Below are 69381 nucleotides of genomic sequence, written 5' to 3'. Positions count from 1 at the left end.
CATGGATCACAGGGAATGTGAGCGACCAGGGCTGTGCCCAAAGTGCCTCCTCCGGTGGGGGATGGAGCTGGAGCAGCGCACGAAGCTCTGCCCGCACTCGGGGCACTCGCAGGGCTTCCCTTACCGGTGCCGCCGTTGGTGTTGGGTCAAGTGAGAGCTCCTGGAGAAACTCTTCCCACACTGGGGACACTCGTAGGGCCTCTCCCCAGTGTGGATGCGCCGGTGGGTGAGGAGGATGGAGTGGTACTTGAATCCCTTCCCGCAGTCGGGGCAGCGGAAGGGCCTCTCCTCTGAGTGAATCCGATAGTGCTGGAGGAGATGAGAGCTGGTCCGAAACCTCTTCCTGCATTTATCACACTCGTAGGGCCTCTCCCCTGTGTGGATGAGCCGGTGGGTGACGAGACTGGAGTTGTGCTTGAATCCTTTCCCACAGTCGGGGCATTGGAAGGGCCTCTCCTCTCTGTGAAACCAATAGTGCTTGAGGAGACCAAAACTGCACTGAAACGTCTTCCCACACTTGGAACACTTGTAGGGCCTCTCCCCAGTGTGAGTCTTCTGGTGCCTGATCAGGTTGGAGTTCCTGCTGAAGCTCTTCCCACACTCCCCACACTCGTAGGGCCTCTCCCCAGTGTGGGTCCTCTGGTGTTCGATCAGGTCGCTGTTCCGCCTGAAGCTCTTCCCACACTCCCCGCACGTGTGGGGCTTCTCCCCATCACGGAGCTGCTCACGGAGCACCAGCTCCGAGCTCTGGCTCCATCTCCGGCCGCCTTCCCGGCCCACGCCGCCTCTTTCCCCCTCACATCCCCGCCAGCTGCCTTTGCAGCCCCTCCTCGTGCGGCATCTCCGCGCCTTTTCCTCCCCGTTGCCTTCCTGCGCCGTGGAGCCGCTCAAAACGGCCTCTTCCACCAGCTCCTGCCGCGGGCATTTCTCCTCCCTGCTCTCCATGCTCAGCTCCGGCTCTGGGGGAGGAAGGACAAGGACACCATGTGATTTGCCTCCGTGCCACAGCCGAGGGCAACGAGATCCCCCCAGGGCGGCCCCGGCAGGACGGCACCGCCACCCCCCGATGTCCCCCCGAGGGGCCTTTTCCGCTCAGCCTTGGACTTCTTCATTCTCCAAACATCCCCCCAGAAACCCAACCCAGGGATCCCCCGGGATATCAGGGCCGGGCTCCCCCTCCCAGCTCACCGGCGCGATGCGGGGTCGATGATCCCACAGGTGGGGGCTGCGAATTCAGGCACGGTCGACCGCGTGGATCCGTCCGCTCAGCCTTGATCCGCCTTTGTCCCTCCTCTTCCTTTTCCTCCCGCTCCTCCTCCTCCTTTCTCCCTCCCGCTCCTCAGCGTTATCTGCGCCTTCTTCTCCTCTTCCATCCCTTCTCCTCCTTCTCCTCCCTAACCCCACCTTCTTCTCCTCCTTCCATCGCTGCTCACTCTCCGCCTTCATCCCTCCCCTTCCATCTCCCCTAGCCCTGCTCCTCTCCCCAAACCGGCTGGAACCGTGAGGGGAAAGGGGGCAGGGAAAGGGCGGAACCGTGAGGGGAAAGGGGCGGGCTCAGGCCAAGGGCGGCAACTGTGAGGGGACACTCTGGGAGGCGGCACTCTGCAAACAGAACTGCAACCGACTGAACATGAAGGGGAAAGAAAGTTGTAAGTCTCCGAATTTCATTTCCTGTCAAATACATCATGCTCAGCCAGCCCATAACAATCCACCTCCGTGAGTTGGAGCAGCGCACGAAGCTCTTCCCGCACTCGGGGCACTTGCACGGCTTCACTTCGTGGTGCTTCCGTTCGTGTCGGGTCAAGTGAGAGCTGCTGGAGAAGCTCTTCCCACACTGGGGACACTCGTAGGGCCTCTCCCCAGTGTGGATGCGCCGGTGGGTGACGAGGGAGGAGCTGTGTTGAATCCCTTCCCACAGTCGGGGCAGCGGAAGGGCCTCTCCTCTGAGTGAATCCGAAAGTGCAGGAGGAGATGAGAGCAGGTCCGAAACCTCTTCCTGCATTTATCACACTCGTAGGGCCTCTCCCCTGTGTGGATCTTTTGGTGCGTGATCAGATTGTTGCGCTGGCTGAAGCTCTTCCCACACTCCCCACACTCGTAGGGCCTCTCCCCAGTGTGCATTCTCTGGTGCCTGATCAGTTCGCATTTCCACCTGAAGCTCTTCCCACACTCCCCGCACGTGTGGGGCTTCTCCCCATCACGGAGCTGCTCACGGAGCACCAGCTCCGAGCTCTGGCTCCATCTCCGGCCGCCTTCCCGGCCCACGCCGCCTCTTTCCCCCTCACATCCCCGCCAGCTGCCTTTGCAGCCCCTCCTCGTGCGGCATCTCCGCGCCTTTTCCTCCCCGTTGCCTTCCTGCGCCGTGGAGCCGCTCAAAACGGCCTCTTCCACCAGCTCCTGCCGCGGGCATTTCTCCTCCCTGCTCTCCATGCTCAGCTCCTGCTCTGGGCGAGGAAGGACAAGGACACCATGCGATTTGCCTCCGTGCCACAGCCGAGGGCAACGACATCCCCCCGGGGCGGCCCCGGCAGGACGGCACCGCCACCCCCCGATGTCCCCCCGAGGGGCCTTTTCCGCTCAGCCTTGGACTTCTTCATTCTCCAAACATCCCCCCAAAAACCCAACCCAGGGACCCCCCGGGATATCAGGGCCGGGCTCCCCCTCCCTGCTCACCGGCGCGATGCGGGGAGCGATGATCCCACAGGTGGGGGCTGCCAATTCAGGCAGGGTCGACCGCGCGGATCCGTCTGCTCAGCGTTAATCAGCGTTTGTCCCTCCTCTTCCTCTTCCTCCCGCTCCTCCTCTTCCTTCAAACCACCCCCTGCTCCTCCCCCGACCCCGCCTCCTCCTCTCCTTTCATCCCTGCCCTTCCCTCCCTCCTCCTCCTCCCCCAGCAGCAGCCGCGCTCTCCGTGCCCCGTTCCCGCAGCCCTCGCAGCCCGTGGCAGGAGCGCGGATGGAGCCGGGACAGGTCGGGATGGGCAGCGCGGGGCTCTCGGCTGCTCCCAGCCGCTGCGGGAGGGGGGAACCCGGCCCGGGCCAAAGGAGAGTCAAACTGGGCGAACTGGGGGCTGCCCATCCAAACTGGGCCTTGCTGGGGACCCTGCCTGGCCACTGCCAGCCCTTGGGGCTCCTCTCGGCACATCCGCCACGGGGGAACGCACACAGGGCTGGGGCATCCCAGCAGTGGCAGCACTGCCAGGGACTGGGCTGCGCTGGGATGGTACGGGGAGTGACTGGGGCTGTACTGGTTCTGTACTGACATCATACTGGGGTCGCACTGGCAGTGACTGGGGCTGTACTGGTTCTGTACTGACACTGGGATTGTAGTGAGTTTGTACTGACATCATTCTGAGATCACACTGCCTTCCCAGGGCGGATTCCGATCGCTCTCATGGACACTGCGATCATACTGGGGTCCCCCGGGGTCCTCCTCCATGGTGAGCGGCTCGATGGGGCGGGGGGCGATGATCCCACAGGTGGGGGCTGCAAATTCAGGCAGGACTCGGCCGTTCGCCGCCATCAGCTCAGCATCGATCCGTCTGTCTCCCTCCTCTTCCTCCCCCTCCTCCTCTTCCATCCCCCCTCCCGCTCCTCAGCGTTATCTCCGCCTCCTTCTCCTCTTCTATCCTGCCCTTTCCAATCCTTCTCCTCCTGCTCCCTAACCCCACCTCCTTCGCCTCCTTCCATCGCTGCTCTCTCTCCGCCTTCAGCCCTCCTCCTCTCCCCTAGCTCTGCTCCTCTCCCCTAACCGGCTGGAACCGTGAGGGGAAAGGGGGCGGGGAAAGGGCGGAACCGTGAGGGGAAAGGGGCGGGCTCAGGCCAAGGGCGGCAACTGTGAGGGGACACTCTGGGAGGCGGCACTCTGCAAACAGAACTGCAACGGACTGAACATGAACGGGAGAGAAATCAGTAAGTCTGAAAGTTTTATTTGCTGTCAAATACATCTCACACAGCCAGCCCGACACACTCCCCACCCCAGTCTCCAATTTGGGATCGCACTTCTCCGAATCTTCTTCCACCTCTATCTCGCTCTGGTGGGTGTGGAATGATGAGAGTCTGTTGTGGGATTGAGGTTTTTTGAGGTGGGTTTGCGCACTTTTAGGGTAAGACTGAGCTTTTTTCACTGGGATCTCAGTGGTTTTGATGTGACAGATGTAACTAAATCGGCTTTTGGAATGCAAAGAGATTGACAAGTGAAAGAAACTAAGAAGAAACCAAAAGTAGAAGCAGGCAGGTATGTTCCCAGCATCGATCACAGGGAAGGTGAGCAACCGGGGCTGTGCCCAAAGTGCCTCCTCCAGTGGGGGATGGAGCTGGAGCAGCGCACGAAGCTCTGCCCGCACTCGGGGCTCTCATAGGGCTTCACTCACCGGTGCCGCCGTTGGTGTCGGGTCAAGTTAGAGCTGCTGGAGAAGCTCTTCCCACACTGGGGACACTCGTAGGGCCTCTCCCTGGTGTGGATGCGCCGGTGTCTGACGAGGGTGGAGTTGTACTTGAATCCCTTACCACAGTCGGGGCAGCGGAAGGGCCTCTCCTCTGAGTGAATCCGATAGTGCACGAGGAGATCGCGGCTGGTCCGAAACCTCTTTCTGCATTTATCACACTCGTAGGGCCTCTCCCCAGTGTGGATGCGCCGGTGGGTGACGAGGGTGCAGTTGTGCTTGAATCCCTTCCCGCAGTCGGGGCATTGGAAGGGCCTCTCCTCTCTGTGAATCCAATAGTGCTTAAAGAGATCAGAGCTGCTCTGAAACGCCTTCCCACACTTGGAACACTTGTAGGGCCTCTCCCCAGTGTGAGTCTTCTGGTGTCTGATCAGGTGGGAGCTGATGCTGAAGCTCTTCCCACACTCCCCACACTCATAGGGCCTCTCCCCAGTGTGGGTCCTCTGGTGCCTGATCAGTTCGCATTTCCACCTGAAGCTCTTCCCACACTCCCCGCACGTGTGGGGCTTCTCCCCATCACGGAGCTGCTCACGGAGCACCAGCTCCGAGCTCTGGCTCCATCTCCGGCCGCCTTCCCGGCCCACGCCGCCTCTTTCCCCCTCACATCCCCGCCAGCTGCCTTTGCAGCCCCTCCTCGTGCGGCATCTCCGCGCCTTTTCCTCCCCGTTGCCTTCCTGCGCCGTGGAGCCGCTCAAAACGGCCTCTTCCACCAGCTCCTGCCGCGGGCATTTCTCCTCCCTGCTCTCCATGCTCAGCTCCTGCTCTGGGCGAGGAAGGACAAGGACACCATGCGATTTGCCTCCGTGCCACAGCCGAGGGCAACGAGATCCCCCCGGGGCGGCCCCGGCAGGACGGCACCGCCACCCCCCGATGTCCCCCGAGGGGCCTTTTCCGCTCAGCCTTGGACTTCTTCATTCTCCAAACATCCCCCCAGAAACCCAACCCAGGGGCTGCCGGGGATATCAGGGCCGGGCTCTCCGTCCCTGCTCACGTGCGCGATGCGGGGGGCGATGATCCCACAGGTGGGAGTGCGAATTCAGGCTGGTCGACCGCGTGGATCCGTCCGCTCAGCCTTGATCCGCCTTTGTCCCTCCTCTTCCTCTTCCTCCCGCTCCTCCTCTGCCATCCCCCCCTCCCGCTCCTCAGCGTTGTCTCCCCATCCTTCTCCTCGTCCATCCCGCCCCTTCCATCCCTTCTCCTCCTGCTCCCTAACCCCACCTCCTTCGACTCCTTCCATCGCTGCTCTCTCCGCCTTCATCCCTCCCCTTCCATCTCCACTACCCCTGTTCCTCTCCCCTAACCGGCTGGAACCGTGAGGGGAAAGGGGGCAGGGAAAGGGCGGAACCGTGAGGGGAAAGGGGGCAGGGAAAGGGCGGGAACCGTGAGGGGAAAGGGGGCAGGGAAATGGCGGAACCGTGAGGGGAAAGGGGGCAGGGAAATGGCGGAACCGTGAGGGCAAAGGGGCGGGCTCAGGCCAAGGGCGGCAACTGTGAGAGGACACTCTGGGAGGCGGCACTCTGCAAACAGAACTGCAACGGACTGAACATGAACGGGAAAGAAAGTTGCAAGTCTCAGAGTTTTATTTGCTGTCAAATACATGTTGCTCAGCCAGCCCATAACAATCCACATCCGTGAGGTTGAGCATCGCACGAAGCTCTGCCCGCACGCCGGGGCACTTGCAGGGCTTCCCTCACTGGTGCTTCGTTGTTATCAGGTCAAATTAGAGCTCTGTGAGAAGCTCTTCCCACACTGGGGACACTCGTAGGGCCTCTCCCCTGTGTGGATGCGCCGGTGGGTGACGAGGGTGGAGTTGTGCTGGAATCCCTTCCCACAGTCGGGGCAGCAGAACGGCCTCTCCTCTGAGTGAATCCAAAAGTGCAGGAGGAGATGAGAGCTGGTCCAACACCTCTTCCTGCATTTATCACACTCGTAGGGCCTCTCCCCTGTGTGGATGCGCTGGTGGGTGATCAGGTGGGACTTCTGCCTGAATCCCTTCCCACACTCAGGGCATTGGAAGGGTCTCACCTCTCTGGGAATCCAATAGTGCTTGAGGAGATAGATGCTGGTCAGAAACCTCTTCCTGCATTTGTCACACTCATAGGGTCTCTCCCCAGTGTGGGTCCTCTGCTGCACGATCAGTTCGGAGTTCCACCTGAAGCTCTTCCCACACTCCCCGCACGTGTGGGGCTTCTCCCCATCACGGAGCTGCTCACGGAGCACCAGCTCCAAGTCCCACTGTTCCCGGTTTTTGGGGTCCCAAATTCCCCCAAACTCCCCAAAGCTTTTTGGTCCCAGTGTCCATTTTTGGAGATCCCGTGCCCGTTTCGGGGGTGCCCCGTGCCCATTTCTGTGGTCCCTCCATTCCCATTTTTTCGGGTCCCAAGTTTCCCCAAGTTCACACACATTTTAGGTTCCCTGTGCCCATTTTTGGGGTCCCTCCATTCCCGAATTTGGGGTCCCAAATTGCCCCAATTTTCGGGATCCCAGTGCCCGTTTTTGGGGTGTCCCATGCCCGTTTTTGGGGTGTCCCGTACCCTGCTCCAGCGCCAGCCCCAGCGTGACCCGCCCGGTTCTACCGGTGGATCCGAACATTGCGATCTTCATCCCCGGTGCCGTGAACCGAACCGAACCGAACCGAACCGGATCGAAGCGGGAACGGGATCGAGACCGGGATCCGGGATCGGAATTTGGGATCAGGACCGAGACTCGAACCGGGACCGCGATCGGGACCGGAACCGAGACTGAAACCGGGATTCGAGATCGGGATCGGGATCGGCACCGGGAGCTCCGCGATGGCTCCGAGGAGTTTTGGGAGGGAACTGGGAGGAACGGGGAGGAACTGGAAGGGACTGGGAGGGACTGGGGGTAACTGGGAGGGACTGGGTGGGAAGTGGGAGGGACTGGGAGGGACTGGGAGAAACGGGGAGGGAACTGGGAGGGACTGGGTGGGAAGTGGGAGGAACTGGGAGGGACTGGGAGGGACTGGGCGGGGCGGGACGGCCTCGGTTCGCTCGGTTCCGGTGCCGCCGCCCCTGTCGGGATTGTCCCGGTCCATATTTGAGCCCAGTCCGTATTCGATCCCAGTCTATATAATCTCAGTCCAGTTTATCCCAGTCTGTACAGTCCGAGTCCATTCGATCCCAGTCCAGGTTTTATCCCAGTCCATATTTGTTCCCAATCTCTACTTAATCCCAGTCCATAGTTGATCCCAGTCCATATCTGATCCCACTCCACATTTGATCCAAGTCCATCTTTGATCTTAGTTTATATAATCTCAGTCCAGTTTATCCTAGTCAGGATTACCCCAGTCTATATTTGATCCCAATTCGTATTTCATCCCATTCCATATTTGTTCCCAATCCATATTTAATCCCAGTCCATATTTAATCCAGTCCCGATTTGATCCCAGCCCAGTTTATCCCAGTCCGTTGTTGATCTTAGTCCATATATGACTCCAGTCCATTTTTTATCCCAATTCATATTTCATCCCAGTCTATATAATCTCAGTCCAGTTTATCTCACTTTCTAGGATCCCAATTCCTATCTGATCCCAATCCATATCTGACTCCAGTCTATATAATCCCAGTCCAGTTTATCCCAGTCAGGATTATCCCAGTCTATATTTGATCCCAGTTCGTATTTGATCCCCATCCACAGTTGATCACAGTCTCTATTTGCTCCCACTCCATAGTTGATCCCAGTCCAGATTATCCCAGTCAGTATGGTCCCAATCCATAGGATTCCCAGTCCATATTTGATCCCAGTCCATATTTGACCCCGTCCAAATGATCCCAGTCCGTATTTGATCTGAATCCATATTTGACCCCAGTCCATTTTTTATCCCAATTCATATTTGATCCCAGACCATATTTGAGCCCAGTCCATATTTGATCCAAATCTATTTAATCCCACTCCCTAACTGATCCCAGTCCATATTTGATTCCAAACCATATTTAATCCAACTCCATATTTGATCCCAATCTTTCTGATCCCAGACCACATTTGATCCCAGTCCATATTTAATCCCAGTCCCTAATTGATCTCACTCCATATTTAACCCCAGTCATTATTGCCCAGCACACATTCCAAAAGTCTGGAATTCCAGCTCCCAACCTTGAAGGCAAATGGAGCAAAATCCTCCAGAGACATTTCCCTGCCAGCCCTCAGGACTTCAGCTCCTGGGACAGGGAATTAAAATATTAACCAGGAAATATAATAATAAAAAATCAGGGGAGGGTCGGTGGGGATAGAGGGGTCAATTAAATCAGGCAATGGGTCAATTAAATCAGGGGAGGCGTCAATTAAATCATGCAATGGGTCAATTAAATCAGGCAAGGGGTCAATTAAATCAGGGCAGGGGCCAATTAAATCAGGGCAGGGTCTCTGGTGGTCCCAGGGTCAAGGGAGACACTGAGAGAGAAACAGAGCAGGCAAAGAGAGGCAGGAGAGAAAAGGGGACACGAACACAATGAGCTGAGCAGGCGGCACTGTGCAAACAGAACTGCAACGGACTGAACATGAACGGGAGAGAAATCTGTAACTCTGAGAGATTTATTTGCTATCAAATACATCCCACACGCCCAGCCCCACACAATCCCCACCCCACCGCTCTAATTGAGATCCCACTACTGTCAATCACAGGCTGGCTGTAGAATCGAGGAAAATTTGTACGGCATGGAGTTTTTCTCAGGAGGGATTGAGCATTCTGGGGTAAGACTGAGCTGCTTTCACTGGGATTTGAGTCGTTTTGAGGTGACAGATTCATCTCTCTTGGCTTTTGGACTGCAAAGAGATCGAGAAGAGAAAAAAATTAGGGTGATATTAAATGGAGAAGCAGCCAGGTGTGTTCCCAGCATGGATCACAGGGAATGTGAGTGACCAGGGCTGTGCCCAAAGTGCCTCCTCCGGTGGGGGATGGAGCTGGAGCAGCGCACGAAGCTCTGCCCGCACTCGGGGCACTCGCAGGGCTTCCCTTACCGGTGCCTCCGCTGGTGTTGGGTCAAGTGAGAGCTCCTGGAGAAGCTCTTCCCACACTGGGGACACTCGTAGGGCCTCTCCCCAGTGTGGATGCGCCGGTGGGTGACGAGGATGGAGTTGTACTTGAATCCCTTCCCACAGTCGGGGCAGCAGAACGGCCTCTCCTCTGAGTGAATCCGATAGTGCAGGAGGAGATGAGAGCTGGTCTGAAACCTCTTCCTGCATTTATCACACTCGTACGGCCTCTCCCCTGTGTGGATGCGCCGGTGAATGATGAGGGTGGAGTTCTTCTTGTATCCCTTCCCACACTCAGGGCATTGGAAGGGCCTCTCCTCTGTGTGAGTCTGATAGTGCTCGATGAGATGGGACCTGCTCTGAAACGCCTTCCCACACTTGGAACACTTGTAGGGCCTCTCCCCAGTGTGGATCCTTTGGTGCCTGATCAGGTGGGAGCTGATGCTGAAGCTCTTCCCACACTCCCCACACTCGTAGGGCCTCTCCCCAGTGTGGCTCCTCTGGTGTTCGATCAGTCCGCAGTTCCACCTGAAGCTCTTCCCACACTCCCCGCACGTGTGGGGCTTCTCCCCATCACGGAGCTGCTCACGGAGCACCAGCTCCGAGCTCTGGCTCCATCTCCGGCCGCCTTCCCGGCCCAGGCCGCCTCTTTCCCCCTCACATCCCCGCCAGCTGCCTTTGCAGCCCCTCCTCGTGCGGCATCTCCGCGCCTTTTCCTCCCCGTTGCCTTCCTGCGCCGTGGAGCCGCTCAAAACGGCCTCTTCCACCAGCTCCTGCCGCGGGCATTTCTCCTCCCTGCTCTCCATGCTCAGCTCCTGCTCTGGGCGAGGAAGGACAAGGACACCATGCGATTTGCCTCCGTGCCACAGCCGAGGGCAACGAGATCCCCCCGGGGCGTCCCCGGCAGGACGGCACCGCCACCCCCCGATGTCCCCCCGAGGGGCCTTTTCCGCTCAGCCTTGGACTTCTTCATTCTCCAAACATCCCCCCAAAAACCCAACCCAGGGACACCCTGGGATATCAGAGCAGGGCTCCCCCTCCCTGCTCACCTGCGCGATGCGGGGGGCGATGATCCCACAGGTAGGGGCTGCGAATTCAGGCAGGGTCGACCGCGGGGATCCGTCCGCTCAGCCTTGATCCGCCTTTGTCCCTCCTCTTCCTCTTCCTCCCGCTCCGGCTCTTCCGTCCCTCCTCCCGCTCCTCAGCGTTATCTCCGCCTCCTTCTCCTCTTCCATCCCGCCCCTTCCATCCCTTCTCCTCCTCCTCCTCCCTAAACCCACCTTCTTCTTCTCCTCCCATCGCTGCTCACTCTCCGCCTTCATCCCGCCTCTTCCATCTCCGGTTGCCCTGCTCCTCTCCCCAAACCGGCTGGAACCGTGAGGGGAAAGGGGGCAGGGAAACGGCGGGAACCGTGAGGGCAAAGGGGCGGGCTCAGGCCAAGGGCCGCAACTGTGAGGGGACGCTCTGGGAGGCGGCACTCTGCAAACAGAACTGCAACGGACTGAACATGAACGGGAAAGAAAGTTGTAAGTCTCAGAGTTTTATTTGCTGTCAAATACATCATGCTCAGCCAGCCCATAACAATCCACATCCCTGAGGTTGAGCAGCGCACGAAGCTCTGCCCGCACTCCGGGGCACTTGCAGGGCTTCCCTCTCTGGTGCCTTCGTTGTTATCAGGTCAAATTAGAGCACTGTGAGAAGCTCTTCCCGCACTGGGGACACTCGTAGGGCCTCTCCGCTGTGCGGATGCGCCGGTGGGTGACGAGGGAGGAGTTGTGCTGGAATCCCTTCCCACAGTCGGGGCAGCGGAACGGCCTCTCCTCTGAGTGAATCCGAAAGTGCAGGAGGAGATGAGAGCTGGTCCGACACCTCTTCCTGCATTTGTCACACTCGAAGGGCCTCTCCCCTGTGTGGCTCCTCTGGTGCTTGTTCAGGGCGGAGCTCTGGCTGAAGCGCTTCCCAGACACAGAACACTTGAAAGGCTTTTGCCCAGTATGGATCCTCTGGTGCAGGATCAGGTGAGAGCTCTTAATGAAGCTCTTCCCACTTCCCCCACACTCGTAGGGCCGTTCCCTGGTGTGGATCGTATGCTGGTTGACCAGGTCCGATCTCCATCTGAAGCTCTTCCCACACTCCCCACACGTGTCGGGCTTCTCCTCAGTGTGGGTCCTATGTTGCTGGATCAGGTTGCATTTTCTCCTGAAGCTCTTCCCACACTCGCCACACTCATAGGGTCTCTCCCCATTGTGGGTCCTCTGCTGCACGATCAGTTCGGAGCTCCCCCTGAAGCTCTTCCCACACTCCCCGCACGTGTGGGGCTTCTCCCCATCACTAAGCTCCTCACGGAGCACCAGCTCCAAGTCCCACTGTTCCCGGTTTTTGGGGTCCCAAATTCCCCCAAACTCCCCCAAGTTTTGTGGTCCCAGTGTCCATTTTTGTGGATCCCGTGCCCGTTTTTGGGTTGCCCAGTGCCCATTTCTGTGGTCCCTCCATTCCCATTTTTTCGGGTCCCAAGTTCCCCCAAGTTCACACACATTTTAGGTTCCCTGTGCCCATTTTTGGGCTGCCTGTGTCCATTTTTGGGGAACCCTCCATTCCCGAATTTGGGGTCCCAAATTCCCCCAAATTTCGGGATCCCTGTGCCCGGTTTTGGGGTGTCCCATGCCCGTTTTTGGGGTGTCCCGTACCCTGCTCCAGCGCACGCCCCAGCGTGACCCGCCCGGTTCTACCGGTGGCTCCGAACATTGCGATCTTCATCCCCGGTGCCGTGAACCGAACCCAACCGAACCGAACCGGATCGAAGCGGGAACGGGATCGAGACCGGGATCCAGGATCGGGATTTGGGATCGGGACCGAGACTCGAACTGGGACCGCGATCGGGACCGGAACCGAGACTGAAACCGGGATTCGAGATCGGGATCGGGATCGGCACCGGGAGCTCCGCGATGGCTCCGAGGAGTTTTGGGAGGGAACTGGGAGGAACTGGGAGGGAACTGGGAGGAACTGGAAGGGACGGGGAGGGACTGGGGGTAATTGGGAGGGACTGGGAGGGACTGGGTGGGAAGTGGGAGGAACTGGGAGGGACTGGGAGAAACGGGGAGGGAACTGGGAGAGACTGGGAGGAACTGGGAGGGACTGGGAGGAACTGGGAGGGACTGGTGGTTCCCTCGGTTCCGGTGCAGCCGCCCCTGTCGGGATGGTCCCGGTCCATATTTGATCCCAGTCCATATTTGATCCCAGGCCGTATTTGAGCCCAGTCTAAATAATCTCAGTCAAGTTTATCCCAGTCTATACAATCCCAGTCAATATTAGATCCCAGTCCATAGTTTATCAAAGTCCATATTTGATCTTAGTCAATATTTGATCCCACTCCATATTTGATCCCAGTCCACATTTGACCCCACTCCATATTTAATCCCAGTCCCTAACTGATCCCACTCCACTAATCCCAGTCCTCATCGCCCTGCACACATTCCAAAAGTCTGGAATACCAGCTCACAGACAGGAAAAGATGTTCCCGACCTTGAAGGCAAATGGAGCAAAATCCTCCAGAGACATTTCCCTGCCAGCCCTCAGGATTTCAGCTCCTGGGAATTAAAATATTAACCAAGAAATGTAATAATAAATAATCAGGGGAGGGTCGGTGGGGAGAGAGGGGTAAATTAAATCAGGGGAGGGGTCAATTAAATCAGGGCAGGATCAATTAAATCAGGCAAGGGGTCAATTAAATCAGGGCAGGATGAATTAAATCAGGGGAGGGGTCAATTAAATCAGGGCAGGGGTCAATTAAATCAGGCAAGGGGTCAATTAAACTGGGGCAGAATCAATTAAATCAGGCAATGGGCCAATTAAATCAGGGCAGGGTCTCTGGTGGTCCCAGGGTCAAGGGAGACACTGAGAGAGAAACAGAGCAGGCAAAGAGAGGCAGGAGAGAAAAGGGGACACGAACACAATGAGCTGAGCAGGCGGCACTGTGCAAACAGAACTGCAATGGACTGAACACGAACGGGAGAGAAATCTGTAACTCTGAGAGTTTTATTTGCTATCAAATACATCCCACACGCCCAGCCCCACACAATCCCCACCCCACCGCTCTAATTGAGATCCCTGTACTGTCAATCACAGGCTGGCTGTAGAATCGAGGAAAATTCGTATGGCATGGAGTTTTTCTCAGGAGGGATTGAGCATTCTGGGGGAAGATTGAGCTGTTTTCACTGGGATTTGAGTCGTTTTCAGGTGACAGATTCATCTCTCTTGGCTTTTGGACTGCAAAGAGATCGAGAAGAGTAAAAAATTAGGGTGAAATTAAAAGGAGAAGCAGCCAGGTGTGTTCCCAGCATGGATCACAGGGAATGTGAGTGACCAGGGCTGTGCCCAAAGTGCCTCCTCCAGTGGGGGATGGAGCTGGAGCAGCGCACGAAGCTCTGCCCGCACTCGGGGCACTCGCAGGGCTTCCCTTACCAGTGCCTCTGTTGGTGTTGGGTCAAGTGAGAGCTCTGTGAGAAGCTCTTCCCACACTGGGGACACTCGTAGGGCCTCTCCCCGGTGTGGATGCGCCGGTGGGTGACGAGGGTGAAGTTGCACTTGAATCCCTTCCCACAGTCGGGGCAGCGGAAGGGCCTCTCCTCTGAGTGAATCCGATAGTGGGCGAGGAGATGAGAGCTGGTCCGAAACCTCTTCCTGCATTTATCACACTCGTAGGGCCTCTTCCCTGTGTGGATGCGCCGGTGGGTGACGAGGGTGGAGTTTTGCTTGAATCCTTTCCCACAGTCGGGGCATTGGAAGGGCCTCTCCTCTCTGTGAATCCAATAGTGCTTGAGGAGATCAGAACTGCACTGAAACGTCTTCCCACACTTGGAACACTTGTAGGGCCTCTCCCCAGTGTGACTCTTCTGGTGCCTGATCAGGTTGGAGTTCCTGCTGAAGCTCTTCCCACACTCCCCACACTCGTAGGGCTTCTCCCCAGTGTGGATCCTCTGGTGTTCGATCAGGTCGCTGTTCCACCTGCAGCTCTTCCCACACTCCCCGCACGTGTGGGGCTTCTCCCCATCACGGAGCTGCTCACGGAGCACCAGCTCCGAGCTCTGGCTCCATCTCCGGCCGCCTTCCCGGCCCAGGCCGGCTCCTTCCCGCTCACATCCCCGCCAGCTGCCTTTGCAGCCCCTCCTCGTGCGGCATCTCCGCGCCTTTTCCTCCCCGTTGCCTTCCTGCGCCGTGGAGCCGCTCAAAACGGCCTCTTCCACCAGCTCCTGCCGCGGGCATTTCTCCTCCCTGCTCTCCATGCTCAGCTCCTGCTCTGGGCGAGGAAGGACAAGGACACCATGCGATTTGCCTCCGTGCCACAGCCGAGGGCAACGAGATCCCCCCGGGGCGGCCCCGGCAGGACGGCACCGCCACCCCCCGATGTCCCCCCGAGGGGCCTTTTCCGCTCAGCCTTGGACTTCTTCATTCTCCAAACATCCCCCCAAAAACCCAACCCAGGGATCCCCCGGGATATCAGGGCCGGGCTCCCCCTCCCTGCTCACCGGCGCGATGCGGGGTCGATGATCCCACAGGTGGGGGCTGCGAATTCAGGCAGGGTCGACCGCGTGGATCCGTCCGCTCAGCCTTGATCCGCCTTTGTCCCTCCTCTTCCTCTTCCTCTTCCTCCCGCTCCTCCTCTTCCTTTCCCCCTCCCGCTCATCAGCCTTAACTCCGCCTTCTTCTCCTCTTCCATCCCGCCCCTTCCATCCCTTCTCCTCCTCCTGCTCCCTAACCCCACCTTCTTCCCCTCCTTCCATCGCTGCTCTCTCTCCGCCTTCATCCCTCCCCTTCCATCTACGGTTTCCCTGCTCCTCTGCCCAAACCGGCTCCAACCGTGAGGGGAAAGGGGGCGGGGAAAGGGCGGAACCGTGAGGGGAAAGGGGCGGGCTCAGGCCAAGGGCGGCAACTGTGAGGGGACGCTCTGGGAGGCGGCACTCTGCGAACAGAACTGCAACGGTCTGAACATGAACGGTAAGGAAAGTTGTAAGTCTCGGAATTTTATTTGCTGTCAAATACATGTTGCTCAGCCAGCCCATAAAAATCCACATCCGTGAGGTTGAGCAGCGCACGAAGCTCTGCCCGCACTCGGGGCACTCGCTGGGCTTCCCTCACTGGTGCCTTCGTTGTTATCAGGTCAAATTAGAGCACTGTGAGAAGCTCTTCCCACACTGGGGACACTCGTAGGGCCTCTCCGCTGTGAGGATGCGCTGGTGGGTGATCAGGTGGGACTTCTGCCTGAATCCCTTCCCACGCTCAGGGCATTGGAAGGGTCTCTCCTCTCTGTGAATCCAATAGTGCTTGAGGAGATGGGTGCTGGTCAGAAACCTCTTCCTGCATTTGTCACACTCGAAGGGCCTCTCCCCTGTGTGGCTCCTCTGGTGCTTGTTCAGGGCGGAGCTGTGGCTGAAGCGCTTCCCACACACAGAACACTCGAAAGGCTTTTGCCCAATATGGATCCTCTGGTGCAGGATCAGGTGAGAGCTCTTAATGAAGCTCTTCCCACTTCCCCCACACTCGTAGGGCCGTTTCCCCAGTGTGGATGCGCTGGTGGTTGACCAGGTCCGATCTCCATCTGAAGCTCTCCCCACACTCCCCACACGTGTGGGGCTTCTCCCCATCACGGAGCTGCTCACGGAGCACCAGCTCCAAGTCCCACTGTTCCCGGTGTTTGGGGTCCCAAATTCCCCCAAACTCCCCCAAGTTTTGGGGTCCCAGTGTCCATTTTTGGGGGTGCCCGTGACCGTTTTTGGGGTGCCCCGTGCCCATTTTTGTGGTCCCTCCATTCCCATTTTTTTGGGTCCCAAGTTCTCACAAATTTCGGGCTCTCTGTGCCCATTTTTGGGCTGCCTGTGTCCATTTTTGGGCTCCGTCCATTCCCGAATTTGGGGTCCCAAATTCCCCCAATTTTCGGGATCCTAGTGCCCATTTTTGGGGTGTCCCGTGCCCGTTTTTGGGGTGTCCCGTGCCCGTTTTTGGGGTGTCCCGTACCCTGCTCCAGCGCCAGCCCCAGCGTGACCCGCCCGGTTCTGCCGGTGGCTCCGAAGATCGCGATCTTCATCCCGGGTGCCGTGAACCGAACCGAACCGAACCGAACCGGACCGACCCGTACCGAACCGAACCGGACTAAATCGAACCGAACCGAACCGGACCGAAGCGAACCGGACTGAATCGAACCGAACCGGACCGAAGCGAACCGATCCGGACTGAATCGAACGGAACAGAACCGAACCGAACCGCACCGAACCGGATCGAACCAGGAACGGGATCAAGATCGGGATCCGGGATCGGGATTTGGGATCGGGACCGAGACTCGAACCGGGACCGCGATCGGGACCGGAACCGAGACTGAAACCGGGATTCGAGATCGGCACCGGGAGCTCCGCGATGGCTCCGAGGAGTTTTGGGAGGGAACTGGGAGGGACTGGGAGGGAACTGGGAGGAACTGGGCGGGAACTGGGAGGGACTGGGAGGGACTGGGAGGGACTGGGAGGGACTGGGAGGGACTGGGAGGAACTGGGAGGGACTGGTGGTTCGCTCGGTTCCGGTGCAGCCGCCCCTGTCGGGATGGTCCCGGTCCGTATTTGATCCCAGTCCATATTTGAGCCCAGGCCGTATTTCAGCCCCGTCTAAATAATCTCAGTCCATTTTATCCCAGTCTATACAAACCCAGTCAATATTAGATCCCAGTCCATAGTTTATCTAAGCCCATATTTGATCTTAGTCAATATTTGATCCCAATCCATTTGATCCCAGTCCATATTTCATCCCAGTCCATAAGATCGCAGGCCATAATTGATCCCAGTCCATATTTCATCCCAGTCCATAAGATCGCAGGCCATAATTGATCCCAGTCCATATTTCATCCCAGTCCATAAGATCCCAGGGCATATTTGATCCCAGTCCAAATGATTCCAGTCCGTATTTGATCCCAGTCCATATTTGACCCCAGTCCATTTTTTATCCCAATTCATATTTGATCCCAGACCATATTTGAGCCCAGTCCATATTTGATCCAAATCTATTTAATCCCACTCCCTAATTGATCCCACTCCATATTTGATTCCAAACCTTATTTAATCCAAGTCCACATTGGATCCCAATCTATTTGATCCCAGTCCACATTTGATCCCACTCCATATTTAATCCCAGTCCACATTTGATCCCACTCCATATTTAATCCCAGTCCCTAATTGATCTCACTCCATATTTAATCCCAGTCATTATTGCCCTGCACACATTCCAAAAGTCTGGAATTCCAGCTCCCAACCTTGAAGGCAAATGGAGCAAAATCCTACAGAGACATTTCCCTGCCAGCCCTCAGGACTGCAGCTCCTGGGACTGGGAATGAAAATATTAACCAGGAAATATAATAATAAAACATCAGGGGAGGGTCGGTGGGGATAGAGGGGTCAATGAAATCAGGCAATGGGTCAATTAAATCAGGTAAGGGGTCAATTAAGTCAGGGCAGCGTCTCTGGTGGTCCCAGGGTCAAGGGAGACACTGAGAGAGAAACAGAGAAGGCAAAGAGAGGCAGGGGAGAAAAGGGGACACGAACACAATGAGCTGAGCAGGCGGCACTGTGCAAACAGAACTGCAACGGACTGAACATGAACGGGACAGAAATCTGTAAGTCTGAGAGTTTTATTTGCTATCAAATACACCCCACACAATCCCCACCCCACCGCTCTAATTGAGATCCCACTACTGTAAATTCAGGCTGGCTGTAGAATCGAGGAAAATTCGTATGGCATGGAGTTTTTCTCAGGAGGGATTGAGCATTCTGGGGCAAGCCTGAGCTGTTTTCACTGGGATTTGAGTGGTTTTCAGGTGACAGATTCATCTCTCTTGGCTTTTGGACTGCAAAGAGATCGAGAAGAGTAAAAAATTAAGGTGAAATTAAAAGGAAAAGCAGCCAGGTGTGTTCCCAGCATGGATCACAGGGAATGTGAGTGACCAGGGCTGTGCCCAAAGTGCCTCCTCCGGTGGGGGATGGAGCTGGAGCAGCGCACAAAGCTCTGCCCGCACTCGGGGCACTCGCAGTGCTTCCCTTACCAGTGCCTCTGTTGGTGTCGGGTCAAGATAGAGCTCTGTGAGAAGCTCTTCCCACACTGGGGACACTCGTAGGGCCTCTCCCCGGTGTGGATGCGCCGGTGGGTGACGAGGTGGGAGTTGTACTTGAATCCCTTCCCACAGTCGGGGCAGCGGAAGGGCCTCTCCTCTGTGTGAATCCGATAGTGGGCGAGGAGATGAGAGCTGGTCCGACACCTCTTCCTGCATTTATCACACTCGTAGGGCCTCTCCCCTGTGTGGATGCGCCGGTGGTTGATGACGCTGGAGTTGTGCTTGAATCCTTTCCCACAGTCGGGGCATTGGAAGGGCCTCTCCTCTCTGTGAATCCAATAGTGCTTGAGGAGATCAGAACTGCACTGAAACGTCTTCCCACACTTGGAACACTTGTAGGGCCTCTCCCCAGTGTGAGTCTTCTGGTGCCTGATCAGGTTGGAGTTCCTGCTGAAGCTCTTCCCACACTCCCCACACTCGCAGGGCTTCTCCCCAGTGTGGATCCTCTGGTGTTCGATCAGGTCGCTGTTCCACCTGAAGCTCTTCCCACACTCCCCGCACGTGTGGGGCTTCTCCCCATCACGGAGCTGCTCACGGAGCACCAGCTCCGAGCTCTGGCTCCATCTCCGGCCGCCTTCCCGGCCCACGCCGCCTCTTTCCCCCTCACATCCCCGCCAGCTGCCTTTGCAGCCCCTCCTCGTGCGGCATCTCCGCGCCTTTTCCTCCCCGTTGCGTCCCTGCGCCGTGGAGCCGCTCAAAACGGCCTCTTCCACCAGCTCCTGCCGCGGGCATTTCTCCTCCCTGCTCTCCATGCTCAGCTCCTGCTCTGGGCGAGGAAGGACAAGGACACCATGCGATTTGCCTCCGTGCCACAGCCGAGGGCAACGAGATCCCCCCGGGGCGGCCCCGGCAGGACGGCACCGCCACCCCCCGATGTCCCCCCGAGGGGCCTTTTCCGCTCAGCCTTGGACTTCTTCATTCTCCAAACATCCCCCCAAAAACCCAACCCAGGGACCCCCCGGGATATCAGGGCCGGGCTCCCCCTCCCTGCTCACCGGCGCGATGCGGGGGCGATGATCCCACAGGTGGGGGCTGCGAATTCAGGCAGGGTCGACCGCGTGGATCCGTCCGCTCAGCCTTCATCCGCCTTTGTCCCTCCTCTTCCTCTTCCTCTTCCTCCCGCTCCTCCTCTTCCTTTCCCCCTCCCGCTCCTCAGCCTTAACTCCGCCTTCTTCTCCTCTTCCATCCCGCCCCTTCCATCCCTTCTCCTCCTCCTGCTCCCTAACCCCACCTTCTTCCCCTCCTTCCATCGCTGCTCTCTCTCCGCCTTCATCCCTCCCCTTCCATCTCCGGTTTCCCTGCTCCTCTGCCCAAACCGGCTCCAACCGTGAGGGGAAAGGGGGCGGGGAAAGGGCGGAACCGTGAGGGGAAAGGGGCGGGCTCAGGCCAAGGGCGGTAACTGTGAGGGGACACTCTGGGAGGCGGCACTCTGCGAACAGAACTGCAACGGTCTGAACATGAACGGTAAGGAAAGTTGTAAGTCTCGGAATTTTATTTGCTGTCAAATACATGTTGCTCAGCCAGCCCATAACAATCCACATCCCTGAGGTTGAGCAGCGCACGAAGCACTGCCCGCACTCGGGGCACTCGCTGGGCTTCCCTCACTGGTGCCTTCGTTGTTATCAGGTCAAATTAGAGCACTGTGAGAAGCTCTTCCCGCACTGGGGACACTCGTAGGGCCTCTCCGCTGTGAGCATGCGCTGGTGGGTGATCAGGTGGGACTTCTGCCTGAATCCCTTCCCACGCTCAGGGCATTGGAAGGGTCTCTCCTCTCTGTGAATCCAATAGTCCTTTAGGAGATGGGTGCTGGTCAGAAACCTCTTCCTGCATTTGTCACACTCGAAGGGCCTCTCCCCTGTGTGGCTCCTCTGGTGCTTGTTCAGGGCGGAGCTGTGGCTGAAGCGCTTCCCACACACAGAACACTCGAAAGGCTTTTGCCCAATATGGATCCTCTGGTGCAGGATCAGGTGAGAGCTCTTAATGAACCTCTTCCCACATTCCCCACACTCGTAGGGCCGTTTCCCCAGTGTGGATGCGCTGGTGGTTGACCAGGTCCGGTCTCCATCTGAAGCTCTCCCCACACTCCCCACACGTGTGGGGCTTCTCCCCATCACGGAGCTGCTCACCGAGCACCAGCTCCAAGTCCCACTGTTCCCGGTGTTTGGGGTCCCAAATTCCCCCAAACTCCCCCAAGTTTTGGGGTCCCAGTGTCCATTTTTGGGGGTGCCCGTGCCCGTTTTTGGGGTGCCCCGTGCCCATTTTTGTGGTCCCTCCATTCCCATTTTTTTGGGTCCCAAGTTCCCCCAAGTTCTCACAAATTTCGGGCTCTCTGTGCCCATTTTTGGGCTGCCTGTGTCCATTTTTGGGCTCCGTCCATTCCCGAATTTGGGGTCCCAAATTCCCCCAATTTTCGGGATCCTAGTGCCCATTTTTGGGGTGTCCCGTGCCCGTTTTTGGGGTGTCCCATGCCCGTTTTTGGGGTGTCCCGTACCCTGCTCCAGCGCCAGCCCCAACGTGACCCGCCCGGTTCTGCCGGTGGCTCCGAAGATCGCGATCTTCATCCCGGGTGCCGTGAACCGAACCGAACCGAACCGAACCGGACCGAACCGGACCGAACCGAACCGGACTAAATCGAACCGAACCGAACCGGACCGAAGCGAACCGGACTGAATCGAACCGAACCGGACCGAAGCGAACCGATCCGGACTGAATCGAACGGAACAGAACCGAACCGAACCGCACCGAACCGGATCGAACCAGGAACGGGATCAAGATCGGGATCCGGGATCGGGATTTGGGATCGGGACCGAGACTCGAACCGGGACCGCGATCGGGACCGGAACCGAGACTGAAACCGGGATTCGAGATCGGGATCGGGATCGGCACCGGGAGCTCCGCGATGGCTCCGAGGAGTTTTGGGAGGGAACTGGGAGGAACTGGGCGGGAACTGGGAGGGACTGGGAGGGACTGGGAGGGACTGGGAGGAACTGGGAGGGACTGGGAGGAACTGGGAGGGACTGGTGGTTCGCTCGGTTCCGGTGCAGGCGCCCCTGTCGGGATGGTCCCGGTCCGTATTTGATCCCAGTCCATATTTGAACCCAGGCCGTATTTCAGCCCCGTCTAAATAATCTCAGTCCATTTTATCCCAGTCTATACAAACCCAGTCAATATTAGATCCCAGTCCATAGTTTATCTAAGCCCATATTTGATCTTAGTCAATATTTGATCCCAATCCATTTGATCCCAGTCCATATTTCATCCCAGTCCATAAGATCCCAGGCCATAATTGATCCCAGTCCATAAAATCCCAGGGCATATTTGATCCCAGTCCAAATGATTCCAGTCCGTATTTGATCCCAGTCCATATTTGACCCCAGTCCATTTTTTATCCCAATTCATATTTGATCCCAGACCATATTTGAGCCCAGTCCATATTTGATCCAAATCTATTTAATCCCACTCCCTAATTGATCCCAGTCCATATTTGATTCCAAACCTTATTTAATCCAAGTCCACATTTGATCCCAATCTATTTGATCCGAGTCCACATTTGATCCCACTCCATATTTAATCCCAGTCCACATTTGATCCCAGTCCATATTTAATCCCAGTCCCTAATTGATCTCACTCCATATTTAATCCCAGTCATTATCGCCCTGCACACATTCCAAAAGTCTGGAATTCCAGCTCCCAACCTTGAAGGCAAATGGAGCAAAATCCTACAGAGACATTTCCCTGCCAGCCCTCAGGACTGCAGCTCCTGGGACTGGGAATGAAAATATTAACCAGGAAATATAATAATAAAAAATCAGGGGAGAGTCGGTGGGGACAGAGGGGTCAATGAAATCAGGCAAGGGGTCAATAAAATAAGGCAAGGGGTCAATTAAATCAGCAGAGGGGTCAATTAAATCAGGTAAGGGGTCAATTAAATCAAGCAATGGGTCAATTAAATCAAGCAATGGGTCAATTAAATCAGGCAAGGGGTCAATTAAATCAGGGCAGGGTCTCTGGTGGTCCCAGGGTCAAGGGAGACACTGAGAAAAACAGAGTAGGCAAAGAGAGGCAGGAGAGAAAAGGGGACACGAACACAATGAGCTGAGCAGGCGGCACTGTGCAAACAGAACTGCAACGGACTGAACATGAACGGGAGAGAAATCTGTAACTCTGAGAGTTTTATTTGCTATCAAATACACCCCACACACCCAGCCCCACACAATCCCCACCCCACTGCTCTAATTAAGATCCCACTACTGTCAATCACAGGCTGGCTGTAGAATCGAGGATAATTCGTACGGCATGGAGTTTTTCTCAGGAGGGATTGAGCATTCTGGGGCAAGCCTGAGCTGTTTTCACTGGGATTTGAGTCGTTTTGAGGTGACAGATTCATCTCTCTTGGCTTTTGGACTGCAAAGAGATCGAGAAGAGAAAAAAATTAGGGTGATATTAAAAGGAGAAGCAGCCAGGTGTGTTCCCAGCATGGATCACAGGGAATGTGAGCGACCAGGGCTGTGCCCAAAGTGCCTCCTCCAGTGGGGGATGGAGCTGGAGCAGCGCACGAAGCTCTGCCCGCACTCGGGGCACTCGCAGGGCTTCCCTTACCGGTGGCTCCATTGGTGTTGGGTCAAGTGAGAGCTGCTGGAGAAGCTCTTCCCACACTGGGGACACTCGTAGGGCCTCTCCCCAGTGTGGATGCGCCGGTGCCTGACGAGGGAGGAGTTGTACTTGAATCCCTTCCCACAGTCAGGGCATTGGAAGGGTGTATCCTCTCTGTGAGTCCAATAGTGCTGGAGGAGATGGGAGCTCATATTAAAGCCCTTCCCACACTTGGTACACTCGTAGGGCCTCTCCCCAGTGTGGATGCGCCGGTGCCTGACGAGGGAGGAGTTGTGCTTGAATCCCTTCCCACACTCAGGGCATTGGAAGGGTCTATCCTCTCTGTGATTCCGATAGTGCTTGAAAAGACTGGAGCTGCAATTAAAGCCCTTCCCACATTTGGAACACTCGTAGGGCTTCTCCCCTGTGTGGATCCTCTGGTGCCTGATCAGTTCGGAGTTCCTGCTGAAGCTCTTCCCACACTCCCCACACTCATAGGGCTTCTCCCCAGTGTGGATCCTCTGGTGCCTGATCAGTTCGGAGTTCCTGCTGAAGCTCTTCCCACACTCCCCGCACGTGTGGGGCTTCTCCCCATCACGGAGCTGCTCACGGAGCACCAGCTCCGAGCTCTGGCTCCATCTCCGGCCGCCTTCCCGGCCCAGGCCGGCTCCTTCCCCCTCACATCCCCGCCAGCTGCCTTTGCAGCCCCTCCTCGTGCGGCATCTCCGCGCCTTTTCCTCCCCGTTGCCTTCCTGCGCCGTGGAGCCGCTCAAAACGGCCTCTTCCACCAGCTCCTGCCGCGGGCATTTCTCCTCCCTGCTCTCCATGCTCAGCTCCGGCTCTGGGGGAGGAAGGACAAGGACACCATGCGATTTGCCTCCGTGCCACAGCCGAGGGCAACGAGATCCCCCCAGGGCGGCCCCGGCAGGACGGCACCGCCACCCCCCGATGTCCCCCCGAGGGGCCTTTTCCGCTCAGCCTTGGACTTCTTCATTCTCCAAACATCCCCCCAAAAACCCAACCCAGGGATCCCCCGGGATATCAGAGCAGGGCTCCCCCTCCCTGCTCACCGGCGCGATGCGGGGGGCGATGATCCCACAGGTGGGGGCTGCGAATTCAGGCTGGTCGACCGCGGGGATCCGTCCGCTCAGCCTTGATCCGCCTTTGTCCCTCCTCTTCCTCTTCCTCTTCCTCCCGCTCCTCCTCTTCCTTTCCCCCTCCCGCTCCTCAGCGTTATCTCCGCCTTCTTCTCCTCTTCCATCCCGCCCCTTCCATCCCTTCTCCTCCTCCTGCTCCCTAACCCCACCTTCTTCTTCTCCTCCCATCGCTGCTCACTCTCCGCCTTCATCCCTCCTCTTCAATCTCCGCTTTCCCTGCTCCTCTCCCCAAACCGGCTGGAACCGTGAGGGGAAAGGGGGCAGGGAAAGGGCGGAACCGTGAGGGGAAAGGGGCGGGCTCAGGCCAAGGGCGGGAACTGTGCGGGCACACTCTGGGAGGCGGCACTCTGCGAACAGAATTGCAACGGTCTGAACATGAACGGGAAAGAAAGTTGTAAGTCTCAGAGTTTTATTTGCTATCAAATACATCATGCTCAGCCAGCGCATAACAATCCACATCCATGAGGTTGAGCAGCGCACGAAGCTCTGCCCGCAATCGGTGCCCTCACAGGGCTTCCTTTCGTGGTGCTTCCGTTGGTGTCGGGTCAAGTGAGAGCTGCTGGAGAAGCTCTTCCCACACTGGGGACACTCGTAGGGCCTCTCCCCTGTGTGGATGCGCCGGTGGGTGACGAGGATGGAATTGTACTTGAATCCCTTCCCACAGTCGCGGCAGCGGAAGGGCCTCTCCTCTGTGTGAATCCGATAGCGCAGGAGGAGAGGAGAGCTGGTCCGACACCTCTTTCTGCATTTATCACACTCATAGGGCCTCTCCCCTTTGTGGATACTCTGGTGGTTGATCAGGTCCGATCTCCATCTGAAGCTCTTCCCACACTCCCCACACTCATAGGGCTTCTCCCCAGTGTGGATCCTCTGGTGCCTGATCAGGTCGCTGTTCCACCTGAAGCTCTTCCCACACTCCCCGCACGTGTGGGGCTTCTCCCCATCACGGAGCTGCTCACGGAGCACCAGCTCCAAGTCCCACTGTTCCCGGTGTTTGGGGTCCCAAATTCCCCCAAACTCCCCCAAGTTTTGGGGTCCCAGTGTCTATTTTTGGGGGTGACCGTGCCCGTTTTTGGGGTGCCCCTTGCCCATTTTTGTGGTCCCTCCATTCCCATTTATTTGGGTTCCAAGTTCCCCCAAGTTCTCACAAATTTCGGGGTCTCTGTGCCCGTTTTTGGGCTGCCTGTGTCCATTTTTGGGGTCCGTCCATTCCCGAATTTGGGGTCCCAAATTCCCCCAATTTTCGGGATCCCAGTGCCCGTTTTTGGGGTGTCCCGTGCCCGTTTTTGGGGTGACCCGTACCCTGCTCCAGCGCACGCCCCAGCGTGACCCGCCCGGTTCTGCCGGTGGCTCCGAAGATCGCGATCTTCATCCCGGGTGCCGTGAACCGAACCGAACCGGACCGAACCGAACCGAACCGAACCGGACTGAATCGAACCGAACCGGACCGAAGCGAACCGAACCGGACTGAATCGAACGGAACCGAACCGAACCGAACCGGACCGAACCGGACCGAGCGAACCGGACTGAATCGAACCGGACCGAACCGAACCGAACGAGAACGAACCAGGAACGGGATCAAGATCGGGATCCGGGATCGGGATTTGGGATCGGGACCGAGACTCGAACCGGGACCGCGATCGGGACCGGAACCGAGACTGAAACCGGGATTCGAGGTCGGGATCGGCGCCGGGAGCTCCGCGATGGCTCCGAGGAGTTTTGGGAGGGAACTGGGAGGGACTGGGAGGGAACTGGGAGGGAACTGGGAGGGACTGGGAGGAACGGAGAGGGACTGGGAGGGAACTGGGAGGGACTGGGAGGGACTGGGAGGAACTGTGAGGGAACTGGGAGGGACTGGGAGGGACTGGGAGGGACTGGGAGGAACTGGGAGGGACTGGGAGGAACTGGGAGGGACTGGGAGGAACTGGGAGGGACTGGTGGTTCGCTCGGTTCCGGTGCAGCCGCCCCTGTCGGGATGGTCCCGGTCCGTATATGATCCCAGTCCATATTTGAGCCCAGGCCGTATTTCAGCCCCGTCTAAATAATCTCAGTCCATTTTATCCCAGTCTATACAAACCCAGTCAATATTAGATCCCAGTCCATAGTTTATCTAAGCCCATATTTGATCTTAGTCAATATTTGATCCCAATCTATTTGATCCCAGTCCATATTTCATCCCAGTCCATAAGATCCCAGGGCATATTTGATCCCAGTCCAAATGATTCCAGTCCGTATTTGATCCCAGTCCATATTTGACCCCAGTCCATTTTTTATCCCAATTCATATTTGATCCCAGACCATATTTGAGCCCAGTCCATATTTGATCCAAATCTATTTAATCCCACTCCCTAATTGATCCCACTCCATATTTGATTCCAAACCTTATTTAATCCAAGTCCACATTGGATCCCAATCTATTTGATCCCAGTCCACATTTGATCCCACTCCATATTTAATCCCAGTCCACATTTGATCCCAGTCCATATTTAATCCCAGTCCCTAATTGATCTCACTCCATATTTAATCCCAGTCATTATCGCCCTGCACACATTCCAAAAGTCTGGAATTCCAGCTCCCAACCTTGAAGGCAAATGGAGCAAAATCCTACAGAGACATTTCCCTGCCAACCCTCAGGACTTCAGCTCCTGGGACAGGGAATGAAAATATTAACCAGGAAATATAATAATAAAAAATCAGGGGAGGGGCGGTGGGGACAGAGGGGTCAATGAAATCAGGCAAGGCGTCAATTAAATCAGGCAAGGGGCCAATTAAATCAGGGCAGGGTCTCTGGTGGTCCCAGGGTCAAGGGAGACACTGAGAGAGAAACAGAGCAGGCAAAGAGAGGCAGGAGAGAAAAGGGGACACGAACACAATGAGCTGAGCAGGCGGCACTGTGCAAACAGAACTGCAACAGACTGAACATGAACGGGAGAGAAATCTGTAACTCTGAGAGTTTTATTTGCTATCAAATACACCCCACACACCCAGCCCCACACAATCCCCACCCCACCGCTCTAATTGAGATCCCACTACTGTCAATCACAGGCTGGCTGTAGAATCGAGGATAATTCGTACGGCATGGAGTTTTTCTCAGGAGGGATTGAGCATTCTGGGGCAAGCCTGAGCTGTTTTCACTGGGATTTGAGTCGTTTTGAGGTGACAGATTCATCTCTCTTGGCTTCTGGAGTGCAAAGAGATCGAGAAGAGTAAAAAATTAGGGTGATATTAAAAGGAGAAGCAGCCAGGTGTGTTCCCAGCATGGATCACAGGGAATGTGAGTGACCAGGGCTGTGCCCAAAGTGCCTCCTCCAGTGGGGGATGGAGCTGGAGCAGCGCACGAAGCTCTGCCCGCACTCGGGGCACTCGCAGGGCTTCCCTTACCGGTGGCTCCATTGGTGTTGGGTCAAGCTAGAGCTCCTGGAGAAGCTCTTCCCACACTGGGGACACTCGTAGGGCCTCTCCCCTGTGTGGATGCGCCGGTGCCTGACGAGGGAGGAGTTGTACTTGAATCCCTTCCCACAGTCGGGGCATTGGAAGGGTGTATCCTCTCTGTGAGTCCAATAGTGCTGGAGGAGATGGGAGCTCCTATTAAAGCCCTTCCCACACTTGCTACACTCGTAGGGCCTCTCCCCTGTGTGGATGCGCTGGTGCCTGACGAGGGAGGAGTTGTGCTTGAATCCCTTCCCACACTCAGGGCATTGGAAGGGTCTATCCTCTCTGTGAATCCAATAGTGCTTGAAAAGATTGGAGCTGAGATTAAAGCCCTTCCCACATTTGGAACACTCGTAGGGCTTCTCCCCAGTGTGAGTCATCTGGTGCCTGATCAGGCCCGAGGGGTCTGTGAAGCTCTTCCCACACTCCCCACACTCGTAGGGCTTCTCCCCAGTGTGGCTCCTCTGGTGCCTGATCAGTTCGGAGTTCCTCCTGTAGCTCTTCCCACACTCCCCGCACGTGTGGGGCTTCTCCCCATCACGGAGCTGCTCACGGAGCACCAGCTCCGAGCTCTGGCTCCATCTCCGGCCGCCTTCCCGGCCCAGGCCGCCTCTTTCCCCCTCACATCCCCGCCAGCTGCCTTTGCAGCCCCTCCTCGTGCGGCATCTCCGCGCCTTTTCCTCCCCGTTGCCTTCCTGCGCCGTGGAGCCGCTCAAAACGGCCTCTTCCACCAGCTCCTGCCGCGGGCATTTCTCCTCCCTGCTCTCCATGCTCAGCTCCTGCTCTGGGCGAGGAAGGACAAGGACACCATGCGATTTGCCTCCGTGCCACAGCCGAGGGCAACGACATCCCCCCAGGGCGTCCCCAGCAGGACGGCACCGCCACCCCCCGATGTCCCCCCGAGGGGCCTTTTCCGCTCAGCCTTGGACTTCTTCATTCTCCAAACATCCACCCAAAAACCCAACATAGGGACCCCCCGGGATATCAGGGCCGGGCTCCCCCTCCCTGCTCACCGGCGCGATGCGGGGGCGATGATCCCACAGGTGGGGGCTGCGAATTCAGGCAGGGTCGACCGCGGGGATCCGTCCGCTCAGCCTTGATCCGCCTTTGTCCCTCCTCTTCCTCTTCCTCCCGCTCCTCCTCTTCCTTTCCCCCTCCCGCTCCTCAGCGTTATCTCCGCCTTCTTCTCCTCTTCAATCCCGCCCCTTCCATCCCTTCTCCTCTTCCTGCTCCCTGACCCCACCTTCTTCTTCTCCTCCCATCGCTGCTCACTCTCCGCCTTCATCCCTCCTCTTCAATCTCCGCTTTCCCTGCTCCTCTCCCCAAACCGGCTGGAACGGCGAGGGGAAAAGGGCAGGGAAAGGGCGGGAACCGTGAGGGGAAAGGGGGCGGGGAAAGGGCGGGAACCGTGAGGGGAAAGGGGGCAGGGAAAGGGCGGAACCGTGAGGGGAAAGGGGCGGGCTCAGGCCAAGGGCGGCAACTGTGAGGGGACGCTCTGGGAGGCGGCACTCTGCGAACAGAATTGCACCGGTCTGAACATGAACGGGAAAGAAAGTTGTAAGTCTCAGAGTTTTATTTGCTATCAAATACATCATGCTCAGCCAGCCCATAACAATCCACATCCGTGAGGTTGAGCAGCGCACGAAACTCTGCCCGCAATCGGTGCCCTCGCAGGGCTTCCTTTCGTGGTGCTTCCGTTGGTGTCGGGTCAAGTGAGAGCTGCTGGAGAAGCTCTTCCCACACTGGGGACACTCGTAGGGCCTCTCCCCAGTGTGGATGCGCCGGTGGGTGACGAGGGTGGAGTTCTTCTTGAATCCCTTCCCACAGTCGGGTCAGCGGAAGGGCCTCTCCTCTGTGTGAATCCGATAGTGCAGGAGGAGAGGAGAGCTGGTCCGACACCTCTTTCTGCATTTATCACACTCATAGGGCCTCTCCCCTGTGTGGATACTCTGGTGGTTGATCAGGTCCGATCTCCATCTGAAGCTCTTCCCACACTCCCCACACTCGTAGGGCCTCTCCCCAGTGTGGGGCCTCTGGTGCTGGATCAGGTCGCTGTTCCACCTGAAGCTCTTCCCACACTCCCCGCACGTGTGGGGCTTCTCCCCATCACGGAGCTGCTCACGGAGCAGCAGCTCCAAGTCCCACTGTTCCCGGTTTTTGAGGTCCTAAATCCTCCCAAACTCCCCCAAATTTTGGAGTGCCAGTGTCCATCTTTGGGGAGCCCGTGCCCGTTTTTGGGGTGCCCGTGCCTGTTTTTGTGGTCCCTCCATTCCCCATTTTTTGGGATCCCAAGTTCCCCAAAGCTCTCACAAATTTTAGGTTCCCCGTACCGATTTTTGGTCTGCCTGTGTCCATTTTTGGGGTCCCTCCATTCCCAGATTTTGGGTCGCAAATTCCCCCAATTTTCGGGATGCCAGTGCCCGTTTTTGGGGTGTCCCGTGCCCATTTTTGGGGTATCCCGTGCCCGTTTTTGGGGTGTCCCGTACCCTGCTCCAGCGCCAGCCCCAGCGTTACCCGCCCGGTTCTGCCGGTGGCTCCGAAGATCGCGATCTTCATCCCCGGTGCCGTGAACCGAACCGAACCGGACCGAACCGAACCGGACTGAATCGAACCGGACCGACCCGTACCGAACCGGATCGAACCAGGAACGGGATCAAGATCGGGATCCGGGATCGGGATTTGGGATCGGGACCGAGACTCGAACCGGGACCGCGATCGGGACCGGAACCGAGACTGAAACCGGGATTCGAGATCGGGATCGGCACCGGGAGCTCCGCGATGGCACCGAGGAGTTTTGGGAGGGAACTGGGAGGGACTGGGAGGGAACTGGGAGGGACTGGGAGGAACGGGGAGGGACGGGGCGGGAACTGAGAGGGACTGGGAGGGACTGGGAGGAACGGGGAGGGACTGGGAGGAACGGGGAGGGACTGGGCGGGACAGGGCGGGGCGGGACGGCCTCCGTTCGCTCGGTTCCGGTGCAGCCGCCCCTGTCGGGATGGTCCCGGTCCATATTTGATCCCAGTCCATAGTTTACACCAGTTCCATATTTGATCCCAGTCCTGCTTTGATCCCAGTCCATATTTAATCCTAGTCAATATTAGATCCCAGTCAATAGTTTATCAAAGTCCATATTTGATCTTAGTCAACATTTGATCCCAATCTATTTGATCCCAGTCCCTAATTGATCCCACTCCATTAATCCCAGTCCTTATCGCCCTGCACACATTCCAAAAGTCTGGAATTCCAGCTCCCAGACAGGAAAAGATGTCCCCGACCTTGAAGGCAAATGCAGCAAAATCCTCCAGAGACATTTCCCTGCCAGCCCCCAGGACTTCAGCTCCTGGGAATTAAAATATTAACCAAGAAATGTAATAATAAAAAATCAGGGGAAGGTCGGTGGGGACAGAGGGGTCAATTACATCAGGGAAGGGGTCAATTAAATCAGGGCAGGATCAATTAAATCAGGCAAGGGGTCAATTAAATCAGGGCAGGGGCCAATTAAACCACGGCAAGATCAATTAAATCAGGCAAGGGGTCAATTAAATCAGGCAAGGGGTCAATTAAATCAGGCAAGGGGCCAATTAAATCAGGGCAGGGTCTCTGGTGGTCCCAGGGTCAAGGGAGACACTGAGAGAGAAACAGAGCAGGCAAAGAGAGGCAGGAGAGAAAAGGGGACACGAACACAATGAGCTGAGCAGGCGGCACTGTGCAAACAGAACTGCAACGGACTGAACATGAACGGGAGAGAAATCTGTAACTCTGAGAGTTTTATTTGCTATCAAATACACCCCACACGCCCAGCCCCACACAATCCCCACCCCACCGCTCTAATTGAGATCCCACTACTGTAAATCACAGGCTGGCTGTAGAATCGAGGATAATTTGTACAGGATGGAGTTTTTCTCAGGAGAGATTGAGCATTCTGGGGCAAGACTGAGCTGTTTTCACTGGGATTTGAGTCGTTTTGAGGTGACAGATTCATCGCTCTTGGCTTCTGGAGTGCAAAGAGATCGAGAAGAGTAAAAAATTAATGTGATATTAAATGGAGAACCAGCCAGATGTGTTGCCAACATGGATCACAGGGAATGATAGTGACCAGGGCTGTGCCCACAGTGGCTCCTCCAGTGGGGGATGGAGCTGGAGCAGCGCACGAAGCTCTGCCCGCACTCAGGGCACTCGCAGAGCTTCCCTCACCGGTGCCCCTGTTGGTGTCGGGTCAAGCTAGAGCGCTGTGAGAAGCTCTTCCCACACTGGGGACACTCATAGGGCCTCTCCCCTGTGTGGATGCGCCGGTGCCTGACGAGGCAGGAGTTTTCCTTGAATCCCTTCCCACAGTCGGGGCATTGGAAGGGTCTATCCTCTCTGTGAATCCAATAGTGCTGGAGGAGATGGGAGCTCCTAGTAAAGCACTTCCCACACTTGGAACACTCGTAGGGCCTCTCCCCTGTGTGGATGCGCCGGTGGGTGATGAGCTGGTCGCTGTGCTTGAATCCCTTCCCACACTCAGGGCATTGGAAGGGTCTATCATCTCTGTGAATCCGATAGTGCTTGAAAAGACTGGAGCTTTGATTAAAGCCCTTCCCACATTTGGAACACTCGTAGGGCTTCTCCCCAGTGTGGATCCTCTGGTGCCTGGTCAGGCCCGAGCTGTCTGTGAAGCTCTTCCCACACTCCCCACACTCGTAGGGCCTCTCCCCAGTGTGGGTCCTCTGGTGTTGGATCAGTCCGCAGTTCCTCCTGAAGCTCTTCCCACACTCCCCGCACGTGTGGGGCTTCTCCCCATCACGGAGCTGCTCACGCAGCACCAGCTCCGAGCTCTGGCTCCATCTCCGGCCGCCTTCCCGGCCCAGGCCGCCTCTTTCCCCCTCACATCCCCGCCAGCTGCCTTTGCAGCCCCTCTTCGTGCGGCATCTCCGCGCCTTTTCCTCCCCGTTGCCTTCCTGCGCCGTGGAGCCGCTCAAAACGGCCTCTTCCACCAGCTCCTGCCGCGGGCATTTCTCCTCCCTGCTCTCCATGCTCAGCTCCTGCTCTGGGCGAGGAAGGACAAGGACACCATGCGATTTGCCTCCGTGCCACAGCCAAGGGCAACGAGATCGCCCCAGGGCGTCCCCGGCAGGACGGCACCGCCACCCCACGATGTCCCCCCGAGGGGCCTTTTCCGCTCAGCCTTGGACTTCTTCATTCTCCAAACATCCACCCAAAAACCCAACCCAGGGATCCCCCGGGATATCAGGGCCGGGCCTCACCCTCCCTGCTCACCGGCGCGATGCGGGGGCGATGATCCCACAGGTGGGGGCTGCGAATTCAGGCAGGGTCGACCGCGTGGATCCGTCCGCTCAGCCTTGATCCGCCTTTGTCCCTCCTCTTCCTCTTCCTCTTCCTCCCGCTCCTCCTTTTCCTTTCCCCCTCCCGCTCCTCAGCCTTAACTCCGCCTCCTTCTCCTCTTCCATCTCGCCGCTTCCATCCCTTCTCCTCCTCCTGCTCCCTGACCCCACCTTCTTCTTCTCCTCCCATCGCTGCTCTCTCTCCGCCTTCATCCCTCCTCTTCCATCTCCCCTAGCCCTGCTCCTCTGCCCAAACCGGCTGGAACGGCGAGGGGAAAAGGGCAGGGAAAGGGCGGGAACCGTGAGGGGAAAGGGGGCGGGGAAAGGGCGGGAACCGTGAGGGGAAAGGGGGCAGGGAAAGGGCGGAACCGTGAGGGGAAAGGGGCGGGCTCAGGCCAAGGGCCGCAACTGTGAGGGGACGCTCTGGGAGGCGGCACTCTGCGAACGGAATTGCAACGGTCTGAACATGAACGGGAAAGAAAGTTGTACCTCTCAGAGTTTTTTTTGCTGTCAAATACATGTTGCTCAGCCAGCGCATAACAATCCACATCCGTGAGGTTGAGCAGCGCACGAAGCTCTGCCCGCACTCGGGGCACTCGCAGGGCTTCACTTCGTGGTGCTTTCGTTGCTGTCGGGTCAAGTGAGAGCTGCTGGAGAAGCTCTTCCCACACTGGGGACACTCGTAGGGCCTCTCCCCAGTGTGGATGCGCTGGTGGGTAACAAGGGTGGAGTTGTACTTGAATCCCTTCCCACAGTCGGGGCAGCGGAAGGGCCTCTCCTCTGAGTGAATCCGATAGTGCAGGAGGAGATCAGAGCTGGTCCGAAACCTCTTCCTGCATTTATCACACTCGTAGGGCCTCTCCCCTGTGTGGATGCGCCGGTGGGTGACGAGGGTGGAGTTTTGCTTGAATCCTTTCCCACAGTCGGGGCATTGGAAGGGCCTCTCCTCTCTGTGAATCCAATAGTGCTTGAGGAGATCAGAACTGCACTGAAACGTCTTCCCACACTTGGAACACTTGTAGGGCCTCTCCCCAGTGTGAGTCTTCTGGTGCCTGATCAGGTTGGAGTTCCTGCTGAAGCTCTTCCCACACTCCCCACACTCGTAGGGCTTCTCCCCAGTGTGGATCCTCTGGTGTTCGATCAGGTCCGATCTCCATCTGAAGCTCTGCCCACACTCCCCACAGTCATAGGGCCTCTCCCCAGTGTGGATCCTCTGGTGCCTGATCAGGTCGCTGTTCCACCTGAAGCTCTTCCCACACTCCCCGCACGTGTGGGTCTTCTCCCCATCACGGAGCTGCTCACGGAGCAGCAGCTCCAAGTCCCACTGTTCCCGGTTTTTGGGGTCCTAAATTCCCCCAAACTCCCCCAAATGTTGGGGTGCCAGTGTCCATCTTTGGGGAGCCCGTGCCCGTTTTTGGGGTGCCCCTTGCCCATTTTTGTGGTCCCTCCATTCCCATTTTTTGGGGTCCCAAGTTCCCCAAAGCTCTCACAAATTTAAGGTTCCCCGTACCGATTTTTGGGCTGCCTGTGTCCATTTTTGGGGTCCCTCCATTCCCAGATTTTGGGTCGCAAATTTCTCCAAATTTCGGGATCGCAGTGCCCGTTTTGGGGTGTCCCGTGCCCTGCTCCACCGCCAGCCCCAGCGTTACCCGCCCGGTTCTGCCGGTGGCTCCGAAGATCGCGATCTTCATCCTCGGTGCCGTGAACCGAACCGAACCGGACCGAACCGGATGAATCGAACCGGACCGAACCGGACCGAACCGAACCGGACTGAATCGAACCGGATCGAACCGAACCGAACCGGATCGAACCAGGAACGGCATCAAGATCGGGATCCGGGATCGGGATTTGGGATCGGGACCGAGACTCGAACCGGGACCGCGATCGGGACCGGAACCGAGACTGAAACCGGGATTCGAGATCGGGATCGGGAGCTCCGCGATGGCTCCGAGGAGTTTTGGGAGGGAACTGGGAGGGACTGGGAGGAACTGGGAGGTAACTGGGAGGGAACTGGGAGGAACGGGGAGGGAACTGAGAGGGACTGGGAGGGAACTGGGAGGAACGGGGAGGGACTGGGCGGGACGGGACGGCCTCGGTTCGCTCGGTTCCGGTGCAGCCGCCCCTGTCGGGATGGTCCCGGTCCATATTTGATCCCAGTCCATAGTTTACACCAGTTCCATATTTGATCCCAGTCCTGCTCTGATCCCAGTCCATATTTAATCCTTGTCAGTATTAGATCCCAGTCCATAGTGTATCAAAGTCCATATTTGATCTTAGTCAATATTTGATCCCAATCTATCCCAATCTATTTGATCCCAGTCCACATTTGATCCCAGTCCATATTTAATCCCAGTCCCTAATTGATCTCACTCCATATCTAATCCCAGTCCTTATTGCCCTGCATACATTCCAAAAGTCTGGAATTCCAGCTCCCAGCCAGGAAAAGATGTTCCCGACCTTGAAGGCAAATGGAGCAAAATCCTACAGAGACATTTCCCTGCCAGCCCTCAGGACTTCAGCTCCTGGGACTGGGAATTAAAATAAAAATCGGGAAATGGAATAAAAAACAATCAGGGGAGGGTCGGTGGGGACAGAGGGGTCAATTAAATCAGGGGAGGGGTCAATTAAATCAGGCAAAGGGTCAATGAAATCAGGGGAGGGGTCAATGAAATCAGGGCAGGATCAATTAAATCATGCAATGGGTCAATTAAATCAGGGCAGGGTCTCTGGTGGTTCCAGGGTCAAGGGAGACACTGAGAGAGAAACAGAGAAGGCAAAGAGAGGCAGGAGAGAAAAGGGGACACGAACACAATGAGCTGAGCAGGCGGCATTGTGCAAACAGAACTGCAACGGACTGAACATGAACGGGAGAGAAATCTGTAACTCTGAGAGTTTTATTTGCTATCAAATACACCCCACACGCCCAGCCCCACACAATCCCCACCCCACCGCTCTAATTGAGATCCCACTACTGTCAATCACAGGCTGGCTGTAGAATCGAGGAAAATTCGTACGGCATGGAGTTTTTCTCAGGAGGGATTGAGCATTCTGGGGCAAGACTGAGCTGTTTTCACTGGGATTTGAGTCGTTTTGAGGTGACAGATTCATCTCTCTTGGCTTCTGGAGTGCAAAGAGATCGAGAAGAGAAAAAAATTAATGTGATATTAAATGGAGAAGCAGCCAGGTGTGTTGCCAACATGGATCTCAGGGAATGTGAGTGACCAGGGCTGTGCCCAAAGTGCCTCCTCCGGTGGGGGATGGAGCTGGAGCAGCGCACGAAGCTCTGCCCGCACTCGGGGCTCTCATAGGGCTTCACTCACCGGTGCGTCCGTTGGTGTTGGGTCAAGTTAGAGCTGCTGGAGAAGCTCTTCCCACACTGGGGACACTCGTAGGGCCTCTCCCCTGTGTGGATGCGCCGGTGGGTGACGAGGTGGGAGTTGTACTTGAATCCCTTCCCACAGTCGGGGCAGCGGAACGGCCTCTCCTCCGTGTGAATCCGATAGTGCTGGAGGAGATGAGAGCTGGTCCGAAACCTCTTCCTGCATTTATCACACTCGTAGGGCCTCTCCCCTGTGTGGATGAGCCGGTGGGTGACGAGGGTGGAGTTTTGCTTGAATCCTTTCCCACAGTCGGGGCATTGGAAGGGCCTCTCCTCTCTGTGAATCCAATAGTGCTGGAGGAGATCAGAACTGCACTGAAACGTCTTCCCACACTTGGAACACTTGTAGGGCCTCTCCCCAGTGTGAGTCTTCTGGTGCCTGATCAGGTTGGAGTTCCTGCTGAAGCTCTTCCCACACTCCCCACACTCGTAGGGCCTCTCCCCAGTGTGAATCCTCTGGTGCACGATCAGTTCGCAGTTCCACCTGAAGCTCTTCCCACACTCCCCGCACGTGTGGGGCTTCTCCCCATCACGGAGCTGCTCACGGAGCACCAGCTCCGAGCTCTGGCTCCATCTCCGGCCGCCTTCCCGGCCCAGGCCGGCTCCTTCCCCCTCACATCCCCGCCAGCTGCCTTTGCAGCCCCTCCTCGTGCGGCATCTCCGCGCCTTTTCCTCCCCGTTGCCTCCCTGCGCCGTGGAGCCGCTCAAAACGGCCTCTTCCACCAGCTCCTGCCGCGGGCATTTCTCCTCCCTGCTCTCCATGCTCAGCTCCTGCTCTGGGCGAGGAAGGACAAGGACACCATGCGATTTGCCTCCGTGCCACAGCCGAGGGCAACGACATCCCCCCGGGGCGTCCCCGGCAGGACGGCACCGCCACCCCACGATGTCCCCCGAGGGGCCTTTTCCGCTCAGCCTTGGACTTCTTCATTCTCCAAACATCCCCCCAAAAACCCAACCCAGGGACCTCCCGGGATATCAGGGCCGGGCTCCCCCTCCCTGCTCACCGGCGCGATGCGGGGGCGATGATCCCACAGGTGGGGGCTGCGAATTCAGGCAGGGTCGACCGCGGGGATCCGTCCGCTCAGCCTTGATCCGCCTTTGTCCCTCCTCTTCCTCTTCCTCTTCCTCCCGCTCCTCCTCTTCCTTTCCCCATCCCGCTCCTCAGCCTTATCTCCGCCTCCTTCTCCTCTTCCATCCCGCCCCTTCCATCCCTTCTCCTCCTCCTGCTCCCTGACCCCACCTTCTTCTTCTCCTCCCATCGCTGCTCTCTCTCCGCCTTCATCCCTCCTCTTCAATCTCCGCTTTCCCTGCTCCTCTCCCCAAACCGGCTGGAACCGTGAGGGGAAAGGGGGCAGGGAAAGGGCGGGAACCGTGAGGGGAAAGGGGGCAGGGAAAGGGCGGGAACCGTGAGGGGAAAGGGGCGGGCTCAGGCCAAGGGCGGCAACTGTGAGGGGACGCTCTGGGAGGCGGCACTCTGCAAACAGAACTGCAACGGACTAAACATGAACGGGACAGAAATCAGTAAGTCTCGAAGTTTTATTTGCACTCAAATACACCCCACACACCCAGCCCCACACAATCCCCATCCCAGCACTCTAATTGACTTCCCACTACTGTCAATCACCTCCCAACCCCATCTCAGCCTGGCGGCTGAGGAATCGAGTAAATTTCGTATGGCATGCAGTCTTTTTCGGGAGGGATTGAGCATTCTCGGGTAAGACTGAGCTGTTTTCACTGGGATTTGAGTAGTTCTGAGGTGACAGATCCATCTCCCTTGGCTTTTGGAGTGCAAAGAGATGGAGAAGAGAAAATAATTAGGGTGAAATTAAAAGGAGACGCAGCCAGGTGTGTTCCCAGCATGGATCACAGGGAATGTGAGTGACCAGGGTTGTGCCCAAGGGGGCCTCCTCCAGTGGGGGATGGAGCTGGAGCAGCGCACGAAGCTCTTCCCGCACTCGGGGCACTCGCAGGGCTCCCCTTAGTGGTGCCTCCGTTGGTGTCGGGTCAAGTTAGAGCTGGTGGAGAAGCTCTTCCCACACTGGGGACACTCGTAGGGCCTCTCCCCTGTGTGGATGCGCCGGTGGGTGACGAGGGTGGAGTTCTGCTTGAATCCCTTCCCACAGTCGGGGCAGCGGAAGGGCCTCTCCTCTGAGTGAATCCGATAGTGCTCGAGGAGCTGAGAGCTGGTCCGAAACCTCTTCCTGCATTTATCACACTCGTAGGGCCTCTCCCCAGTGTGGATGCGCCGGTGTTTGATGAGGTTGCAGTTGCGCTTGAATGCCTTCCCACACTCAGGGCATTGGAAGGGTCTATCCTCTCTGTGACTCCAGTAGTGCTCGATGAGATGGGAGCTAATCATAAACCCCTTCCGACACACAGAACACTCGTAGGGCCTCTCCCCAGTGTGGACCCTCTGGTGCTCGAGCAGGTGGGAGCTCCGAATGAAACTCTTCCCACATTGCCCACACTCGTAGGGCCGTTCCACAGTGTGGGTCCTTTGGTGGCTGATCAGATCCGACCTCCATCTGAAGCTCTTCCCACACTCCCCACACTCGTAGGGCTTCTCCCCAGTGCGGATCCTCTGGTGTTCGATCAGTTCGCAGTTCCACCTGAAGCTCTTCCCACACTCCCCGCACGTGTGGGGCTTCTCCCCATCACGGAGCTGCTCACGGAGCACCAGCTCCGAGCTCTGGCTCCATCTCCGGCAGCCTTCCCGGCCCAGGCCGCCTCTTTCCCCCTCACATCCCCGCCAGCTGCCTTTGCAGCCCCTCCTCGTGCGGCATCTCCGCGCCTTTTCCTCCCCGTTGCCTCCCTGCGCCGTGGAGCCGCTCAAAACGGCCTCTTCCACCAGCTCCTGCCGCGGGCATTTCTCCTCCCTGCTCTCCATGCTCAGCTCCTGCTCTGGGCGAGGAAGGACAAGGACACCATGCGATTTGCCTCCGTGCCACAGCCGAGGGCAACGAGATCCCCCCGGGGCGTCCCCGGCAGGACGGCACCGCCACCCCCCGATGTCCCCCCGAGGGGCCTTTTCCGCTCAGCCTTGGACTTCTTCATTCTCCAAACATCCCCCCAGAAACCCAACCCAGGGACCCCCCGGGATATCAGGGCCGGGCCTCACCCTCCTTGCTCACCGGCGCGATGCGGGGGGCGATGATCCCACAGGTGGGGGCTGCGAATTCAGGCAGGGTCGACCGCGGGGATCCGTCCGCTCAGCCTTGATCCGCCTTTGTCCCTCCTCTTCCTCTTCCTCTTCCTCCCGCTCCTCCTCTTCCATCCCCCCTCCTCCTTTTACCCGACCACACCTCCTCCTCCTCTCCCATCTCTCCCCTTTCCCTCCCTCCTCTTCCTCTCTTTCCCCACCTCCTTCTCTTCCCTCCCTCGTCCTCTTCAGTCCCTCCTCACGGAAAGGGATGGAAAGCCAAAAACTCCCCAGTACTCCCCCAAACCCCGAAGAACTTCCCCAGATTTCCCCGAGGACATTCCAACCTCCCCGCAGGATTCCCAAAACTCCCCCAGGACATTCAAACCTCCTCACAGGGTGCCCAAAACTCCCCCAGGACTCTCCAAATTCCCCCAGGACACCTCAAAACCCACTTAGGACATCCCCAAGCCCCCCCAGGACTCCCCAAAATCCCTCCAGGACATCCAAACCCCCTCCAGGATGTCCAAAACTCCCCCAGGACTCCTGAAAATCCTCCCAGGACATCCAAACCCCTCCCCAGGATTTCCCAAACCTTCCCTGGTCTCCTCACAACCTCCCCCAGGACTCCCCAAAACCGCCAGGCCAGTTTTGGGGTGCAGCGGGTGCTTTATTACATTTGTACAACGGCGGCGCTGGGGCCCCCCCGGCTTTCTATGGCTTGTGCTGGGGGAAAAGGGGGGGCCGGGACCCCAAAATTTGGGTTATGGGGGAGCCAGGACCCCAAAATTGAGGTTTTGGGCAGGCCAGGACTCCAAACTCACATTTTGGGGTGGCCAGAACCCCAGACTCGGATTCTGGGGGGACACCAGGACCCCAAAATTAAGGTTTGGGGGGTGGCCAGGACCACAAAACCAAGGTTCAGGGGGTGCCGGGACCCCCAAATTAGAGTTTGGGGCGACCTGGACCCCAAAATCGGGGCTCGGGACACCAAACCCAGGGCTCGTGGTGGGGAGGGTGGGACCCCCAAATTTATTTTTTTTTGGCGGGTCCGGGTCCCCGAAATTTGGGGGTTTGGGGGGTGTGTGAGCCCGGAGCGGGGGTTCATTCGGGGGGTTCATTTCCGCCGGGGCCGCTCGGGGTCGCGCCGGGGGAGCCCCTCGTCGGTGGAGGAGGTGGTGAGGAGCCCCTGGTGCCAGCGGGCGAGCTCGGCGTGCTCCTGAGCGCTGGCGGCCAGTGCCCGCAGCCAGCCCTGCATGTCCTCCTGCGGGGCACACGCGGGGCCGGGCACCCCGAAAACGGCGTCAGGGACCCCGAAAATGGGGTCAGGGACCTCGGAAACGGGGTCAGGGGCAATGAAAATGGGGTTGGGGGCACCAAAAATGGGGTCAGGGACCCCGAAAATGGGGTCAGGGACCTCGGAAACGGGGTCAGGGGCAATGAAAATGGGGTTGGGGACACCAAAATAGGGGTTAGGGACACCGAAAATGGGGTTGGGGACAATGAAAATGGGGTTGGGGACAATGAAAATGGGGTCAGGGACCCCAAAAATGGGGTCAGAGACACCTAAAATGGGGTCAGACACCCTAAAAATTGCATCAGGGACAACGAATGTGGGGCTAAGGAACAAAATGGGGTCAGGGACCTCGAAAAGGGGGTCGGGGACACCAAGAATGGGGTCAGGGACCCCGAAAATGGGGTTGGGGACACCAAGAATGGGGTTGGGGACCTCAGAAACCGGGTCAGGGACCTCGGAAACGGGGCTGGGGACACCAAAATGGGGTCAGGGACCTCGAAAATGGGGTCAGGGGCAATGAAAATGGGGTTGGGGACACCAAAATAGGGGTTAGGGACACCGAAAATGGGGTTAGGGACAACGGAAGTGGGGTTGAGGACACCAAAAATGGGATCAGGGACCTCGGAAATGGGGTTAGGGACCTTGAAAATGGGGTTGGGGACACCAAAAATGGGGTTAGGGACACTAAAATAGGGGTTAGGGACACCGAAAATGGGGTCAGGAACCTCAAAAATGGGGTTGGGGACACCAAAATGGGGTTGGGGACACTGAAAAGGGGTTGGGGACAATGAAAATGTGGTTGGGGACACCAAAAATGGGGTTGGGGACAATTAAAATGGGGTTAGGGACAACGGAAATGGGGTAAGGAGCACCAAAAATGGGGTCAGGGACCCCGAAAATGGAGTCAGGGACCTCGGAAATGAGGTTGGGGCAATGAAAATGGGGTCAGGGACCCCGAAAATGGCATCAGGGACACCGAAAATGGGGTCGGGGACCCTGAAAATGGGGTCAGGGACATCGGAAATGGGGTTGGGGACACCGAAATAGGGGTCAGGGACATCAAAAATGGGGCCAGGGACAAGGAAAATGGGGTCAGTGACCTTGGAAATGGGGTTAGGAACAATGAAAATGGGGTTGGGGACACCAAAATGGGGTCGGGGACATGGAGAATGGGGTCAGGGACCTCGGAAATGGGGTCGGGGACACCAAAATGGGGTCAGGGACAATGAAAATGGGGTTAGGGGCCTCGAAAATGGGGTTAGAAACACCGAAATTGGGGTTGGGGACACCAAAATGGGGTCGGGGACCTCGGAAATGGGGTCAGGGACAATGAAAATGGGGTTGGGGACACCAAAAATGGGGTTGGGGACACCAAAAATGGGGCTGGGGACACCAAAACGGGGCTGGGGACCCATCAAAACCAACATGAGATCACAACCACAAAAACCTCCATGAGACCCCAAAAACAGCATCAGAGCCCCCAAAACCACCACAAGATCCACCAAACCCACCATGAGACCCCCCAAAACCTCCATGAGACCCCCAAAACCAACATGAGACCCCCCAAACCAACATGAGACCCCCCAAACCATCAGACACCCACAAACCCCTCAAAGACCCCCCAAAACCAACATGAGACCCCCCAAAACCTCCATGAGACCCCCAAACCCCTCAAAGACCCCCCAAAACCCACAGGAGACCCCCAAAACCTCCATGAGACCCCAAAAACAGCATCAGAGCCCCCAAAACCACCATGAGACCCCCCAAAACCTCCATGAGACCCCTCAAAACCTCCATGAGACCCCCAAAAACAGCATCAGATGCCCCAAAACCTCCACAAGATCCACCAAACCCACCAAGAGACCCCCAAAACCTCCATGAGACCCCCCAAAATCTCCATGAGACCCGCCAAAACCAACATGAGACCCCCCAAACCATCAGACACCCACAAACCCCTCAAAGACCCCCCAAAACCAACATGAGACCCCCCAAAACCTCCATGAGACCCCCAAACCCCTCAAAGACCCCCCAAAACCAACATGACACCCCCCAAAACCAACATGAGACCCCCCCAAACTCCTCAAAGACCCCCCAAAACCCACAGGAGACCCCCAAAACCTCCATGAGACCCCCCAAAACCAACATGAGACCCCCAAAACCCTATAAAGACCCCTAAAACCCACAGGAGACCCCCCAAAACCCACAGGAGACCCCCAAAACCTCCATGAGACCCCCCAAAACCAACATGAGACCCCCAAAACCCTATAAAGACCCCCTAAAACCCACAGGAGACCCTTCAAAACCTCCATGAGACCCCCAAAAACAGCATCAGACACCCCAAAACCACCACAAGATCCACCAAACCCACCAAGAGACCCCCAAAACCAACATAAGACCCCCCAAAACCACCTTGAGCCCCCCCCCAAAACCCCTCAAAGACCCCCCAGAACCACCACGAGACCCCCAAAACCACCATGAGAACCCCAAAACGTCCATGAGACCCCCAAAAGCACCACAAGATCCACCAAACCCACCATGAGACCCCCCAAAACTTCCGTGAGACCCCCCAAAACCCCTCAAAGACCCCCCCAAAACCTCCATGAGACCCCCAAAACCTCCATGAGACCCTCAAAGCCCCCCCAAAGCCGCACCTCATCCTTGGCCTGCAGCAGGAACTCGCTCCCGTCGCCGGTCCTGCGGGACGGGGACGTTGTCACCGTGTCCCCCCGGACCTCGGGGCGTCACCGCCACCAAGGCCACCAGGAGACCCCAAAAATGGAGCCCGACACCCCAAAAGTGACATTGGAGACACCAAAAGTGACATCGGAGACACCAAAAATGGTGCCAGACACCCCAAAAGTGACATCGGAGACACCAAAAGTGACATCGGAGACACCAAAAATGGAGCCCGACACCCCAAAAGTGACATCGGAGACACCAAAAGTGACATCGGAGACACCAAAAATGGTGCCCGACACCCCAAAAGTGACATCGGAGACACCAAAAGTGACATCAGAAACCCCAAAAATGGAGCCCGACACCCCAAAAGTGACATTGGAGACACCAAAAGTGACATCGGAGACACCAAAAATGGTGCCCGACACCCCAAAAGTGACATCGGAGACCCCAAAAGTGACACCGGAGACCCCAAAATGACATCAGAATCACCCAAATCAACAGGTGACCCCAACATGACATCAGAGACCCCAAAGGTGCCATCGGAAACCCCAAAATGACATCAGGGCCACCAAGGCCACCAGGAGACCCCAAAAATGGAGCCAGACACCCCAAAAATGGTGCCAGAGACCCCAAAATAACATCAGAAACCCCAAAATGGCATCAGGGCCACCCAAATCAACGGGAGACCCCAAAAATGGTGTCAGACACCACAAAAGTGCCACCAGAAACCCCAAAAGTGACACCAGAAACCTCAAAATGACATCAGGGCCACCAAAAGTGACACCAGACACCCCAAATCAACAGGAGACCCCAAAAATGACATCAGAGACCCCAAAAGTGACACCAGAAACCTCAAAAGTGACATCAGGGCCACCCAAATCAACAGGTGACCCCAAAAATGACATCAGAGGTCTCAAATGACATCAGAAACCCCAAAAGTGACATCAGAGACCCCAAAAGGACATCAGGGCCACCCAAATCAACAGGAGACCCCAAAATGACATCAAAGGTCCCAAAAGTGCCATCAGAGACCCCAAAAGTGACACCAGAGACCCCAAAAGTGACACCAGAAACCCCAAAAGTGACATCAGAGACCCCAAAAAGGACATCAGAGAACCCAAAAAGGACATCGGAAACCCCAAAATGACATCAGGGCCACCCAAATCAACAGGAGACCCCAAAAGTGCCATCAGAGACCCCAAAAGTGACATCGGAAACCCCAAAATGACATCGGAGACCCCAAAAGTGCCATCAGAAACCCCAAAAGTGACACCAAGAACCCCAAAAGTGCCATCAGAAACCCCCAAATGACATCAGGGCCACCCAAATCAACAGGAGACCCCAAAATGAGATCAGAAACCCCAAAAGTGCCACCAGAAACCCCAGAATAGGCACCAAGAACCCCAAAAGTGACACCAGACACCCCAAAAATGGTGCCAGAGACCCCAAAATAACATCAGAGACCCCAAAATGACATGAGGGCCACCCAAATCAACGGGAGACCACAAAGTGACACCAGAGACCCCAAAAGTGCCACCAGGGACCCCAAAAGTGACATCAGGGCCTCCAAAATCAACAGGAGACCCCAAAAGTGACACCAAGAACCCCAAAAGTGCCATCAGAAACCCCAAAATGACATCAGGGCCACCAAGGTCAACAGGAGCCCCCAAAAATGGTGCCAGACACCCCAAAAGTGACATCAGAGACCCCAAAGTGACATCAGAGCCAACAAAGTCAACAGGAGACCCCAAAAGTGACATCAGAAACCCCAAAATGACATTGGAGACCCCAAAAGTGACATCGGAGACCCCAAAAGTGCCACCAGGAACCCCAAAATAAGATCAGAAACCCCAAAAGTGCCACCAGGAACCCCAAAATAAGATCAGAAACCCTAAAAGTGACATCAGAAACCCCAAAATGACATCGGAGACCCCAAAATGACATCAGGAACCCCAAAATGACATCGGAGACCCCAAAAGTGACATCAGAAACCCCAAAATGACATCGGAGACCCCAAAATGACATCAGAAACCCCAAAATGACATCGGAGACCCCAAAATGACATCAGGAACCCCAAAAGTGCCACCAGGAACCCCAAACCCGAGCAAGGCCAGGACCCACCTGAGCTTGAAGACGTTCTTCTTCTTCTTGTAGTCGTTGGCCACGTCGGCGGCGGCGCGGTGCAGGCTCAGCAGGGGCTCCCCCCCGTGCGTGGCCCCCGACGCCGGGCCCTTGGCGTCCTTGTAGAAGCCCAGGTCACCCTTGGCCAGCACGCAGTAGAGGTTCACCCAGGACCTGCTCGTGGTGGGACCCCAGATTGTGGTGGGTGCTCTCCACTGATGGACACCAAACCCTTGGAGAAACCCCAGCCCTTGGTGGAACCCCATCATTGATGGACACCAAACCCTTGGAGAAACCCCAGCCCTTGGTGAAACCCATCATTGATGGACACCAAACCCCTGGAGAAACCCCAGCCCTTGGTGGAACCCCATCATTGATGAACCCCAACCCTTGGTGAACCTCATCATGGATGGACACCAAACCCTTGGTGGAACCCATCATTGATGGACCCCCAACCCTTGGTGAACCTCTCCATTGATGGACGCCAAACCCTTGGAGAAACCCCAACCCTTGGTGGAACCCATCATTGATGGACACTGAACCTTTGGAGAAACCCCAGCCATTGGTGGAACCCATCACTGATGGACACCAAACCCCTGGAGAAACCCCAGCCCTTGGTGGAACCCATCATTGATGGACCCCCAACCCTTGGTGAACCTCTCCATTGATGGACACCAAACCCTTGGTGAACCTCTTCATTGATGGACACCAAACCTTTGGAGAAACCCCAGCCCTTGGTGGAACCCATCATTGATGGACACCAAACCCTTGGAGAAACCCCAACCCTTGGTGAACCTCTCCATTGATGGACCCCAAACCCTTGGAGAAACCCCAGCCCTTGGTGGAACCCATCATTGATGGACACCAAACCTCTGGAGAAACCCAACCCTTGGTGGAACCCCATCATTGATGGACACCAAACCTTTGGAGAAACTGAACCCTTGGTGGAACCCATCATTGATGGAACCCCAGCCCTTTGTGGACCCCATCATTGATGGGCACCAAACCCTTGGAGAAACCGCAATCCTTGGTGGACCCCATCATTGATGGGCACCAAACCCTTGGTGAACCTCTCCGTTGATGAACCCCAACATTTTCAGAACCCCAACTCTCGATGAACCCCTTCCATTGCCGCCCCCCACCCCATGGCCAACGCCCAACTCTCGATGAACCCCAACTCTTGATGACCCCCAACCCTTGGTGAACCTCCTCCACTGATGAACCCCAACCCTTGGAGAACCCTGAACTCTTGATGAACCCCTTCCATTGCCGCCCCCCACCCCTTGGAGAACCCCAACTCTCGGTGAACCCCAACCCTTGGAGCACCCCAACTCTCAATGAACCCCAACTCTCGGTGAACCCCTTCCATTGCTGCCCCCCACCCCTTGGAGAACCCCAACTCTCGGTGAACCCCTTCCATTGCCGCCCCCACCCCTTGGCCAACGCCCAACTCTCGATGAACCCCAACCCTTGGAGCACCCCAACTCTCGATGAACCCCAACTCTCGATGAACCCCTTCCATTGCTGCCCCCCACCCCTTGGAGAACCCCAACTCTCGGTGAACCCCAACCCTTGGAGCACCCCAACTCTCAATGAACCCCAACTCTCGGTGAACCCCTTCCATTGCCGCCCCCACCCCTTGGCCAACGCACAACTCTCGATGAACCCCAACTCTTGGTGAACCCCAGCTCTCGGTGAACCCCAACTCTCGGTGAGCCCCTTCCATTGCCGCCCCCCACCCCTTGGCCAACGCCCAACTCCCGGCGCCGAGCGGACCCCAGACCTGTTGGACGCCTTCTTGCCGGCGCCGTCGAGCTCGTGCTTGCGCAGCAGGAACCCCTCGTGCGCCACGGTGTGCGCGGGCGGCGGCGGCGGCGGCGGCGCGCTGCCCTGGGCCGGCGCCGAGCGCGAGCGCCGCGGCTCCGCCGGGCCCTGCCCCGAGTCCCGGGGGCGCGGGCGGCGCCGCGGCTTCGGCCGGTCCCGGGCGCGGGGACGATCCGGGCGCGGCGTCCGCTCCGGCAGGGACTCGGGGCCCGCGGGGAGACGGGCGGGGGAGTCGCGGTCACGGGGCTGGGGACAGCAGGGGACAATCAGGGGACAGTGAGGGACAGCGAGGGACAGTGAGGGACAGTGAGGGGACAGTAAGAGAGCTCCAGGGGACAGCAGGGGACAGTGAGGGGACACTCGGGGAGCTCCAGGGGGACATTGGCCGGTCCCGGGCCCGGGGACACTCCGGGAGGGACTCGGGGCTGGTGGGGAGACGGGCGGGGGAGTCACAGTCACGGGGCTGGGGACAATGGGGACAATCAGGGGACAGCAGGGGACGATCAGGGGACAGTGAGGGACAGTGAGGGGACAGTGAGGGACAGCGAGGGACAGTGAGGGGACAGTGAGGGACAGTGAGGGGACAGCAGGGACAGTGAGGGGACAGTGAGGGGACAGTGAGGGGACAGCGAGGGGACAGCAGGGACAGTGAGGGGACATTCAGGGAGCTCCAGGGGACAGTGAGGGGACATGCGGGGATCTCCAGGGGACAGCAGGGGACAGTGAGCTGGACATGGAGGGGACACTGAGGGGACAATGGGGGGACACTCAGGGAGCTCCAGGGGTGCGCTGAGGGGACAATGGGGCATCTCCAGGGGGACATGGAGGGAACACCAAGGGGAATCCAAAGGGACACAAAGAGGAATCCTTGGGGCCACCAAAGGGACACCGAGGGGCCACCAAAGAGTCACCAAGGTGACCCCAAGGACTCACCGAAGCCGGCACGGGGCCACCCGCCTCCTTCTCCTGCAGCTGCTCCACGATGTCGGCCAGGGTGGCTTTGCTGCTGGAGGACATTTGGAGAGCGGGGTGGCGTCACCTCAGCCCCGTCCCCTCCCCGCCGTGTCCCCGCCGTGTCCCCGCGGCGTCCCCGCGCTCACCCGCCGCCCTTGCCGTCGTGCCGCGGCGGCTCCGGCTCGCTGGACTCCTGCCGCTCCAGCCGGCGCTCCCGGCGCTCCCGGCGCCGCTCCGGCCGCGCCTCGCCCGGCTCCTCCGCCTTGGCGGCCGCCGGCGGCTCCGCGGTGACGGCGGTGACGGCGGCCGGGGGCGGCTCGGTGGCCGCTGCGTCGGCGGCCGGCGGCTGGACGCGGTCCAGCTTGGGCTGGAGGCGCTCCGGCCGCAGCTCGTGCCGGACGTAGGCGACGCGCGGCTCCGGCCGCCGGGGCTCCGCCGCGCCCGGGGGCTCCCCCAGGAACTTGCGGGTGAGGAGCGGCGTGGGCGGCTGCTGGTTCTGCTCGGCCTTGAGCTTCTCGATCTGCGCCACGCGGTGGCGTGGGGATGGAGATGGAGATGGGGATGGAGATGGGGATGGAGATGGGATGGAGATGAGATGGAGATGGAGATGGAGATGGGGATGGAGATGGGATGGAGATGGAGATGGAGATGGAGATGGAGATGGGGATGAGATGGAGATGGAGATGGAGATTATGGGGATGGAGATGAGATGGAGATGGAGATGGAGATGGAGATGGGGATGAGATGGAGATGGAGATGGGGATGGAGATAGGATGGAGATGGGGATGGAGATGGAGATGGGGATGGAGATAGGATGGAGATGGGGATGGAGATGGAGATGGGGATGGAGATAGGATGGAGATAGGATGGAGATGGGGATGGAGATGAGATGGAGATGAGATGGAGATGTAGATAGGATGGAGATGAGGATGGAGATGGAGATGGGGATGGAGATGGAGATGGGGATGAGATGCAGATGGAGATGAGATGGAGATGAGGATGGGGATGAGAAGGAAATTATGGAGATGATGGAGATGGGGATGGGGATGAGATGGAGATGGCAATTGAGATGACAGTTGGGATGGAGATGGAGATGGAGATTATGGAGATGGGATGGAGATGGAAATGATGGAAATGGAGATGAGAATGGAGATGATGGAGATGAGGATGAGATGGAGATGATGGAGATGAGATGGAGATAGGGATGGAGATGAGATGGAGATGGAGTGGAGATGGCGATGGGGATTATGGACGGAAATGATGGAAATGGAGATGAGATGGAATTGGGGTGATGGAGATGGAGATAATGAAGATGGAGATGGGGATGAGTTGGAGATGGAGATGATGGAGATTATGAAGATGGAGATGACATGGAAATGAGGATGGGGATGAGATGGAGATGGCAATTGAGATGACAGATGGGATGGGGATGAGATGGAGATTATGGAGATGGGATGGAGATGGAAATGGTGGAAATGGCGATGAGATGGAGAAAGAGATGATGAGATGGAGATGATAGAGATGGAGATAGAGATAGAGATGGAGACGTGATAGAGATGGGATGCAGATGGAGATGATGGAGATGGAGATAGAAATGATGTCAATGGACATGATGGAGGCGAGATGGGGACAGGGATGGAGTTGGGGATGGGACAGGGATGAAGACGGAGATGGAGATGGAGATGAAGAGGACGAAGCCAGGCCACGGAAACCCCCACAGGGACGGGCACGGGATGAAGACCGAGGTCAGACAAGGAGCTGGTTCTGCAGAGCCCCCAGTGTCCCACCCCGGGACGTCCCCGCGGCGGCCGTACCGTGGTGAGGCGCCGCAGCGAGCTGAACCTCTCCTCCCAGGCGGCCGCCGCCTTGCGGAAGGCCTCGTGCCGCCGGATCAGCTGCTCCACCTCGTCCACGCTGCTGCCCAGCTCCTGGCTCTTGAGCAGCGGCTCCTGCGCCGTCAGCCACGCGTCGGCCACCACGGCCTCCTGCGCGAACTGGTGCACCTCGCGCACTGCCGGCACAGCCGGGGCCGCCGTCACCGCCGCGGGGTCACCCCAGGGCTGGGCTCACCCATCGTCCGGTGGCCCTCATCATCTGGTGTCACCCATAGTCTGGTGTTCCCCGTAATTTCGTGTTCCCCGTAATTTGGTGTTCCCCATAATTTGGTGTTCCCCGTAATTACGTGTTCCTCATAGTTTGGTGTTCCCCATAATTTGGTGATCCCCGTAATTTTGTGTTCCTCATAATTTGGTGTTCTCCGTAATTTGATGTTCCTCATAAGTTGGTGATCCCCATAATTTAGTTTGGTGTTCCTTGTAATTTGGTCTTCCCCATAGTTTGGTGTTCCCCATAATTTGGTGTTCCCCGTAATTTCGTGTTCTTCATAATTTGGTGTTCCCCATAATTTCGTGTTCCTCATAATTTGGGATCCCCGTAATTTGATGTTCCTCATAATTTGGTGTTCGCCGTAATTTGATGTTCTTCATAATTTGGTGTTCCCCATAGTCTGGTGTTCCCCATAATTTAATTTGGTATTCCTCGTAGTTTGGTGTTCCCCATAATTTGGTGATCCCCATAATTTAATTTGGTGTTCCCCATAATTTGGTGTTCCTCATAATTTGGTGTTCTTCATAATTTGGTGCTCCCCACAATTTGGTGTTCCCCGTAATTTCATGTTCCTCATAATTTGGTGATCCCCATAATTTAATTTGGTGCTCCCCATAATTTGATATTCTTCATAATTTGGTGTTCCCTGTAATTTCGTTTTCTTCATAATTTCGTGTTCCTCATAATTTAATGTTCCTCATAATAATAATTTGATGTTCCTCATAATTTGGTGTTCCCCATAATTTCATGTTCCTCATAATTTGGTGATCCCCATAATTTGATGTTCCTCATAATTTGGCGTTCCCCATAATTTCATGTCCCCCATAACCTGCTGACTCCCACAAATTGACTCCCATGACCCAATGTCCACCCCGAGACCTGGTGTCCCCCCAACCCCCAATGACCACCCAAAACTTGGTGACCCCCATAACCTGGTGTCCTCCACAACCCAATGCCCACCCCAAGACCCGGTGTCCCCCCAACACTCGACACCCCCCAGAAACCTTCTGCCGTCCCCTCGGTGTCCACTCACTCTGCTGCAGCCACTCCCAGTGCTTGTCCCACTTCTCCGCCATCTCCTTCTTCTTGGCCAGCAGCTTCTCCATGTGGGATTTGATCTGCGGGGAGGGGGGACGTGGCTCGGGACACCCCGCAGGTCCCACCAGGGCCCCCTCCCCACATTGTCCGTCCCCCCGGGCACCTCGTCGGCCGCGGGGCTCTTGCTGAGGATGAGGGTCTTGCCCAGCTCCAGGCAGGTGGCCACGTTCTTGGCGCGCGCCTCCATCTCCGTCTTGAGGCTTTGGTGGTCGTTCATCAGCAGCTCCACCGAGGACACGTCCCTGGGGCGGGGATGGACAAGGGTGGGGGTCCTTGGTGGCTGGGAGGGGACATTGGCATGGCGAAGGGTGGGGGGTCCTCCTGATGGACCAGGACATGGTCCTTGGAGCCATGGTGGACCAGGACATGGTCCTTGGAGCCATGGTGGGACAGGACATGGTCCTTGGGCCCATGGTGGGACAGGACATGGTCCTTGGGCCCATGGTGGGCCAGGACATGGACCCTCAGATGGACCAAGACACGGGACCTTGGGATGGACCAGCACATGGTCCCTGGAGCCATGGTGGGCCAGGACATGGACCCTCAGATGGACCAAGACACGGGACCTTGGGATGGACCAGCACATGGTCCCTGGAGCCATGGTGGGACAGGACATGGGCCCTCAGATGGACCAGGGCACAGGACCTTGGGATGGACCAGGATGTGATCCTCAGGTCCATGGTGGAACAGGACCCAGACCCTCAGATGGACCAGGACATGTTCCTGGGATCATCAAAGAAGACATGGACCCTCAGATGGAGCAGGACATGGGATGGTGGCACCATGAGAGACCAGGACATGGTCCTTGGGTCTGTGATGGAACATGGACCCTCGGATGGACCAGGACATGATCCTTGGGTTCTTGATGGAACAGGACATGGTCCTTGGGTCCTTGGTGGAACAGGACACGGTCCTTGGGTCATGGAACAGAACATGGACCCTCAGATGGAGCAGGACATGGTCCTTGGGTCCTTGGTGGAACAGGACATGGTGCTTGGGTTCTTGGTGGGACAGGACATGGACCCTCAGACGGACCAGGACATGTTCCTGGGATCATGGAAGAAGACATGGACCCTCAGATGGAGCAGGACATGGGATGGTGACACCATAAGAGACCAGGACATGTCTTGGGGTCTGTGATGGAACATGGACTCTCAGATGGACCAGGACACAGGACCTTGGCTCTGTGATGGAACATGGACCCTCAGATGGATCAGGACATGGTCCTCGGGTCCTTGGTGGGCTAAGACTTGATCCTTGGGTCATGGAACAGGCCATGGACCCTCAGATGGACCAAGACCCAGAACCTCCCGAAGCACCACCCTTGCCCACCCCTACCTGGGCTTCTCGCCGGCGCCCATCTGGTGGAGCGCGCCGTCCATCCACGCCAGCAGGTCCCTGGCGGTGCCCACGAAGCGGATCTTGTCGGCCACGCCGGCCACGTGCAGCCGGCACTCCTCGCACGCCGCCAGCAGCTCCTTCCAGGCGCGCAGCACCTCCTGCTCGCGGCCCGCGATGGCCTCGGCGTTGTCGCCGGCGTAGAGCGTGCGCAGCTGCGCCGCGCCCTCCTGCAGCCGCCGCACCTGCGTCACCAGCACCTCCACGTCGTGCTCGAAGGCGCCCAGCGCCCGCTGCAGGGCGCCGGCCGAGCCCCGGCCCTCGCGCGCCGCCAGCTCCGGCAGCCGCCGCCGCTTCTCCTCGATCTGCCCCAGCAGCTCCTTGCAGTCGTTGAAGAACTTGTGCAGCTCGTGCGATGCCGCCAGCATCTGCGCCCGCGTCTCCATCAGCTCCAGCAGGTCGGCCCAGGCCTCGTTGACGCCGTCCTTCCACTCGGCGATGGTGGCGGCGTCCGCGTGGCCGTAGTCGATGAGCTCGTCCACCATCTGGTTGACGGCGGCGATGCGCTCCTGGCCCACGCTGCCCGTCTCGCTGGCGAACTCCAGGAACTTCTCCTGCAGCAGCTGAGGCGGCCCCGGGGTGGACGCGGGGCACGGGGTCAGGGGTGGGCAGGGCGCGGGACCACCAGGGTGGGGTGGGGTGGGGTGGGGTGGGGTGGGGGTAGGACCTCCAGACAGGGGACAGAGGGGATGGACAGGACCAGGATGGTGCCAGGACCACCAGGAAGGTGTCAGGATCTCCAGCCAGGGGAGAGAAGGGATGGCCAGGACAAGGATGGTGCCAGGACCACCGGGATGGTGTCAGGACCACCAGAATGGAGCAGGGACCACCACCAGGGGACAGAGGAGATGGTCAGGACCTCTAGGATGGTGCCAGGACCACCAAGATGGGGCAGGGATGGTGGCAGGACCCCCAGCCAGGAGACGGAGGGGGTGGCCAGGACCAGGATGGTGCCGGGACCACCAGAAAGGTGCCAGGACCACCAGGGTACAGAGGAGATGGTCAGGACCTCTAGGATGGTGCCAGGACCACCAAGAAGGTGCCAGGACATGCACCCAGAGCACAGAGGGGGTGGCCAGGACCAGGATGGTGCCAGGACCACCAGGAATCTCCCAGGACCACCAGGAAGGTGCCAGGACCACCAGGGGACAGAGGAGATGGTCAGGACCTCTAGGATGGTGCCAAGACCACCAGGAAGGTGACAGGACCCCTGCCAGAGCTCAGCAAAGGCCCCCAGACCCCTCACGACAGCACCACGAGCCACCACCAACTCCTCCCCCACCAACTTCTCCACCCCACCTCACCCACGGCACCAAAGCCACCCCACCCCAGCCGTGACCGCGTCCACCAGCCCCGTCCCGCCCTCACCGTGACGTGCTCGAAGTCCTGCCCCAGCTCGGGCGAGCCGGCCACCACCTCCTTCTCGGCGATCCAGTGCTCCAGCTCGTCCACCTCGCGGTTGAGCTGGTAGAGCCAGTACTGCTGCTCCAGCTTGACCTTGCGCTCCTCCACCAGGTCCTTCAGAGACACGTACAGCCGGTCAACCTGCGACTGCCGCCTGCTGACCTGTTCGCTGCGCAAGGACACCACGGCGCCGTCAGCCCCGGCAGGTGCCCGGGGGGTGCCCGGGGTACCCAGGGGGTGGGCGGGGCATGGGCGGGGCGTGGGCGGGGCGTGGGCGGACCTCTGGGGGTGGCCGAGCTCGAGGAGGGCGCGGCACTGCCGGGAGAGCTGGGCGATGGTCTCCTCGTAGTTCTCGATGGTTTGCTCGGTGAGGAGATGCTTCTTGAGGAGCTGCAGGGTGCTCTGCTCGTCCTGCGCGCCGGGCGGGGCGGTGGGGTGAGGTTGGCAGCAGCGATGGATGGGAGCCAACCCAACCAACCAGAGCCAACCCCAACCAAGAAAGGCACTCAACCCAACCCACCCAACCCAACCCAACCCAACCACCCAACCCAACCCAACCACCCATCCCAACCCAACCCAACCCACCCAACCCAACCCAACCCAACCACCCAACCCAACAAAAGTCAGTGAAACCCAACTCAATCAATCAACCCAACCAACCAACCCAACCAATCCAACCCAACCAACTCAACCAGTGCAACCAACCCAACCACCCAACCCAAAAAAAGCCAATGAAACCCAATTCAATCAATCAAACCAACCAACCCAACCCAACCAGTACAACCAACCCAACCACCCAACCCAACCCAACAGAGTCAGTGAAACCCAACTCAACCAACCCCACCCAACCAGGGCAACCAACACAACCGCCCAACCCAACCCAACAAAAGCCAGTGAAACCCAACTCAATCAATCAACCCAACCAACCAACCCAACCCAACCAACCAATCCAACCAACCCAACCCAACCAACTCAACCAGTACAACCAACCCAACCACTCAACCCAACGAACCCAGCTAAACCCAACTCAACCAATCCAACCAACCAACCCAACAAACCCAGCTAAACCCAACTCAACTAACCAACCCAACTCAACCAGTGCAGTCAACCCAACCACCCAACCCAACAGAGCCAGCGAAACCCAACTCAACCAACCAACCCAACTCAATCAATCAACCCAACCAACCAACCCAACTCAACTCAGCCAGTGCAGTCAACCCAACCACCCAAGCCAAGAGAGCCAACCCAAACCAAGAAAGGCACTCAACCCAACCCAACCAACCCACCCAACCCAACCCAACCACCCAATTAAACCAATCCAACCCAACCCAACCCAACCTCACCCAACCTAACCACCCAATCCAACCAACCCAACCCAACCACCCAATTCACTCAATTAAACCAACCCAACCCAACCCATCAAACTCACCCAATCAAACCAACCCAAACCAACCCAACCGCCCAATTCACCCAATCAAACACACCCAATGACCAAACACAACCCAATCAACCCAACCAACCCAACCAATGCAACCCATCCAATTCACCAATTAGCCCAATGAAACCAACCCAACCTAACCACCCGATTCACTCAATCCAAACAGCCCAACCCAACACAACCAACCCAACCTCACCCAACCAAACCACCCAACTCACCCCATTAAACCAACCCAACCCATCAAACTCACCCAATCAACCCAACCCAACCCAATCCAACCCAACCCACCCAACCCAACCCAACCCAACCCAACCACCCAATTAAACCAACCCAACCCATCAAACTCACCCAATCAAAACAACCCAACCCAACCCAACCAATGCAACCCATCCAATTCACCATTTCACCCAATCAAACCAACCCAACCCAACCAACCCAACTACCCAATTCACTCCATTAAACCAACCCAACCCATCAAACTCACCCAATCAAACCAAACCAACCCAACCCAACCCATCCAGTTTACCCAACCCATCCCATTCACCCAACCCAACCACCCAATTAAACCAATCCAACCCAACCCAACTCAACCTCACCCAACCTAACCACCCGATCCAACCAACCCAACCCAACCACCCAATTCACCCAATTAAACCAACCCAACCCAACCCAACCCATCCAGTTTACCCAACCCATCCCATTCACCCAACCCAACCCCCCACGCTGGCCCAACCGCCGACGCCGCCCGTCCCCAGCCCCACCTTCCCCTTCTCCTCGTTCATCAGCAGCAGCTCCTGCTCGCCCAGCCACGCCTCCACCTCGGCCACGTCGAAGTAGAACTGCTCCAGCTGGAAGGTGGCGTCCAGCGCCTGCTGCCGCCGCTCCGTCTGCTCCTGCAGCTCGGCCCAGAGCGCGCCCAGCCGCTCCAGCAGCCCCCGCACGCCCTCGGCCTCGGGGCTCTTGATGGACGCCACGGCGGCCGCGCGCTCCAGCACCTCGTCCACGCGCGGCCGGTGCACCTGGATCTCCCGGCGCAGGTTCTGAGGGTGGGGTGGGGTGGGATGGGATGGAGGGCTCAGAGTGGGGTGGGACCCTCCAGCTCCAGGAGCACCAGGATGGTGGATGGTCCCACCTTGGCCGCCAAACTCCACCCAAGATGGTGAGGAGCAGCTCCAACATCTCCCCATGATCAATTTTGGGGTCCCACCTTGACCCCCAAACCCCTCCCCAGAAGGTGAGGAGCTGCCCCAACGTCTTCCCATGATCAATTTTGGAGTCCCACCTTGACCCCCAAACCCCTCCCCAGAAGGTGAGGAGCTGCCTCAACATCTCCCTGGCCCCAGGACCACCAGGATGGTGCAAGGTCCCACCTTGGCCCCCAAACTCCAGCAAAAATGTGAGGAGCTGCCCCAACATCTCCCCATGATCAGTTTTAGGGTCCCACCTTGCTCCCCACCACCCCAACCCTTCATCATTAGTTTTGGGATCCCACCTTGACCCCCAAACCCCTCCCCAGAAGGTGAGGAGCAGCTCCAACATCTCCCCATGATCAATTTTGGGGTCCCACCTTGATCCCCAAACCCCTCCCCAGAAGGTGAGGAGCTGCCCCAACATGTCTCCATGATCAATTATGGGGTCCCACCTTGCTCCCCACCACCCCAAACCCTCGTGGTGAATTCTGGGGTCCCACCTTGACCCCCAAACCCCTCCCCAGAAGGTGAGGAGCTGCCTCAACATCTCACTGGTCCCAGGACCACCAGGATGGTGCAAGGTCCCACCTTGGCCCCCAAACTCCACCCAAAAATGTGAGGAGCTGCCCCAACATCTCCCCATGATCAGTTTTAGGGTCCCACCTTGCTCCCCACCACCCCAACCCTTCATCATTAATTCTGGGATCCCACCTTGCCCCCAAACCCCTCCCCAGAAGGTGAGGAGCAGCTCCAACATCTCCCCATGATCAATTTTGGGGTCCCACCTTGCCCCCAAACCCCTCCCCAGAAGGTGAGGAGCAGCTCCAACATCTCCCCATGATCAATTTTGGGGTCCCACCTTGCTCCCCACCACCCCAACCCTCCATGGTCAATTTTGGGGTCCCACCTTGGCCCCCAAACCTCTCCCCAGAGGGTGAGGAGCTGCCCCAGCATCTCCCCAACATCTCGTGGTGGATTTTGGGGTCCCACCATGACCCCAGACGCCGCGTGGGCGCTGACCTGGTTCTTCTTGATGAACTGCTGGACGGTCTGCAGGTTGGTGCCGTGGTCCTTGAGCATGGCCAAGGGCAGGCGGTCCTGGACCCACATCTGGGACAGGGGTGGAGCTCGGTGTCATCGCTGTCCCCCATCCCACCCCACCCCATCCCCATTTCTGTGTTCACCTCCGTCACATCCCCATATTCATCACATCTCCATCCCATCTCCATCTCCATCATCTCCATCTCCATCCCATCTCCACCCCCATCCATCTTCATCTTCATCCCATCGCCATCTCTATCTCATCTTCATCTTCATCCCATCTCCATCCAATCTCCTCCATCTTCACCCCATCTCCATCTCCATCATCTCCATCCCATCGCCATCTCTATCTCATCTTCATCTCCATCCCCATCCATCTTCATCTTCATTCCATCTCCATCCCATCTCTATCCCATCTCCATCCCCATGCCATCTCCATCTCCACCCCATTCATCTCAAACTCCATCCAATCTCCTTCTCCATCTTCACCCCCTTCTCCACCATCTCCATCTCCATCCCCATCCATCTTCATCTCATCTCCATCTCCATCCCATTTCCATCTCCATCTCCATCTCCATCCCATTCACCTAAAACTCCATCCCATCTCCATTCCATCTTCATCTCATTGCCATTCCATATCTCCATCCCATCTCCATCCCCATCCATCTTCATCTTCATCCCATCTCCATCTCCCCCCATTCATCTCAAACTCCATCCCATCTCCATCCAATCTCCTCCATCTTCACCCCATCTTCATCTCCATCATCTCCATCCAAATCCATCTTTGTCTCCATCCCATCTCCACTCTCTTCATATCAAACACCATTCCATCTCCGTCCCATCTCCTTCTCCATCTTCACCCCATCTCATCTCCATCTCCACCCCATCACCATCATCTCCATCTTCATGCCATCTCCACCTCATTAATCTTAAACTCCATCCCATCTCCTTCTCTATCTTCACCCCATCTCCATCTCCATCATCTCTATCCCCATCCATCTTCACCTTCACCTTCACCTTCACCTCCATCTCCATCTCCATCCCATTCACCTAAAACTATCCCATCTCCTTCTCCATCTCCATCCCATCTCCATCATCTCCATCTCCATCCTATCTCCATCTCATCTCCATCCCATCTCCACCCCATTCACCTAAAACTCAATCCCATCTCCATCTCATCTCCGTCTCCATCCCATCTCCACCCCATTCACCTAAAACTTCATTCCACCTCCATCATCTCCATCCCACCTCCATCTCCACCCCATTCACCTCCACCCCCATCCCACCCCAATCCCACCTCCACATCCACCCCCATCATCTCCATCTCCATCCTATCTCCATCTCACCTCCATCCCATCTCCACCCCCATCCCATCTCCACCTCCACCTCCATCTCCACCCCATCCCACCTCCATCTCCACCCCATCCTACCTCCACCCCCATCCCATCTCCACCTCCATCTCCACCCCATCCCACCTCCATCTCCACCCCATTCACCTCCACCTCCATCCCACCTCCACCCCCATCCCACCCCAATCCCACCTCCACCTCCACCCCCATCATCTCCATCTCCATCCTATCTCCATCTCATCTCCATCTCCATCCCATCTCCACCCCATTCACCTAAAACTGCATTCCATCTCCATCATCGCCATCCCATCTCCATCTCCACCCCATCCCACCTCCACCCCCATCCCATCTCCACCTCCACCTCCATCTCCACCCCATCCCATCTCCATCTCCACCCCATCCCACCTCCATCTCCACCCCATTCAACCTCCACCCCCATCTCCACCCCCACCTCCATCCCACCCCAATCCCACCTCCACCTCCACCCCCATCATCTCCATCTCCATCCTATCTTCATCTCATCTCCATCTCCATCCCATCTCCACCCCATTCACCTAAAACTTCATTCCATCTCCATCATCGCCATCCCATCTCCATCTCCACCCCATCCCACCTCCACCCCCATCCCATCTCCACCTCCACCTCCATCTCCACCCCATCCCATCTCCATCTCCACCCCATCCTACCTCCACCCCCATCCCATCTCCACCTCCACCTCCATCTCCACCCCATCCCACCTCCATCTCCACCCCATCCCACCTCCATCTCCACCCCATTCACCTCCACCTCCATCCCACCTCCACCCCCATCCCACCCCAATCCCACCTCCACCTCCACCCCCATCATCTCCATCTCCATCCTATCTCCATCTCATCTCCATCTCCATCCCATCTCCACCCCATCCACCTAAAACTTCATTCCACCTCCATCATCGCCATCCCATCTCCATCTCCACCCCATCCACCTCCACCCCCATCCCATCTCAACCTCCACCCCCATCTCCACCCCCACCTCCATCCCACCCCAATCCCACCTGCACCTCCACCCGCGCCCCACCCCACGCCATACTCACCACCTCGTCCTCCAGCTCGTGGCTGACCTGGTGGACCTCCTTGGAGGCCAGCAGGATCCTGCGGCGCTCCTTGAGGGGCTCGATGAGGCGCACGATGCGCGTCCCCACCGCGCTCTGCCGCTCGCCCACGGCCTCGCGCCCGGCCGCCGCCGCCGGCAGCGCCGCCGCCTGCGCCTGCAGCTCGCCCACCTCCTGCGACCACTGCTCCACCTGCGACTCCATGGTCTGCGCGACACGGGGACAACGCGCGTGCAGGCCACCGGGGCCGGGATGGGACCGACGGCGCCCAGAGCTCCTCCCGAAAAACGTCCCGGCCCCAAAGTGTGGTGGCCTCGTAATTTGGTGCGCACCGTAACGTGGTGGCACCTCCTAGAACTTGGTGTCCACCATAAGCTGGTGGCACCTCCCATAATGTGGTGTCCACCCCAATCTGGTGTCCACCATAACTTGGTGTCATCCCCCAAAATGTGGTGTCCCTCATAATGTGGTGTCCACCATAACCTGGTGTCACCCACCATAACCTGATGTCACCCCCCATAATTTGGTGCCCACCATAACCTGGTGTCACCCCCCATAATGTGGTGTCACCCCCATAATTTGGTGCCCACCATAACCTGGTGTCACCTCCCTAATTTGGTGTCCACCATAATCTAGTGTCACCCCTCCATAATGTGGTGTCCACTATAACTGGGTGTCCATCATAATCTGGCGTCACCCCCAAAAATATGGTGTCCGTCATAATGTGGTGCCCACCATAACCTGGTGTCCCTCCATAACCTCATGTCCCCACCATGATGTGGTGTCCCTCCATAGCCTGGTGTCCCAACACCACCCAAAATCCACCCAAGGCCCGGTGTCCCCTCAAGGTCTGGTATCCCCCCATGTCCTGCTGTCCCCATCCCTGCTGTCCATCTGTCCCCACATCCATCTGTCCCCATGTCCTGCTGTCCCCATCCCTGCTGTCCATCTGTCCCCACATCCATCTGTCCCCATGTCCAGCTGTCCCCATCCCTGCTGTCCCCATCCCTGCTGTCCATCTGTCCCGTGCCCACCTGCAGCCGGTGGAGCTGCCGGCTGACGCTGCGCAGGTCGGAGCTGCCTGTGTCCATTTGTCCCCATGTCCGTCTGTCCCCGTCCCTGCTGTCCATCTGTCCCCACGTCCATCTGTCCCCACGTCCATCTATCCTGTGCCCACCTGCAGCCGGTGGAGCTGCCGGCTGACACTGCGCAGGTCGGAGCTGCCCATGTCCATCTGTCCCCATCCATGCTGTCCATCTGTCCCCATCCCTGCTGTTCATCTGTCCCCATGTCCATCTGTCCTGTGCTCACCTGCAGCCGGTGGAGCTGCCGGCTGACGCTGCGCAGGTCGGAGGTGCCCATGTCCTTCTGTCCCCATGTCCATCTGTCCCCACGTCCATCTGTCCCCATCCCTGCTGTCCGTCTGTCCTGTGCTCACCTGCAGCCGGTGGAGCTGCCGGCTGACGCTGCGCAGGTCGGAGGTGCCCATGTCCTTCTGTCCCCATGTCCATCTGTCCCCACGTCCATCTGTCCCCATCCCTGCTGTCCATCTGTCCCCATCCCTGCTGTCCCTCTGTCCCCATGTCCATCTGTCCCCACGTCCATCTGTCCCCATCCCTGCTGTCCCCATCCCTGCTGTCCCTCTGTCCCCATCCCTGCTGTCCATCTGTCCCCACGTCCTGCTGTCCCCATGTCCCTCTGTCCTGTGCTCACCTGCAGCCGGTGGAGCTGCCGGCTGACGCTGCGCAGGTCGGAGCTGCCCATGTCCCTCTGTCCCCACGTCCATCTGTCCCCACGTCCATCTGTCCCCATCCCTGCTGTCCATCTGTCCCCACGTCCATCTGTCCCCACGTCCATCTGTCCCCATCCCTGCTGTCCCCATCCCTGCTGTCCATCTGTCCTGTGCTCACCTGCAGCCGGTGGAGCTGCCGGCTGACGCTGCGCAGGTCGGAGCTGCCCATGTCCATCTGTCCCCACCCCTGCTGTCCATCTGTCCCCATCCCTGCTGTCCCCATCCCTGCTGTCCCTCTGTCCCCACGTCCATCTGTCCCCATCCCTGCTGTCCATCTGTCCCCACGTCCATCTGTCCCCATGTCCATGCTGTCCCCATCCCCACTGTCCCCATCCCTGCTGTCCCCATGTCCATCTGTCCTGTGCTCACCTGCAGCCGGTGGAGCTGCCGGCTTGATGCTGTGCAGGTCGGAGGTGCCCATGTCCATCTGTCCCCATCCATGCTGTCCATCTGTCCCCATCCCTGCTGTCCATCTGTCCCCACGTCCATCTGTCCCCATCCCTGCTGTCCATCTGTCCCCACGTCCTGCTGTCCCCATGTCCGTCTGTCCTGTGCCCACCTGCAGCCGGTGGAGCTGCCGGCTGACGCTGCGCAGGTCGGAGCCGCTGCCCCCGACGCTCTCGAGCTGCTCCTCGAGCCGGCCCAGCCGCGCCTCCACGTCGGCGAAGCTCCGCGCCAGGCGCTCGGCGGCCGCGGCCTCGGCCAAGCGCCGGCTCCGCGCCTGGCTGGAGCTCTCCAGCTCCTGCCAGCAGCGCCGCAGCTCCTCCAGCTGCCGCCGCACGGCCCCGCTCAGCTCCGGCTTGGCCTGCACCAGCTCCTCGCCCTCCTGCGGGGGGGCATGGGCTCAGGGGGGACCCCAAAAGTGATCTCGAGGGGCTGGGGAGATGTTGGGGGAGATCCTCATGTTCTACGGAGGGGTTTGGGGTGAGGGGGGACCCCAAAAGTGATCTCGAGGGGCTGGGGAGATGCTGGGGGAGATCCTCATGTTCTAGGATGGGTTTGGGGTGAGGGGGGACCCCAAAAGTGATCTCGAGGGGCTGGGGAGATGCTGGGGGAGCTCCTCGCCCTCCTGGAGGTGGGGATGGGGTGAGGTGGGACACCAAAATTCATCACAAATGGTTGGGGAGACGCTGGGGGAGCTCCTCATGTTCTACGGAGGGGTTTGGGGGCCAAGGTGGGACCCCAAAATTCATCACAAATGGTTGGGGAGATGCTGGGGCAGATCCTCACATTCTGGGTTGGGGTTTGGGGTCAAGGTGGGACCCCAAAATTCACTACGAGGAGTTGGGGAGATGTTGGGGCAGATCCTCATCTTCTCATGGGGGGTTACGGGGTCAAGGTGGGGTTTCGGAATCAAGGTGGGACCCCAAAATTGATCTCAAAGGGCTGGGGACATGTTGGGGCAGATCCTCATGGTCTAGGGTGGGGTTTGGGGTGAGGTGGGACCCCAAAATTGATCTCGAGGGGTTGAGGTGGTGGGGAGCAAGGTGGGACCCCAAAACTGATCGTGGGAGACGTTGGGGTAGATCCTCACATTCTGGGGTGGTTTGGGCCGAGGTGGGACCCCAAAATTCATCACGGGGGGTTGGGGGGGTGGGGGGGACACTGAGGGGACACCGGGGACGTTTTGGGGCGGCCACCACAGGGGAATGGGAGGGGGACAGCACAGGGGGGGGACAGTGAGGGGAAGGGGACACAAAGGGGACAGTTTGGGGGTGACACAGGGGGAGGTGACACGTGGGGGGTGACACGGGGGGGTGGGGACACACGGGGGGTGGCACAGGGGAGGTGACACGGGGCAGATGACACGAGGAGGGGACACCACAGGGAGGTGACACGAGGAGGGGGTGACACGGGACATGCGTGGGTGACATCACGGGGGAGGGGTGACACGAGGGGGAGGTGACACGGGTTGGGGACACACGGGGGGGGGGACGTGACAAGGGGGAGGTGACACAGAGCAGGTGACACGAGGAGGGGACACCGGGGGGGGGGAGGGACACACAGGGGATGGCACAGGGGAGGTGACACGGGGCAGGTGACACGAGGAGGGGACACCACGGGTTGGGGGGGACACAGGGTGGTGACACACGGGGGACACCGCAGGGAGGTGACACGGGTGGGGGGGACACAGTGGAGTGACAGGGGTGGGTGACACTGCGGGGAGGGGACACACGGGGGGGGGGGGGACGTGACATGGGGGAGGTGACACGAGGAGGGGACACAGGGTGGGTGACACGAGTGGGGGTGACGCAAGGCGGGGGGACACGGTGGGGCGTGACATGGGGGAGGTGACACAGCGGGGGTGACAGGAGGAGGGGACACCGGGGGGGGGGGGGGGGGTGACACGAGTGGGGGTGACACAAGGGGGAGATGACACGGGGAGGACCCACAGAGGGGACACACGGGGTGGGAGAGGTGACACAGGTTGGGGACACTTGGGGACACACAGGAGGGAGACACACGGGTGGAGGTGACACAAGGGGGACACCACGGTGGGGGGGGGGGGGGGTGACACAAGGGGGAGGTGACATGGGGAGGACCCAAAGAGGGGACACCACGAGGGGGTGACACAGGCTGGGGACACTCGGGGGACACACGGGGGAAGTGACACGAGTGGGGATGACAGGAGGGGGAGGTGACACGGGGAGGGGACACGGTGGGGGGTGACAGGAGGAGAGGACACAGGGTGAGTGGGACACGGGGGAGGTGACACAGGCTGGGGACACTCGGGGGACACATGGGGGAGTGACACGAGGAGGGGACATGGAGGGGTGACACGGGTTGGGGACACTCGGGGGACACACGAGTGTGGGTGACAGACCGGGGGGGGGTGACACGAGGGGGAGGCGACACCACTTGTGGCTCTTGGCGGGGGGGGGGGGGGGGGGGAGGGGGGGGTGATGACACCCCTTGGTGGCCGCAGCGCCGACCGGACGCAACCACAATTTGTGGGGGGGGGGGGGGGGTGTCGGGAGAAGGCGGGAGGGGGCGGGACCCGCACGTGGGGGGGGGCGGGGCGTGCAGGAGGAGGGGCGGGGCGTGCAGGAGGGGGGCGTGGCGTGCAGGAAAGGGGCGGGGCGTGCAGGAGGGGGCCGGGACCCGCGCGTGGGTGGCGGGGCGTGTAGGAAAGGGGCGGGACGTGCAGGAGGGGGGCGGGGCGTGCAGTAAGGAGGCGGGGCGTGCAGTAAGGAGGCGGGGCGTGCAGGAGGGGGGCGGGGCGTGCAGTAAGGAGGCGGGGCGTGCAGGAGGGGGGCGGGGGCGTGCAGTAAGGAGGCGGGGCGTGCAGGAGGGGGGCGGGGCGTGCAGGAGGGGGGCGGGGCAGCGCGCCAGCATCACCCACCCCCCCTCCCCCTCCCCCCCACCCCCCCCCAATGGAACCTTCTCGATCCTCTGGAGCCACTCGCGGTTCTGCGCCAGCTCGGCCAGGAACGCGGGGTGCTGCAGCCACGGCTTGGGGGGCGCCCGCGGGGGGGGGTCCCGCGAGGGGTCCGCGCCATCAGCGCCTTCTCGCGGGCCACGCATCCAGCTGCGGGGGGGAGCGCCACGGTGCGGGTGGGGATCAGGGGGGGATGGAGAGGGGGGAACCCCCCCTTGGTGCCCCCCGAAAATAAAAAAAAAATTAAAAAAAAAATATCATCCCGAAGGGGAGATTAGTCTGACTAGGCCATCATAGTCCCACCCCAAAAAAAAAAAAATCGGAGGAGCTTCCTGGGGTTTTTTTCTTAAAAAAATGAAAATATTGCCCCCCCTCTTAAAAAAAAAAAAAAAAAAATTATTTCAGGGTTGTTGTGAAAAAAAAAAAAAAATCCCACCCCAAAAATAAAAAAAAATCGGGAGGAGCTTCTTCTTTAAAAAAAAAAAAAAATCAAAATATTCCCCCCTAAAAAAATAATAATTCAAGGGTTTCCTCTTATTCTCAAAAAAAAAAATCTAAATAAATTCCCCCCCCCCCAAAAAAAAATCGGAGGAGCTTCCTCTTTTAAAAAAATGAAAATATTCCCCCCCCCAAAAAAAAATTGAAGGGTTTCCTGTTTTTTCCTATTAAAAAAATCAAAATATTCCCCCCCACCCCAAAAAAATAATTCAGGGGTCTCTTTTCTCCTAAAATAATCTAAATAAATTCCCCTCAAACAAAACATAATTCAGGGGTCTCCTCTTTTATTCTTAAAAAAAAAATGTAAATAAATTCCCTCATTCCAAAACAAAAATTAATGGGCCTCCTCTTTTATTCTTAAAAAAAATCAAAATATTCCCCCTCCTAAAAAAAACATAATTCAGGGGTCTCCTGTTTATTTCTTAAAAAAGAAAATCTAAATAAATACAAAAATTCCCCCCTCCTCTAAAAAATAATGAAGGGCCTTCTCTTTATTCTTAAAATAAATCTAAATAAATTCCTCCTCCTCCAAAAAAAAAATTCAGGCAAATTCTCTTTTTTTTCTTAAAAATGACCTAAATATTCCCCCCCCAAAAAAAATCGAGAGTTGCTTCCCCTCTTTTCCCCCCCCCCAAAAAAAAAATAAAATCAGGAGAAAGGACTCCACTTTTTTCCTAAAAAATAAAATAAATTAGAAACCCCCTCCTCTTGTTATAAAAACAAAAAAATTCAACTCCCCCCACTCCGTTTTTCCCCTTTTTTGCCCCAAAAATTGCGGAGGGGAAGGGGGAGAGGAACCCCCAGATTTAAAAAAAATAAGTAAATAAAAAAGGGGAGAGGAGCCCCCCAAAAAATCCCAAAAATAGGCGAGGGGAGCCCCAAAATAATCCCAGAAATAGAGAAGGAGACCCCCAAAATAATCCCAAAAACCAAATCCCAAAAATAGAGAAGAAGACCCCAAAATAATCCCCCCAAAAAAATCCACAAAATCGGCGAAGGGACCCCCAAAATAATCCCAAAAATAGAGAAGGAGACCACCAAAATAATCCCCCCCCAAAAAGTCCCAAAATAGAGAAGGAGACCCCAAAATAATCCCCCAAAAAATCCCAAAAATAAGTGAGGAGACCCCCCAAAATAATCCAAAAACAGAGAAGGAGACCCCCAAAATAATCCCAAAAATAGAGAAGGAGACCCCAAAATAATCCCAAAAATAGAGGAGACCCCCCCACAAAATCCCCAAAATAGGCGAGGGGACCCCCAAAATAACCCCAAAAATAAGAGAGGAGACCCCCCAAAATAACCCCAAAAATAGAGAAGGAGACCCCAAAATAACCCCAAAAATAGAGAAGGAGACCCCCAAAAAAACCCCCAAAATAGCCGAGACCCCTCCCCCCCCTTCCCGAAATAAAAATGGGAAAGGCCGCGAGCAGCCCCCCTCCCCCTCCCCCTTTTTCCCCAGAAAAGCGGCGGATTCGGGGTCGGGAGGGTCGGGGGAGGGGGTGAGGATGAGATGGAGGAGGGGGAGGGGGAGGAGGAGGAGGGGGATGAAGATGAAGATGGAGGAGGGGAGGAAAGGGGAGGAGGAGGAGGGGGATGGAGGCGATGGAGGATGAAGGAGCAGGAGGATGAGGATGGAGGCGATGGAGAGGAAGGCTCCGGAGGCTGCGGGAGGAGGCCGCGGAGGAGGAGGAGGAGGGTGAGGATGAGGAGGGTGAGGATGAAGAGGCCGCCGCGGGCTCCCGGCCGTGATGCAGCAGATCCCGGGCGGAGCGGAGCGAGCGAGCGAGCGCCGGATGAGCCCGAGGAGATCCGGCCAAAAAATCCCCGCAGCGGCGGGGAAGCGGCGACGGAGCCCGGGATGCCCCAAATCCACCCCAAATCCACCCCAAAATCCACACGAAATCCACCCCAAATCCACCCCCAAAGCCATCCCAAATATCCCCACAAAATCCGCCCCAAATATCCCCAGAAAATTCACCCAAAATCCACACAAAATCACCCCCAAATTCACCCCAAAATCCATCCAAAATCCACCCCAAATTCACCCCAAAATCACCCCCAAAGCCATCCCAAATATCCCCACAAAATCCGCCCCAAGTATCCCCACAAAATCCCACAAAATTCACCCAAAATCCCCACAAATTTCACCCCAAATCCACCCCAAAATTAACCCCAAATTCATCTCGAAACCACCCCAAATTCACCTCCAAAATCCACCCCAAATCCACCCCCCAAAATCCCCAGAAATTCACCCCAAAACCACCCCAAAATTACCCCCAAAGCCATCCTAAATATCCCTACAAACTCCACCCCAAATATCCCCACAAAATCCACCCCTAATCCACTGTAAATCACCCCAAAATTCACTCCAAATCCATCCCAAATTCAGCCCCAAAGATCCCCACAAAATTCACCCAAAATACTCGCAAAATTCATCCCAAATCCACGCCAAAATTCACCCCAAATCCATCCCAAAATTCATCCCCAAATCCACCCCAAAATTCACCCCCAAATCCCCACAAAATCCACCCCATATCTATCCCGTCACCCCAAAATCCACCCCACACCCACCCCCAAAATCCACACAAAATCACCCCAAATTCACCCCAAAATCACCCCCAAAGCCATCCCGAATATCCCTACAAATCCACCTCAAATATCCCCACAAAATCCACCCAAAATCCCCACAAAATTCATCCCAAATCCACCCCAAAATTAACCCCAAATTCATCCCAAATCCACCCCGAAATTAACCCCAAATCCATCCAAAATTCACCCCCAAATCCACCCCCAAAATCCCCATAAAATCCACCCCAAAATTACCCCAAAATTACCCCCAAGGCCATCCAAATATCCTCAAAAAATCCACCCCAAATCACTCCAAAATCCACCCAAAATCACCCCCAAAACCATCCCAAATATCCCTACAAAATCCACCCCAAATATCCCCACAAAATCCACCCCAAAATCACCCCAAAATTCACTCCAAATCACCCCAAAAATACCCCAAAATCCATCCCAAATCCACCCCCAAGGTCCCCACAAAATTGGCCCAAAATCCCCACAAAATTCATCCCAAATCCACCCCGAAATTAACCCCAAATCCATCCAAAATTCA

General features: G+C 57.5%; 6 protein-coding genes across 6 annotated transcripts in view; all 6 read right to left on the bottom strand.

The window, feature by feature from the left end:
- LOC128948927 (zinc finger protein 892-like) overlaps positions 1 to 3522 on the bottom strand; it is a 12798-nt gene extending 9276 nt beyond the window's left edge. Inside the window, exons 1-2 of the mRNA XM_054293685.1 lie at positions 3363 to 3522; positions 2674 to 2747 (exon numbers count right to left, since the gene is read on the bottom strand). Of these exons, the coding sequence (XP_054149660.1) occupies positions 2674 to 2747; positions 3363 to 3522 (234 nt within the window). The remainder of the gene's footprint in view (positions 1 to 2673; positions 2748 to 3362) is intronic.
- An 846-nt stretch (positions 3523 to 4368) lies between these two features.
- On the bottom strand, positions 4369 to 5208 carry LOC128948933 (zinc finger protein 239-like; the record flags this gene model as incomplete). The annotated part of the gene is made up of 1 exon (XM_054293691.1): positions 4369 to 5208. A coding segment is annotated over one exon (840 nt), but the record flags the coding sequence as incomplete, so codon positions are not given.
- Positions 5209 to 9293: 4085 nt separating this feature from the next.
- On the bottom strand, positions 9294 to 16517 carry LOC128948926 (zinc finger protein 239-like). Its single transcript, XM_054293684.1, has 4 exons — positions 16448 to 16517; positions 12124 to 12300; positions 10486 to 10523; positions 9294 to 10257 (listed from the first exon to the last, which is right to left on the bottom strand). The coding sequence occupies exons 1-4, from the start codon at positions 16515 to 16517 to the stop codon at positions 9418 to 9420; spliced, it is 1125 nt and encodes a 374-aa protein (XP_054149659.1). The 3' UTR covers positions 9294 to 9417.
- A 16960-nt stretch (positions 16518 to 33477) lies between these two features.
- Positions 33478 to 34778, bottom strand: LOC128948925 (zinc finger protein 3-like). The gene is made up of 3 exons (XM_054293683.1): positions 34737 to 34778; positions 33809 to 34303; positions 33478 to 33525 (listed from the first exon to the last, which is right to left on the bottom strand). The coding sequence occupies exons 1-3, from the start codon at positions 34776 to 34778 to the stop codon at positions 33478 to 33480; spliced, it is 585 nt and encodes a 194-aa protein (XP_054149658.1).
- A 1625-nt stretch (positions 34779 to 36403) lies between these two features.
- Positions 36404 to 39786, bottom strand: LOC128948924 (zinc finger protein 239-like). The gene is made up of 3 exons (XM_054293681.1): positions 39759 to 39786; positions 39598 to 39635; positions 36404 to 37234 (listed from the first exon to the last, which is right to left on the bottom strand). The coding sequence occupies exons 1-3, from the start codon at positions 39784 to 39786 to the stop codon at positions 36404 to 36406; spliced, it is 897 nt and encodes a 298-aa protein (XP_054149656.1).
- Positions 39787 to 40636: 850 nt separating this feature from the next.
- LOC128948923 (spectrin beta chain, non-erythrocytic 4-like) lies at positions 40637 to 65915 on the bottom strand (the record flags this gene model as incomplete). The annotated part of the gene is made up of 17 exons (XM_054293680.1): positions 40637 to 40869; positions 43554 to 43596; positions 45703 to 45876; positions 47486 to 47772; positions 48460 to 48529; positions 48627 to 49000; positions 50295 to 50491; positions 51620 to 51704; positions 51788 to 51926; positions 53023 to 53645; positions 54451 to 54655; positions 54767 to 54897; positions 56686 to 56964; positions 58135 to 58224; positions 60577 to 60801; positions 62946 to 63212; positions 65768 to 65915. Coding segments are annotated over 17 exons (3484 nt in total), but the record flags the coding sequence as incomplete, so codon positions are not given.
- Positions 65916 to 69381: the final 3466 nt, after the last annotated feature.

This window comes from Melozone crissalis, unplaced genomic scaffold (assembly GCF_028551555.1).
Source record: "Melozone crissalis strain CALT ecotype California unplaced genomic scaffold, PUWL_Pcris_2 ptg000177l_1, whole genome shotgun sequence".
Classification (NCBI taxonomy): domain Eukaryota; kingdom Metazoa; phylum Chordata; class Aves; order Passeriformes; family Passerellidae; genus Melozone; species Melozone crissalis.
This window is presented reverse-complemented; position numbering and strand designations above follow the sequence as displayed.

Excerpts from the sequence above, each read along its gene's own strand:
- LOC128948926 (XM_054293684.1), bottom strand. The coding sequence starts at position 16,517 with ATGAAGATCGCGATCTTCGGAGCCACCGGCAGAACCGGGCGGGTCACG. Across the intron at positions 12,301-16,447 it reads GGGGCTGGCGCTGGAGCAGG|TTCGAGTCTCGGTCCCGATC; the intron begins GTACGGGACACC and ends TCGCGGTCCCAG. Across the intron at positions 10,524-12,123 it reads GGGGCGTGCGCTGGAGCAGG|CCCCTACCTGTGGGATCATC; the intron begins GTACGGGACACC and ends CTGAATTCGCAG.
- LOC128948925 (XM_054293683.1), bottom strand. The coding sequence starts at position 34,778 with ATGAAGATCGCGATCTTCGGAGCCACCGGCAGAACCGGGCGG. Across the intron at positions 34,304-34,736 it reads CCACCGGCAGAACCGGGCGG|CAGAGGATCCACACTGGGGA; the intron begins GTAACGCTGGGG and ends CTGATCAGGCAC. Across the intron at positions 33,526-33,808 it reads TCAAGTACAACTCCACCCTT|AGTGCCGCCTCCCAGAGCGT; the intron begins GTTACCCACCAG and ends TTCCGTTCGCAG.
- LOC128948924 (XM_054293681.1), bottom strand. The coding sequence starts at position 39,786 with ATGGGAGAGGAGGAGGAGGTGTGGTCGG. Across the intron at positions 39,636-39,758 it reads GGAGGAGGAGGTGTGGTCGG|CCCCCACCTGTGGGATCATC; the intron begins GTAAAAGGAGGA and ends CTGAATTCGCAG. Across the intron at positions 37,235-39,597 it reads TCGCCCCCCGCATCGCGCCG|CTGAGCATGGAGAGCAGGGA; the intron begins GTGAGCAAGGAG and ends CCAGAGCAGGAG.